Source organism: Quercus lobata, chromosome 11, assembly GCF_001633185.2.
Source record: "Quercus lobata isolate SW786 chromosome 11, ValleyOak3.0 Primary Assembly, whole genome shotgun sequence".
NCBI lineage: Eukaryota > Viridiplantae > Streptophyta > Magnoliopsida > Fagales > Fagaceae > Quercus > Quercus lobata.
In genome coordinates this window covers 4,574,831-4,646,919 of record NC_044914.1, presented here as the reverse complement: position 1 = coordinate 4,646,919, position 72,089 = coordinate 4,574,831, and the positions used below count along the sequence as shown (strand labels likewise).

General features: G+C 33.7%; 2 protein-coding genes and 1 pseudogene across 5 annotated transcripts; 2 read left to right on the top strand and 1 right to left on the bottom strand.

Annotated features, from left to right (window-relative positions):
* The first annotated feature begins 1,190 nt into the window (after positions 1–1,190).
* Positions 1,191–12,021, top strand: LOC115968348 (cadmium/zinc-transporting ATPase HMA3-like). Of its 4 annotated transcripts, none has more exons than XM_031087728.1 (11): positions 1,191–1,301; positions 1,502–1,540; positions 1,673–1,892; positions 4,021–4,278; positions 6,807–6,904; positions 7,357–7,612; positions 8,097–8,234; positions 8,488–8,815; positions 9,624–9,826; positions 9,958–10,160; positions 10,304–12,021. In XM_031087728.1, exons 3-11 carry the CDS (start codon positions 1,688–1,690, stop codon positions 11,891–11,893), a joined length of 3,279 nt encoding a protein of 1,092 aa, XP_030943588.1. In that variant the 5' UTR covers positions 1,191–1,301; positions 1,502–1,540; positions 1,673–1,687; the 3' UTR covers positions 11,894–12,021. The 4 variants fall into 4 exon arrangements, with proteins under 4 accessions (XP_030943588.1, XP_030943589.1, XP_030943586.1 ...); XM_031087729.1 differs by having other exon boundaries at positions 1,502–1,567; XM_031087726.1 differs by lacking the exon at positions 1,502–1,540.
* A 29,469-nt stretch (positions 12,022–41,490) lies between these two features.
* LOC115966306 (GDSL esterase/lipase At1g29670-like) lies at positions 41,491–48,624 on the top strand. Its single transcript, XM_031085560.1, has 5 exons — positions 41,491–41,740; positions 43,757–43,874; positions 44,175–44,314; positions 48,141–48,208; positions 48,409–48,624. The coding sequence occupies exons 1-5, from the start codon at positions 41,491–41,493 to the stop codon at positions 48,622–48,624; spliced, it is 792 nt and encodes a 263-aa protein (XP_030941420.1).
* Positions 42,770–42,933, bottom strand: LOC115969687 (annotated as a pseudogene).
* Positions 48,625–72,089: the final 23,465 nt, after the last annotated feature.

Here is a 72,089-nt window from a genome sequence, read left to right as displayed (position 1 = left end):
TTATGATTCATGATCTGATCCTACGATTTACGATCCTATCTACCTCCCACGATCCTGCGTAGGATCCCGATTTTGACAACCTTGGGTAAGAGGGGAAATCTTAATTTTATATAATTATTCCCACAAATGCATACATAACAGACTAGAAACAAGAAGCACAAATGTGGTTTCATATCTGGATTCCATTTAGGAAAAGATTCTCCACTAGTGTATGTGTTTGTGTATGATCTCGTTCACATGAGAGTTGAGATTGTAGTGTCACACCCACGTGAGAAAGCTATAGCTAAAACCCCCCCTTATTGTTCCCACATTTATACTTTGGGAATTCCTCATTTCCAATATTCTTTTGGTAATTGTCATTTCAATCACACTGCTCTACTCTCTATACAGGGGTGTAGCTATGTGTAAGGGTGGGCCCCAAATCTTGAATTTAAAAAAAAAAAAATATATATATATATATATAAATATATATATATATAATTATTTTAATGTTTTCAAAATTTAGTCTACAAAAATAAGATTTGGTCCCCCAAATATTTAATTTAGTCTAATGATGCTGTTAAAAAATTAATTGGTTTAATAGTTATAGAGACAACATTATTTTTCGCAATTCTATTTTTTATTATAAAATGTAATCTTATATTTGTTAAATATTTGATAAAGTTTGGCATCAAACATATTTGAATCTATATTTTTTTCAATCAGTCATGAGGCAATTAGCAAGTCATTGACTCATTAAAAAAAATATTGTCACTAAAACTACACATTAAATGTGTCTTTAGTTGCTACATAATGAGTTAGAACAAGATAGTTTCAAATATGTTTGGAACTTCTTCCTCCAAGTTTTAGATCATTTATGTTTTTGAAAATTTTATTAGTTCAATTGAAAGATTATTTTACTTTAGTATAAAATTTGATAATTTGTATAAAAAATGAAACATTTTAAGAATTCCACTATAAAAATTGTAAAAATAAATTTTACTTTATGAAAGATTGCTATCAAACATAATTGTGATTGAAAATACTAAGTTTTTTTTTTTTTTTTTGGTGTGTGTATATATATAACTTATCAAATAAAAAAATGTGTATATATAATAAAAAAAAACATTTGTATATATGTGTGTGAGATTGTCTTGATAAATATATTAGTGCTGCAACTTAACCCCCAAACAAAAATTCCTGGCTCTGCCCTGTCTCTATATATAACTGCCTTCTTTGCCCCATCTTTCTTCTACTTAAGCTGGTCACAATTTACTTGCTCCTCCACGCTAAAAACCTGAAAGCCTTCAGTTATTAAGAAGGTGGTTTTTCTCTAAATCTCTTTCTGGGTCTTGTTTTAGATTCTGTTTTCCTAGAGATACACAAACATGCATGTGTGATGTGTCTTTACTGTTCTTCATAGGCGTTATCATTTTTGTTTTTTGGTCTTAAATTTCTTTCTTTCTTTCTCGGGCTTTGTGAATTCCTTGGCTTTGAGGACCTTTTTCTCAAACACGCGCAGGCACACAAATACAAACACGTGGAGCTATAACTCTTTTAAGTTACATACCGTGTCCATATTCTTCTGGTTTTCCTTCTCATTTTGGAACTTTTAAGACACAAACTATCAACCCCATTTTCAAGTTTGGATTTTCAATCCCAAAATATGTGATTATTGGACTTTAATTTGCAGAATTTTAGACAAAGTATGGGTTCCCAGGAAAGAATGAAGACAGTGAAAAGTTTGCAGAGAAGCTACTTTGATGTGCTGGGTCTATGCTGTTCTTCAGAGGTGCCTTTGATTGAGAACATCCTCAAGCCTCTTGAAGGTGTCAAGGAGGTGTCGGTGATTGTCACCACAAGAACAGTTATTGTTGTTCATGACAACCTCCTCATTTCTCAGATTCAAATAGGTAACAAATCACTATCTTTTCCTCTTTAATACCAACTTTCTGTTCAATTTATGAAATACCCTTTTTTCTATACATACATATATATATATATATATATATTTTTTTTTTTTTAATTTTATAAATACAATATGATTTGATTCAAGATACCAATTTATTTTAGCGTAAACAATCTTCTCATTTCTCATATTCAAATTGATAACAAATCACAACCTTTTCCTCTTAACACCGACTTTCTGTTCAATATATGAAATACTCATTTTTCTTTTTTTATATAAATTTTTTATTTTTTTTATAATAAATTTTATAAATACAATATATTTCGAATTAAGACGCCAATTGATTTTAGGGGGTCTTTAACTATAAAAGTTCATAAATTGAGTAAATTAGAATCTATTAAAAAAAGACGCACTTCTTTTGATTTTATTTTTGTTACAAATAGCTAACTAGACTTGTTGATGGGTTCTAAGGCCTGCCATGTCGTAAATGGCAGACATACTTGTAGAAATATTGATTCGGAGCTTTGGTCATTTGCCATAACTGAGTCATGATTTCAAAAGTTGACACTAAACTACACCTATGCTACAATAATTCTTCATCTTCTTTGTGATATGCTAGAAACAAAACAAAAGTTTTTTTTTGTAGGATTGCACTAATACTTGGACACCTTTAAAGGTCCTTTTTTTTTTAGTAGGGTTGCACCAATACTTGGGCACCATTAAAGGTCACATTTTACGGCCAAAGATGGATCAAACAGGTGGTGGGGGAGTCATTAGGTGGACCAGTCTGTTTGGTGGTGATGATAAATATTGTTAAGGGTAGTGCAATTCCTTAATGCAAAAAGCCAAAAGATCTAATTCTCCTCCTCCTTCCTTCTTTCCTTTTTTTTATTTTTAAATTTTTTTTTGGTAAGGTAGAAAAATCTTGGATGCCTATGTTGAAAACATTGTAGAATATGATTTGATTTACAAGTCATTTTTCTTTTGTGTTATTTTATATATTTCAAAAGATATAGCCGTTTTTGATGATGGATGGACACGCTCATGGTTAAAATTATCCACCTCTATTACTGTGTCTAAAATTATTTAAATATATTGAAAAAGAAAAGATAGATAAAGTTGAAAAGAACAAATGACTTTCATGTTGCGAATGCTACTCAACAAGTTGAATATTTGCTTCACTTCAACTTTCATTATATGTTCCTTTAATGATGGATATCTAGGCAATTCTCTCTACTTTTTATCCTGCTAAGCACGTAATGGGATTCTCGGAATATCTAATCATCCTTCCATATTCGACAGTATTTTCTTCAATGTGACTAATCTCGATTCATATGTTTTGTGAACAGTATTTTTTTATTTTGTGCCTTTTTGCTTTTATTCCTTTAAAATTAAAAAAAAAAAAAAAAAAACTTATACTTCTTATTCTGTGTTATGAAAGACATAAGTTGTTCAGATTCTCTTGTTATTATTCGCAAGTAGACACCCCTTGTCTTTCATTTGCAAGTAGACACCCCTTGTCTTTCATGTGATGACAAAAACGCACTAGTTAATTTAGTATCACAAACAAATGTGATGAATTGCTTGTCACTTTTCATATGAACTCAACACTTTTTCTCCACCAATCACAATCAACCACATAGAAGAGTTGCGTCAAGAATTGTGATTTTTTGAAAGTACAAAGAGAATTGTTATGTAAAAGTAGAGTCACAAGTTTTTCAAAAACAGTTAGTTTTTTAATTAAAAAAAGAAAAGAAAGGTAAAGATAACTGCAAATGAAAATTTTTTGTTATTAAAAAAAAAAAAATTAAATTGGATTAACAAAGCCTTGATATTATTATCTTAATTAAAGAACTAACACTTCGGAGTGTGAACCAATATGATAGTGACCGGCACATTGTGCATGCCTTAAAAAATTTGGTTGAGCAACACAAAAGGTTCCTTCTTTTTTTATTTTTTTTATTATTAATTTTTTAATAACCAAAATGCCCTTGTTGTTTACAGATAATTAATTAATTTTATGTTATATTTTTTCTTTTAATATATATTATGTTTACCTGAAAAAAAAAATCAGATTAATTAAGTTTTTGTAATTGTAATTAACTTTTTATGGGTGTTAAATTTCATGACAGTTAAGGCTTTAAATCAAGCAAGGCTAGAGGCAAACGTTAGAGTATATGGGGAGGAGAATTACAAGAAAAAATGGCCAAGCCCATATGCAATTGCTTGTGGATTATTGCTTTCGCTATCATTTTTGAAATATGTGTATCATCCACTGCAATGGTTGGCTGTTGGAGCAGTTGCTATTGGTATTATTCCAATTACTCTGAAAGTAATGGTGTCTATTCGGAATCTTAGGATTGATATCAACATTCTTATGATGATTGCAGGTATGTGATTTTATTTATTTATTTATTTGCTGAATTTATGTGATTTATTTATTTTCCCTTATAAATATCTCATAGGGGACATGGGCACAACTTTAACGTTGGGTCGAAAATAAACTTAAAATATTCATGTTTGTTTGAGCCTAACTAAATTAATTATTAAAAAATATATATAAAGCTTACTTGAAGTTGAAGATGGCTTCTTTTCTTTTTTATCTTTTGGGAGAATCTATAAGTTGAAGTTAGCTGATGTAAGACCTAACTGTGTTGCGGGATTCATGCCCCTTCGTTCTTTGTTGGGGACCAAGTTTTCCTCATGACCCTATGACATTAAAGCTCTTTCTTTTTTTTTTTTTTTTTTTTTTTTTTTTTTTTTTTTTTTTTGGGGCACTATTTGTATCTAACAATAATGAAATCCATTGCCCTTTGGCTTTGAGTGGTACACTTGCCTCTACCCATTAGAGAGTCCGAAATCAAATCTCATAATGATGCTGTCTCCTTCAAAAAAAAGTTTTTTTTTTTTTGGGTTGAGATTTAAAGTTGTGTGTGGGGGTGGGGGTGGTTCAGTTAGCTCAACTAGTAAAATCTAAAAGATTTGTGATTCAATCTCCGTCATAGCATTTATTATACACACCTCTTAACAAAAGAGGTATGCTTAAGAGTATTTATCCTTTCATATGTTTGTTGTCATTTTCATCCATTTTACTTCTCTCTGGCAAAAGAGAAATTATTAGATTAACTAGGAAGATTGCTGATGTGGTCCTCCCAACTAATGAGATAATGCCATTTATGCAAATGTATAAGTGAACTTTCTAATCAGCACAATGAATAAAAAATAAAAATTATCATGTAATATCACATTTACATAAATAAGAGTATTTTATTGATTGAGAAGTTAAGGAGGACCACCTCAACATTCTTCTTAATAGATCTAATAATTTTTCCAAAAGAGAAATTTGGCTTATTTTTCCGTCACTTTTTTTAGGTGGATGCCACCTTTCAAACTTTTCAACTTTCCCTTTTTATTTTTTCCCTAACTTAAAAAAAAAGAAAGAAAAATTGACACGCCCCCCCTTCTTCTTCTTCTCCTTCTTCTTTATTTTATTTTATTTTATTTTTTTTTTAACCTAACACAAAGGATATCAATTTTGGATACATAATTTATTAAACAGTTAGTTTTTGTTTTTTTATTCTTTCTAGATATTGGTATAATTATTGTTGCTTGTTGTTCTTGGCAGCCATCTGACGTGTCTCTATTAAATTAAATGGTTTTAATTTTCATTAGGTGGATGCCTTCTACGAAAAGCCTACCCTACAAACTACTTCACTTCCTTTTCGAGAAAAATTTCTTAAGTCTACTAAAAGCCATTAACTTTTTGTTCGCCAAACTTAATTATTGCTTGCTCTTTTTGTACACGTTCCTAAATCAGCAAATTTCTTAGCATTTTTAATACTTCTAACTATGCTTCCCACCCCCACACCCCCCCCTTGCCCAAGTGTTGGAGATGGCCCATGGTCCTTATCTTTTTTGTTTTTGTTTTTGTTTGTTTTTTTTAGACGTGATTGCAACAATTTTTCCTTTTTAGGAAGGGGATGTCTTAAAATGGTAATTGGTAGAAATTTTAGGGCTCCTTACTTCCTAACTTTTGATTTTCCGTGCCCATTCAAAATTTCAAAATTTTAGTTTAATGAATAATGACTCAATATTTTAAGTGTAAAGTAAGGTGATTCGAGAACTGAACCTCATATAAGAGGGGTTTTTATTTTTATATATTCTTATCTTGAGAGGTACCCCATATAAGAGGTTGGCTAAAACTTTGACGATTTTTTAATTTGGTAAGGAGGTCGGCTTCAAAAAAAAAAAAAATTTGTTAAGGAGGTCAAATCACTAATAAACATTCTAGTCTAAATTAAACTCAACCATTTTCATCAAGTGGTCTACAAATTCATTATGGTGACGATTTGATTTTTTTTTTTTTTTTTTTACGGTCTTCTAATAATATATATATATATATATATATATATATATAATGGAGGGTTTTCCATAAAAATCTTATATTTATCCAAAATTAAGGAAATCGTTATGGTTTATTTCAAATCGCTATTATCCAAAATCACTAAAGATTGTCTGGCTTTATAGTTGCATTTAAACACAAGAGGGGCAAAAAAAATTTAAACGAGTTACTTTCTAGAATATATATTCTGTCAAAATAAATGGCCCATTTATAAATAGTTAACATATTTGGTTAATATATATATTGACCAATGTCTGATTTTTTTTTTTTTGGGGGGGGGGGGGTTAATTTCTGTTAATTTTATTTATTTATTTGCGGCTACAAATAAAATTGGAAGAGTGCACGAATGAGTTAGTTTAAGATTTTTTTTTTTTTTTTTTTTTTTTTTTTTTTTGGAGAAAGGTGTTAGTTTAAGATAACCTAGGAGGCTAGGACGAGTCTTTAAAAAAAAAAAAATCACTTTGTTGCTCCTCGTAATGGTGGTACTAATTAACACTTGGTGTTTATTTTTGACAGTGATAGGGACACTTGCTATGAATGACTATTTGGAAGCTGGCACTATTGTCTTCTTGTTCATCATTGCAGAATGGCTTGAGTCAAGGGCAGGCCACAAGGTTCCCTTTTCTCTGTCTAACACGTCCCTATAATTTATATGATGAACAAGGACTGCAATAGGATAGGATTTAAAATCTATAATATCAATTCCATGATAATTGTTACTGCTGGACCAAAGATACTAAATGATTTCTTAATTAGAATTCACACATAAGCAAAACTTGTTCAAAACAAAATTGTTGCACAGTTATTGTGATGAAAATATTTGTAATTATATTTATACGAAAATATCATTGGTTTAGAATGTGACATAAACTCTGAAGACCCTATTGGGTTAGTGTTGGTGAGCCTGTTAAACAATACAAATATCAAATGGAACTCCTACAATCCTGGCCCATTATTCTGAGAGATTTATTTCTGCTTTTGCAATCTAGGACTGGTTCCTGCTAAGAAGTAAGAAGCTATAAAAACCATTATTGAATTCTGAATTTTGAAATGCATATGCATGCAGGCACATGCAGTGATGTCCACGTTGATGAATATGACCCCTCAGAAAGCTGTCATGGCTGAAACTGGAGAAGTTGTGGACGCTGATGAGGTGAAATTGAATGCTGTTCTAGCCATTAAGGCTGGTGAAGTAATACCCATTGATGGAGTTGTAGTGGAAGGCCAATGTGAAGTTGATGAAAAAGCTCTAACTGGAGAGTCATTCCCTGTTGCCAAAGAAAAGGACTCAACTGTTTGGGCTGGTACCATCAATTTAAATGGTAACAACTCTCAAACTTTTTACTTTGTTTTGAAATCATCTTTAAATGGGGTTTAAGTGATAGTTCAGTGCAGTAACATCTTTTGTGGTGCCTGATTTCTATTGTTCAAACTTGAGCTCCATGTCTCTATCTAAAAACTATACCTTAATTTTATACTTTCAAATTATTTATTTATTTTTTCAAAGGAGACATTTTCGTTATCTAATAGAAAAATCTGACATGGTAAATGATATTCATGTCACATCATTGACTCTACGACATCAAAGTGATTAATTTCAGAATTCCATTTGTTACATTAACATTTTTCATACGTAAGATAACTGTGAAGACCTTTATAAAAAAATTAAAAAATTAAAAATTATGTACGATTTTTATATAAAACTCAATGGATGATGACCAAAATACACAATTTAAAATTAATATTTATTATTTACTTAAAATATGTTGTGGTTTTTATTTGCTAAATGGATTTGGCTCTTTTCAGGGTATGTTTGTGTAAAAACCACTGCTCTAGCTGAAGACTGTGTTGTGGCTAAAATGGCAAAGCTTGTAGAAGAGGCTCAAAACAGCAAAACCGCAACTCAGAGACTAATTGACAAATGTGCCAAGTTTTATACCCCAGGTTAGACAAGATGTCCGTATGTCATTAGCTTACTTAGCTCTTTGCGCTTTTGGTTAAAAGAGGGTTAAAGTATAGTTGTACCTAAAAAGACTGAAACTTTAAAAAGCTATACATAAGAAAAATAAAGTAAAAGCTAAATGAAAATCTCATGTCAATGCACTCTAAAGTATGCAACTTCACGGAATATAAATCACATGAACTAGAGAGCATGTTTTGAGTGACTACTTAAGCTGTTGTTGATTATGTTTTGCAGCTGTTCTAATCATATCAGCTGGTTTTGCGGTGATACCACTTGCGTTGAAAGTACATAATCTCAACCATTGGTTTCACTTAGCATTGGTTGTTCTGGTAAGTGCATGCCCTTGTGCACTTATCCTGTCTACACCTGTTGCAACTTTCTGTGCGCTTACAAAGGCAGCCACATCTGGTCTTCTAATCAAAGGGGGTGACTATCTTGAAACTCTTGCCAAAATAAAGGTAGCAGCATTTGACAAAACTGGGACAATAACAAAAGGTGAATTTGTAGTGACTGATTTTCGTTCCCTCCGTGATGATATTAGCTTGAACACATTGATTTACTGGTAAGGATTACTTTATCTACTCCCCCACCTTCTCTCTTTTCATAACCTTTTGGTCTATTTGAATGCAAGTAATATTGAATTAAATTTTTTTAAGCCTGCTTGAAGTCATATGAAAATTAAACTAATATGTTTTTTTTGGTCCTACATGAAATCTAGCATAATGATACTTTTAGGAGTATTGATGGTAATTTATATTAAAGAAAATAGGAAATTAAATTGATGTCATCCCTAAACTATCATTTGCCTTAATCTTGTCCTTGTTGATTTGAGAATGGTTAAATGATATTGTTGTCCCCAACATTTTTTTTCCTTAAATATACTGATATTATTGAAAATTCTTTACTGATAAAGTGATTCAATGTAGTTAGCTTTGATCTTACTACTAAGAGACCAAAATTACAGGTTTGAATAAGACATGATTTTTAGTTTATGGTAGTTAACTTTGAGAGCAAACAGGGAACAAGATTAACAACAAATGGTATCTAAACTTTGTACTTAAGATACAAACAATACTTAAAAAAACAGAATTTAACTTTGGCATGTAATTTACTCAAAATAATAATTTTGCAATTTTGGTATTACAGAAATCCTAAAGCACTCATATTTCAACAAGTTTACAAAAATGTAGTGAATGAATGTTTAAGCAGAAAGTTTTCAATTGAATCCTTTTTAGTGCAAGTTGCTACAGGGGACAATCTATTTATTCAATTCTGATAGGCCTCCAAATCCTTCATTATAAAATCTGCCATTTTTTATGAAAATTTTCACTTCAATGGAAATTTATACTAGTTATTGTATCTTCCTTCAGGGTTTCCAGCATTGAGAGCAAGTCAAGTCATCCAATGGCTGCTGCACTGGTGGACCATGCTAGGTCACTTAAGATTGAGCCAAAGCCTGAAAATGTGGGGGAATTCCAAAATTTTCCTGGAGAAGGGATTCATGGCAACATTGATGGTCATGATATTTACATTGGAAACAGAAAAATTGCTTTGAGATCTGGGTGCAGAACAGGTGAGAGCCTTCACTTTAAAAGAATTTTTGAAAGTTTTAGCTGTATGTTTCCAAATTTAATTTCATTTTCCTCTAGCAATAAAATTGGCTTTGCACTATGGTTCTAATCCTATAATATTCAACTTTTTTAGTTCCTGCCTTAGAGGGTGATAAGTTGGAAGGAAAGACCATTGGTTACATATACTGTGGAGCAACCCCAGCTGGATTTTTCAGTCTCTCTGATGCTTGTCGAATTGGGGTTCTAGATGCAATCAGGGAGCTGAAGTTAATGGGTATTGAAACTGCTATGCTTACCGGAGACAGTCATGCAGCAGCAACTCATGCACAAGAACAGGTGCACTTTCTAGCTCTAATCTGTAACATTCCCTCGGTTTGCATGCATTTACTATTGATTCAGGCATCCAGTCCTTGAATAATATCATGGAAATTTTAATGCAAAAGAGGTGTTAATAATGGCAAAAATGCTTTTATGAACAGCTGGATCATGCACTAGAGATAGTTCGTGCAGAACTTCTGCCTGAAGACAAGGCAAGAACCATCGGAGAATTTAAAAAGAAAGGACCAACAGCCATGATTGGAGATGGTGTAAATGACGCCCCTGCATTGGCCACGGCTGATATTGGTATCTCAATGGGCATTTCGGGCTCAGCTCTGGCAACCGAAACTGGACAAGTGATTCTTATGTCAAATGACCTTAGAAAGATACCAGAAGCCATCCAATTGGCAAAGAAGGCTCACAGGAAAGTCATTGTGAACATTTTATTGTCAATCACTACTAAGTCCGCTATCCTTGCTTTGGCCTTTGCTGGTCATCCGCTCGTTTGGGCAGCAGTTCTTGCTGATGTTGGCACATGTTTGCTAGTCATTCTTAACAGCATGCTGCTTCTGCGAGGTACCCAAAAACATAGGGGAACTTGCAACAAATCTTCTACTGCAAAGCATACACATAAACATGGATGCAATGCCACTCATAGTAGCTCCTCTCATCACCATCATTCACAAGAGAAACATCACAATTGCTGCTCTGACAAAAAAGCTCAAATAGTGTCTCAACCTCAGAAGTGTTCTTCTATGGAATGTGCTGCAAAGTGTAAGTCTATCCGTTTGAATTCAAACTCATGTGGGACCAACAAGTGCATGGATTCAGCTGCGAGCCATGATAAATGTGTAAGCAGTGAACATCACGAGGCAAATCATTGTCTGGAGTTGCATGAAGGGAAAAACGAATGTCGTTCAGTCCCTCAAAACTTGGGCTCTTGTACAAAAGAAGAATGTAAAAATTTGATAGAAAGTCAAGGTGATTGTGTAAAAGGAGATCGGCTCCATGTTGCCCAACACTGCAACCATTCTACTCCTTCAGAAGGAAGACAAAACATTACAAATGATGGTCACTGCCACTCAAACCATAGTGGAAAGAACCATACTGACAATGAAGCATCAGGAACAACGGTAGTGTCATGTTGCCACCATCCACAACAAATGCAGGAGATTCATCATGAATTGCATGAGTGTTGTAAAAATCACAATGCACCACTTCAAACCACAGTTGATATTGACTATGTGGAATCAACATCTACGAATGCTATGGAAAAGAGAGAGACGGATGACTGTTGCAAAGGCCATAGGAAGCATCTGGAAAGACAAAACATTCCAAATGATGGTCACTGCCACTCAAACCATTGTGGAAAGAATCATACTGACAATGGAGCATCAGGAAAGACGGCAGTGTCAAGTTGCCACCATCAGCAACAAATGCGAGAGATTCATCCTAACTTGCACGAGCACGAGTGTTGTAAAGATAACAATGCACCACTTCACACCACTATTGATATTGACCGTGTGGAATCAACCACTACGAATGCTATGGAAAAGAGAGAAATGGGTGGCTGTTGCAATGGCCATAGGAAGGAACACGAGGAGTCGGCTGCTATGCATGCTTGTTTGAGTCTAGAGAAGAGACAAATTGGTGGGTGTTGCAAGAGCTACATGGAGGAATGTTGTGGCAAGCATGGACATATTGCAGCCAACTTTGGAGGAGGCTTATCAGAAATTGTTACGGAATCTTAGAATAAGGCTAAATACTTAGATTGCTACATGCTTTTTACTTCTGCAATATTACAGATTGATGAAAAGGGCATTGGCATTTGTAAGAACCTCAATTAACGAATGAAATGAAAAGGTTTATATTATTACAAGGGTCGGGTCGCATCTATTTTGTGAAAATGCAGTGGTAAATAGAAGAACAATGTGTTACAACTATTATATAAGGCAAACTCGTTGAAAAGGAAGAAGAAAGTTTACAGAACATGAAACGGGGTCGTTTTGTGTTAGTAAGGAATTGATGACTCTGATTGAAGCGGTGCCTTTTTGTAATTACCTCATTAACAGCTTTGAAGAAACGATGCCGTATCACTTATCTGGAGCCAGTATCTGTTGCAAGTTAGTTCCACGTGTTTGAATGTGATTAGTAGTTAGCTTTAACTGTTTTTCCTGCTAATTCAAGGGAGGCAGTTATTCTATTTTCTCCCTTTTCCTTCTTTTGATTCTTGTATATAAGGGTGTAGATATTTTATCTATTCACTAGTTGCTTGTATTTCCATTATTCAATCAATAAAATCTGAGTTCTATTTAGAGAGCGAGGGTTCTAGAAGATTTTACATGGTATCAGAGCTTCAAAGCTTATCAATGGCATCCATAGAAGCAAGCAACTGCTCTAATCCTTCCAATAATCAATCCACACAACCGGGTTTGAGTTCTGAGATGAGCCTAGTCCTGAATCCCTATTTTCTCAATTCTAGTGAGAGTCCAGGTAGCATTTTGGTTACTCAACCTCTGCTTGGAACGAAGGACTATCATTCTTGGTCTAGAGCTATGGTTTTGGCCCTCATTGCAAAGAAGAAGATTGGCTTTGTGAATGGTAAAATTCCAATGCCTGATCTTGATTCACCTTTGTATGAAGATTTGCTAAGCGACAATACCATGGTTCTTTCTTGGATGATCAATTCCATGCACATAGATGTTTCTTGTAGCATCATGTATTGTGAAACTACAAGGGAGATGTGAATTGAGTTGAAGAATCGCTTTTCACAGGACAATGCTCCTAAAATCTATAACCTTCAAAGGATATTTCTCATATCTCTCAGAATCAAATGTCTGCAACAGACTATTTCAAAAAATTCATGTGCTTGTGGGATCAATTACTCAATTATGATCCATTTCCTGAATGTTCTTGTGGAGCTATGAAGGCTTTGAGTGCTTCACATGACAAAACTTATGTGATGAGGTTCCTAATGGGGCTAAACAAGAGTTTTGACACTCTTTGTAGTCAGATTCTCATGTCTTATTCTTTTCCCTCAATTAGCAAGGTTTATTCACTTGTTCTTCAAGAGGAATCACACAAGAGCATTGGTCATGGAGGTTCTTTTTCACCACAGCCTAAAACAGTTGCAATGCATGCCAATTCAAAAGGAAATTCTGGGAATTCCAATTGGAAAAAGGGAGGTAACAAGAAAGAGAGGCCCTTTTGCACTCACTGCAACATGCTTGGTCACACTTTGGGTAAATGCTATAAGCTATATGGCAATTCACTTGGGTACAGACCTAAGGGCAAGTCTAATGCTAATGCAAATCAAGTTTCCTCTAATCAGATTCTTGCTTCAGAAACTGGTCAAGTTTCATCTAATCAGTGCCCTATTTCTAAGACTCATTGTGAGTAATTGCTTGCCTTCTTGTACATTGGCACCGATTTTAGTGATGCTCATCATGCAACTAATGTGAGCACTTTTGGTGTGATTGCTATGATGGATGGAGTTTTTGGCATGGCTTCTACTTCTTCATAGCCACAAGCTAGTATTGCATTTCATTCCAATATCATTCCAAATATGTCAGGTATTCCACCTAATTTTCATTTCACACCTACCTTAGAACATTCAATCTTTTCTGCTAAAACAGTCAATAGGGAAGCTTTTAAAACCACTGATTGGATTATAGATACTAGAGCAATAGATCACATGGTTCATTTAGTGTCTTGTTTCACTTCCATTACTGCTACCTTAAGTAGTCATGTTAATTTTCCTAATGGTGAAACAACTTTGGTTACTCATATTGAGACTATCCAACTCTTTGAAAAACTCATTTTTTACAATGTTCTTTGTGTCCCTTCTTTTAGTTTCAATCTTATTTTCTGTTAGTCTATTAGCCAAATCCATTTTCTGTTGTCTCATGTTCTTTGGGAATTTGTGCTTTATCTAGGACCTTGCTCTTTGGAGCACAATTGGTCTAGGTAGAGAGTTCAATGGTCTTTACTTGTTGGATGAGAGCAGCTTAGCTTCACCTTCTTTTCCTACACTTTTTTTTTTTGGTCAATAAAGTTCAGCCACATGTATGGCATTCTCGTTGGGGGCACTTGTCAAATGCCAAATTGGCTTTGATGAATAACAATAATGTACCTTGAAAACTCACTTAGTGTACAAAACACTTGCGAATGTTTAGACCCCGAAGAACAAAATATCCAATACAAGCTTATATTCAAATAATATATGTGCGAAATATGAAATATAAGTAATACTCGATTTGGCAAACTACTTTAACACATAATTAATCACAAATACAACAGTAATTAATGGTTAAAGAGTAAGGAAAGAGAGATACAAACACAAGATACTAGCACGTGTTATCGAAGAGGAAACTGAAAAACTTGGCGAAAACCTCTCCGTCGCCCTCCAAGCGGTAAATGATCCACTAGAAAATTAATTGGGATACAAGAATAGCAATAGACCGTCCAAGCTTAATCTACCCAATGCACCTAAACCCTACAAGCTTCTTGCTCCAATAAGGTTATGCCAAACCGTGCCTTCTCTAGTTTTCCGGATCCTGCAATAAGCTCCATATTGCATTCACCATCCTTGGCATTTTCTAATGCTTCCTAAGCTCCAAAAACACTCTTAACACTTTGAATGGGTGTGGGTAGTGTTTGGGTACAAATTTCCTCTTAATGGGTATAACAATGGGAGAGGGAAGGAGAAGTGACTACAAAGATCTCTCTAAGAATAAGTAGCTCTCTCTCTAATAAGGTGGGTGTGTTGTAGAAATCTCTCTTAGGGGTTTCTCTCAATAGGCTCCCTTATAATTTTTGTGGGTAATAAGGGTATATATAGTACGAGCGATGGGCAAATAAGTCACATTCAAAAAACCTCTAACTAGTGAAATTCGCGGGTCACTCGCAGGTCATTCGTGATTTACCTGAGTAGCAAAATCTAGTTGGCATAGCTAGCATATGACTCTTCAACTTCCACAACTGGCACTTGACTCTTCAGCTTTTGGCATCTGCTGCTTATGTGACTTTTAGCTGTCTTGATCAAATCTCCACCATTTAATACTAAACCCATTACAAATAAATCCCACAAAAATACAAGAAAATAAATTTATGCAATTACAACACTTTTTGTCATGGAATAAACCAACACTAATGTTATGAGAAAAATCATAACTTAACATTCCTTTCTTCAATTCTACTAAGAATTTTCATTATGATATTTGTCCTTTGTCTAAACAAAAAAGGTTGCCTTTCAATACTAGCACTCATGTTTCTAACGAATGTCTTGATCTCTTACATTGTGATCTTTGAGGTCTCTTTTCAGTTTTTACAATTGATGGTTGTAAATACCTTTTGACAATTGTAGATGATTGTTCTAAGTGTACCTGGGTCTATTTGCTCAAACACAAGTCTCAAACTCAATCCATTTTAGAATAGTTTTGTACAATGATTGAAACACAATTCACTAGAAAAGTGAAGTGTATCAGGACTAATAATGGCACAGAGTTCATAATGAAATATATATATATATATATATATATATATATATATATTTGCAAAATGGGGAATTTTGCATCAACTTAGTTGCGTTGAAACTCCTTTACAGAATACTGTTGTAGAAAGAAAACATCAGCATATCTTGAATGTTGCAAGAGCCCTCAAATTTCAACCACACTTGACATTACAATTTTGGGGTCATTATGTACTAACTGTTGTCTATTTGATTAATAGAGTGCCTTCTTTTGTTTTGTCTCACAAAACATCTTTTGAAATTATTTTTGGTCATCTTCCTACCTATTCTCATCTAAGGATTTTTGGCTGTCTTCGCTATGCTTCCACTCTTTCCCATAATAGGTCAAAATTTGCTCCTAAAGCAAAGAAGTGTGTTTTTCTAGGATACCCTATTGGGGTAAAAGCTTATTAAGATCTTGAACTTATCCACCAATATTGTTTTTGTCTCAAAGGATGTCATTTTCCATGAAGATATCTTTCCTTTACCAATGCTAGGTTTGATTTTTCTGATCCTTTTGTTCCTGTCTTTGATGTTCATACTTTACCTATTGTTGCTCTTTTTAAGGACACATTTATCACTTCCATTAATATCCTTGATAATTCTAATTTTGTTTCTGCTGCTCCACCTTCTAAATCGCCATCTTTTATTACTAGTTCAAATATATCTCTTTCCTTTGCCTAATTCATCACATCCATTACCTGACATACCACTTTCCTCATTACCTGAATCTTCCCCCTCTCTCCCTGTCTCACCATTGCCTATCATTCCTTCCTCTCCTTTGCCACCACTAGCACCTACTAGGAAATCCACCAGGTCTTAGAGAACTAACTTACTTGCAAGAATACTCCTGTAATGTTGCTACTCATACTTCAGGTTCCCTTTATGACATTGCTGCTTCTCTCACTTACTCTCATTTGGATCCTGATTATCAGTCTTATCTCATGACTAGCTTGGAGAGAAGCCATGGATAAAGAGAATATTGCTCTTGAAAAAACCATGCTTGGGAAGTTATTACATTACCACCTGGTAAATCCCCCATTGGCTGCAAATATGTTTACAACATCAAGTTGAATCCTGATGGTACAGTGGAAAGGTATAAAGCTAGGTTAGTGGCTAAGGGCTATACTTAAAGAGAAGGCCCAGATAACTTGGAAACCTTTTAAAACTGTCTCAGTCAGAGTGTTGCTTTCTATTGCATCTGTTAAAGGTTGGCCACTGCATCAATATATCAAAGGGATACCAGGACAAGGGGTTTACTTCCCTATGGATTCAGATTTGCAGCTTAAGGCATTCTAGGATGCAGATTGGGCAGGATGCCCTGATACTAGAAAGTCTCTCACAGGTTATTGTGTCTTTTTAGGGAATGCTCTAGTGCCTTGGAGGTCTAAGAAGCAAAGCATAATTTCAAGGTTTTCTGTTGATCCAAAATACAGGTCAATGACTACAACAACATGTGAAATCATTTGGTTACTCTATTTGCTAGAGAATTTACATGTTTTACATGGTAAGCCATCTCTGATGTACCGTGATAACCAGACAGCATTGTAAATAGCTACGAACCCAGTGTTTCATGAGAGAATGAAACACATTGAGGTAGATTGTCATATAGTTAGGATCAAAATTCAGAATGCTACAATGAAGACCTATGTATCCACCAAGAACCAATTAGCAGATATGTTCACTAAGGTGCTTGGAGTGGAGAACTTATTGAGATTGCTGAGAAAGTTGGGAGTAATCAACATCTTTGCTCAAAATGTTGTGTATCCTGAAGCTATCACATTGAAAGTAGAAACAAGAGCTTTGCTCTTGAGGGGCAGTGTTGAGAAGGAAGAAGAAAGTTTAGAACATGAACTGGGTCGGTGCCATTCTATGATTACTTCATTAACAGCTTTCAAGAAACGATGCCTTATCAATTAACAGTATTTGGAGCCAGTTTCTGTTGCTAGTTAGTTCCATGTGTTTGAATGTGATTAGTAGTTAGCTTTAACTGTTTTTCTCCCTAATTTAGGGGAGGCAGTTATTCTATTTTCTTCCTTTTCCTTCTTTTTATTCTTGTATGTAAGTGTGTAGATATGTTATTTATTCACTCAGTTGCTTGTATTTCCATTCTTCAATCAATAAAATTTGAGTTCTATTTAGAGAGCAAGAGTTCTCGAAGATTTTACAAAACTAGTTTATTACAAGATAGTCTTGTATGTATAAAATACTACCTTTGTTGATAGAGCAAGGTAGAACAACTGGAAAAGAAAAAACACAAAAAGATTAAATTACACTAGCATCTCTCTCTCTCTCTCTCTCCCCATTATTGTCTTTCTCTCAACAAAGGCTGAATAAAAAGTGGCAAGAAAAGGGTTATGTTCCCATGTTCATTGCGCCAAATCACACTACTGAGCAAAATAGCAGGAATGAAACCAAAAATTTGTACTTTGGGGTCAAGAAATGGGCATTGGCATTTGTAAGAACCTCAATTAACGAATGAAATGAAAAGGTTTATATTATTACGAGGGTCGGGTAGCATCTATTTTGTGAAAATGCAGTGGTAAATAGAAGAACAATGTGTTACAACTATTATATAAGGCAAACTTGTTGAAAAGGAAGAAGAAAGTTTACAGAACATGAAACGGGGTCGTTTTGTGTTAGTAAGGAATTGATGACTCTGATTGAAGCGGTGCCGTTTTGTAGTTACCTCATTAACAGCTTTGAAGAAACGATGCCGTATCACTTATCTAGAGCCAGTATCTGTTGCAAGTTAGTTCCAGGTGTTTGAATGTGATTAGTAGTTAGCTTTAACTGTTTTTCCTGCTAATTCAAGGGAGGCAGTTATTCTATTTTCTCCCTTTTCCTTCTTTTGATTCTTGTATATAAGGGTGTAGATATTTTATCTATTCACTAGTTGCTTGTATTTCCATTATTCAATCAATAAAATCTGAGTTCTATTTAGAGAGCAAGGGTTCTAGAAGATTTTACATGGTATCAGAGCTTCAAAGCTTATCAATGGCATCCACAGAAGCAAGCAACCACTCTAATCCTTCCAATAATCAATCCACACAACCAGGTTTGAGTTCTGAGATGAGCCTAGTCCTGAATCCCTATTTTCTCAATTCTAGTGAGAGTCCAGGTAGCATTTTGGTTACTCAACCTCTGCTTGGAACGAAGGACTATCATTCTTGGTCTAGAGCTATGGTTTTGGCCCTCATTGCAAAGAAGAAGATTGGCTTTGTGAATGGTAAAATTCCAATGCCTGATCTTGATTCACCTTTGTATGAAGATTGGCTAAGCGACAATACCATGGTTCTTTCTTGGATGATCAATTCCATGCACATAGATGTTTCTTGTAGCATCATGTATTGTGAAACTACAAGGGAGATGTGAATTGAGTCGAAGAATCGCTTTTCACAGGACAATGCTCCTAAAATCTACAACCTTCAAAGGATATTTTCATATCTCTCAGAATCAAATGTCTGCAATAGACTATTTCAAAAAATTCAAGTGCTTGTGGGATCAATTACTCAATTATGATCCATTTCCTGAATGTTCTTGTGGAGCTATGAAGGCTTTGAGTGCTTCACATGACAAAACTTATGTGATGAGGTACCTAATGGGGCTAAACGCGAGTTTTGACACTCTTTGTAGTCAGATTCTCATGTCTTATTCTTTTCCCTCAATTAGCAAGGTTTATTCACTTGTTCTTCAAGAGGAATCACACAAGAGCATTGGTCATGGAGGTTCTTTTTCACCACAGCCTAAAACAGTTGCAATGCATGCCAATTCAAAAGGAAATTCTGGGAATTCCAATTGGAAAAAGGGAGGTAACAAGAAAGAGAGGCCCTTTTGCACTCACTGCAACATGCTTGGTCACACTTTGGGTAAATGCTATAAGCTATATGGCAATTCACTTGGGTACAGACCTAAGGGCAAGTCTAATGCTAATGCAAATCAAGTTTCCTCTAATCAGATTCTTGCTTCAGAAACTGGTCAAGTTTCATCTAATCAGTGCCCTATTTCTAAGACTCATTGTGAGTAATTGCTTGCCTTCTTGTACATTGGCACCGATTTTAGTGATGCTCATCATGCAACTAATGTGAGCACTTTTGGTGTGATTGCTATGATGGATGGAGTTTTTGGCATGGCTTCTACTTCTTCATAGCCACAAGCTAGTATTGCATTTCATTCCAATATCATTCCAAATATGTCAGGTATTCCACCTAATTTTCATTTCACACCTACCTTAGAACATTCAATCTTTTCTGCTAAAACAGTTAATAGGGAAGCTTTTAAAACCACTAATTGGATTATAGATACTAAAGCAATAGATCACGTGGTTCATTTAGTGTCTTGTTTCACTTCCATTACTGCTACCTTAAGTAGTCATGTTAATTTTCCTAATGGTGAAACAGCTTTGGTTACTCATATTGAGACTGTCCAACTCTCTGAAAAACTCATTCTTTACAATGTTCTTTGTGTCCCTTCTTTCAGTTTCAATCTTATTTTCTATTAGTCTATTAGCCAAATCCATTTTCTATTGTCTCATGTTCTTTGGGAATTTGTGCTTTATCTAGGACCTTGCTCTCTGGAGCACAATTGGTCTAGGTAGAGAGTTCTATGGCCTTTACCTGTTGGATGAGAGCAGCTTAGCTTCACCTTCTTTTCCTACACTTTTTTTTTTTTTTGGTCAGTAAAGTTCAGCCACATGTATGGCATTCTCGTTGGGGGCACTTGTCAAATGCCAAATTGGCTTTGATGAATAACAATAATGTACCTTGAAAACTCACTTAATGTACAAAACACTTGTAAATGTTTAGACCCCGAATAACAAAATATCCAATACAAGTTTATATTCAAACAATATATGTACGGAATATGAAATATAAGCAATACTCAATTTGGCAAACTACTTTAACACATAATTAATCATAAATACAGTAGTAATTAATGGTTAAAGAGTAAGAAAAGAGAGATGCAAACACAAGATAACACTAGCACGTGTTATCGAAGAGAAAACTGAAAAACTTGGCGTAAACCTCTCCGTTGCCCTCCAAGTGGTAAATGATCCACTAGAAAATTAGTTGGGATACATGAATAGCAATAGACCCTCCAAGTCTAATCTACCCAATGCACCAAAGCCCTCCAACTTTCTTGCTTTAATAAGGTTATGTCAAACCGTGTCTTCTTTAGTTTTCCAGATCCCCCAATAAGCTCCATATTACATTCACCATCCTTGACATTTTCTAATGCTTCTTAAGCTCCAAAAACACTCTCAACACTTTGAATGGGTATGGGTAGTGTTTGGGTACAAATTTTCTCTCAATGGGTATAACAATGGGAGAGGGAAGGAGAAGTGACTACAAAGATCTTTCCAAGAATAAGTAGCTCCCTCTCTAATAAGGTGGGTGTATTGTAGAAACCTCTCGTAGGGGTTTCTCTCAATAAGCTCCCTTACAATTTTTGTGAGTAATGAGGGTATATATAGTACGAGTGATGGACAAATAAGTCACACTCAAAAAACCTATAACCAGTGAAATTCGCTGGTCACTCGCAAGTCACTTGTGAGTTGCCTGAGTAGCAAAATCTAGTTGGCATAGCTAGCATATGACTCTTCAAATTCCACAACTGGCACTTGACTCTTCAGCTTTTGGCATCTGCTGCTCATTTGACTTTTAGCTGTCTTGATTAAATCTCCATCATTTAATACTAAACCCATTACAAATAAATCCCACAAAAATACAAGGAAATAAATTTATGCAATTACAACACTTTTTGTCATGGAATAAGCCAACACTAATGTTATGAGAAAAATCATAACTTAACATACCCTTTTTCAGTTCTAATCAGAATTTTCATTATGATGTTTGTCCTTTGTCTAAACAAAAAAGGTTGCCTTTCAATACTAGCACTCATGTTTCTAATGAATGTTTTGATCTCTTACATTGTGATCTTTGAGGTCTCTTTTCAGTTTTTACAACTGATGGTTGTAAATACCTTTTGACAATTGTAGATGATTGTTCTAAGTGTACTTGGGTCTATTTGCCCAAACACAAGTCTCAAACTCAATCCATTTTAGAACAATTTTGTACAATGATTGAAACACAATTCACTAGAAAAGTGAAGTGTATCAGGACTAATAATGGCACAGAGTTCATAATGAAATACATATATATATATATATATATTTTGCAAAATTGGGAATTTTGCATCAATTTAGCTGTGCTGAAACTCCTTTACAGAATACTGTTGTAGAAAGAAAATATCAGCATATCTTGAATGTTGCAAGAGCCCTCAAATTTCAACCACACTTGACATTACAATTTTTGGGTCATTGTGTACTAACTGCTATCTATTTGATTAATAGAGTGCCTTCTTTTGCTTTGTCTCACAAAACATCTTTTGAAATTATTTTTGGTCATCTTCTTACCTATTCTCATCTAAGGATTTTTGGCTTTCTCCGCTATGCTTCCACTCTTTCCCATAATAGGTCAAAATTTGCTCCTAAAGCATAGAAGTGTGTTTTTCTAGGATACCCTTTTGGGGTAAAGGTTATTAAGGTCTTGGACTTATCCACCAATATTGTTTTTGTCTCAAAGGATGTCATTTTCCATGAAGATATCTTTCCCTTTACCAATGCTAAGTCTGATTTTTTTGATCCTTTTGTTCCTGTCTCTGATGTTCATACTTTACCTATATTGCTCTTTTTAAGGACACATTTATCACTTCCATTAATATCCTTGATAATTCTAATTTTGTTTCTGCTGCTCCACCTTCTAAATCACCATCTTTTATTACTAGCTCAGATATATCTCTTTCCTTTGCCTAATTCATCACATCCATTACCTGACATACCACTTTCCTCATTACCTGAATCTTCCCCCTCTCACCCTGTCTCACCATTGCCTATCATTCCTTCCTCTCCTTTGCCACCGCTAGCACCTACTAGGAAATCCACCAGGTCTTATAGAGAACTAACTTACTTGCAAGACTACTCCTATAATGTTGTTACTCATACTTCAGGTTCCCTTTATGACATTGCTGGTTCTCTCACTTACTCTCATTTGGATCCTGATTATCAGTCTTATCTCATGACTAGCTTGGAGAGAAGCCATGGATAAAGAGAATATTGCTCTTGAAAAAACCATGCTTGGGAAGTTACTAAATTACCACCTGGTAAATCCCCCATTGGCTGCAAATGTGTTTACAAAATCAAGTCAAATCCTGATGGTACAGTGGAAAGGTATAAAGCTAGGTTAGTGGCTAAGGGCTATACTTAAAGAGAAGGCCTAGATAACTTGGAAACCTTTTAAAACTGTCTCAGTCAGAGTGTTGCTTTCTATTGCATCTGTTAAAGGTTGGCCACTGCATCAATATATCAAAGGGACACCAGGACAAGGGGTTTACTTCCCTATGGATTCAGATTTGCAGCTTAAGGCATTCTAGGATGTAGATTGGGCAGGATGCCCTTATACTAGAAAGTCTCTCACAGGTTATTTTGTCTTTTTAGGGAATGCTCTAGTGCCTTGGAGGTCTAAGAAGCAAAGCATAATTTCAAGGTTTTCTGTTGATGCAAAATACAGGTCAATGACTACAACAACATGTGAAATCATTTGGTTACTCTATTTGCTAGAGAATTTACATGTTTTACATGGTAAGCCATCTCTGATGTACCGTGATAACCAGACAGCATTGTAAATAGCTACGAACCCAGTGTTTCATGAGAGAATGAAACACATTGAGGTAGATTGTCATATAGTTAGGATCAAAATTCAGAATGCTACAATGAAGACCTATGTATCCACCAAGAACCAATTAGCAGATATGTTCACTAAGGTGCTTGGAGTGGAGAACTTATTGAGATTGCTGAGAAAGTTGGGAGTAATCAACATCTTTGCTCAAAATGTTGTGTATCCTGAAGCTATCACATTGAAAGTAGAAACAAGAGCTTTGCTCTTGAGGGGGAGTGTTGAAAAGGAAGAAGAAAGTTCAGAACATGAACCGGGTCAGTGCCATTCTGTAATTACTTCATTAACAACTTTCAAGAAACGATGCCGTATCAGTTAAGAGTATTTGGAGCCAGTTTCTATTGCTCGTTAGTTCCGTGTGTTTGAATGTGATTAGTAGTTAGCTTTAACTGTTTTTCTCCCTAATTTAGGGGAGGCAGTTATTCTATTTTCTTCCTTTTCCTTCTTTTTATTCTTGTATGTAAGTGTGTAGATATGTTATTTATTCACTCAGTTGCTTGTATTTCCATTCTTCAATCAATAAAATCTGAGTTCTATTTAGAGAGCAAGAGTTCTCGAAGATTTTACAAAACTAGTTTATTACAAGATAGTCTTGTATGTATAAAATACTACCTTTGTTGATACAGCAAGGTAGAACAATTGGAAAAGAAAAAACACAAAAAGATTAAATTACACTAGCATCTCTCTCTCTCTCTCTCTCTCTCCCCATTATTGTCTTTCTCTCAACAAAGGCTGAATAAAAAGTGGCAAGAAAAGGGTTATGTTCCCATGTTCATTGCGCCAAATCACACTACTGAGCAAAATAGCAGGGATGAAACCAAAAATTTGTACTTTGGGGTCAAGAAAATTTAAAACTAAATTAGTACATGAAAAATAATACCAGTTTCATTTTTTTTTTTAAATAGAAACACTAGTATCGATTAAATATTTAACAAAATATAAACAAAATAAAAGATATAAATGACGTCTATCTTTTCAGTTAAAAAAAAAAGAAAAATCAACTTAAACATATATGACATATCAAATGGAAAAATACATTCCATTTAAGTCCTATAAATAACCTATAATTAATTTTGTTCTAAATTTTGTAAAGATTTTCCTTTTGTTGTACAAAATCAAAGAATCTATTTTGAAAACATTTTTCATTTTGTTGCAAAACCTAATTTGATAATATTTGTGACTGAAATACTCGTTTCGTAATTGAGAAAATAGAAAAACAAATTGGGAGTAGCTGAAATTAATAGAACCTGGTTTTGAAATTTCATTTTGAACATTAGTATTTCATGATTTGTGAATTTTTACAAATAAAATTTTTTTACTCCAACAAATATCATCAATTATGAAAAGATTTATGTACCTCTCCAGAATCTAAAGCAGAATTAAGTATAAGGAATTCAATTTTATGTTCACTAAACAAGTTATTGAATCTTGTAATTGATAATTTATTGCAGCTTACCAATGGTAGGGGGAAAAAATCCTCCAAATAATCCTTTAGGTAGAGATAGACAACATAGTAGAGGCCAAATTATTCCCAAAATCCCAAACTTTTAATTTTTGATGCCAAATAAGCCAACCACCAAAATGTCATACGAACATATAGTTATAATGTATAATTTATCTGCATTTTTTCTTGAAGGGAAATAGTTTATTTATTTATTTTTTGTTTTGTGTTTTTAACAGGGGATTTGTTTTTGTTTTGTTAGTAACAATTGACTGGCCATATATATGTGAAGTAGATGCATTTTAATTTGTAGCATTTTAGGACTCATTTTCACGTTTTGGAGCCGAGGCAAGAATGAATCTTTTGAACCAAAAAAATATTTAAATATTATTATTACACTGTGATACCCCAAATTAATTGGATATTGAATAAGTGTGGATTGTTGGGAAACGTATTGAGTTTTACATCATACATTTAACGGTATGATAGGAACTTTATGAGCACTTTTGCATTCACTGGGGGAGGACATGGAAGAAAAAAGAAACGAAAAAGAAAAAAATGCAGATTCTAATTTCTAAGGCTTCTACTATCAACTGGGGTTACTGGTGGTATCCTTGCAGATTCTTGAACTTGAGATCATAACCTTATATCATGATTCTTACAATTAAAATTCTAAGAATAAATTCCCATCAACATAAATTTCGTTTCCCAAGAATTCTATCACATTGCACTATACTTTCAGATTCTATTCTCACAACCACCAATACAAATGTTAAATGAAAAGTGTATACGTGAAAGGCTGGAAGCTTTTGTGAAATTCTTTTAAGTTTGGCTATAAATACCTCAACCACATTGCATAATTCAAATATCAAATAGTCAATGCTGGTTATCTAAGCTTCATGCATGAAGAGACAGTGAGTGAACTTGAGCCAAGGATGACTTGCTCATATAGTCATATATGGAATAAGCAATATGTTTTCTTTTTGGCTTTTGAGCAAGTTCTCGTTGGCTCTACTTCACCCTCTTTTGTCTCAAGAGACACTATCGATTGTAGCCAATCCTAATCGCACAAACTTAGTGGTTGTTATTCTAATTGCCATTATGCAGAGTTTTCTAATCTTATGGAGCTTATAAAGTCTGGTTTAGATAGGTTTTACCTTGGCTGATATTGGCATATACTATGACAAAACACAATTTATTTGATTATTATTTGTCATTGTTTTTCATATGATGTGCATAACATATTTGTTAAGTGCTTTCAGGAAAGACAGGTATGAAGCCAATCAAAATAGTCAATCCTAGTTCATGCTATGGTTTCTCAAGATTAGTTGTTTTTAGATAGGTTAGTGTATTTGAATATGAGTTCATTTATTGTATTCAGGTAATTATTATATTGGGCTTACTTTTGTACTTGAGGTTTTGTTATGGATTGATAAAGGGGGAGATTGTTAGGGTCATGTGTTTTGGTATTATCAACCATACCAAATTATGTGTCTTTTATTGAATTTTGACATGTCCTAAAGTTGTAATTGAAGATTAAGTTGAAAGCACAAAGTTTGCTCAAAAAAAGTTTAAGAAAAACACATTTTCAGCAGATTTTCAGAATGTACCTTGATAGAAGTCTCGATACCTCTCAATAAAAGTGAAACTTACTATCTCCTTGATAGCAACTCGATAGATCGAGATTTTGTTCTCGAAAGAAGTTTCGATACCTCTCGATAGATTGAGTTTCGCGGATTAGCAAAAATTAGTAACGCGAAAAAGCCCATAACTTATTCGTTTGAACCTTGGATTGAGATCCGTTTAACTGATATTTAAAAGACATCATAAGCCATCTATTAGAAGGTTTTTCAGAGAGAGAAACACTTTGTTTATGCGACTGGGGTTTTGTAACCAAGTTTTCTCTATTTCACCAAACCAAAGAGTTTCAAAGTAGATCTAAAGATTCCATTGGTGAAGAAGCTGAAGTCATAGCAACCACCATAGACTTGCTACTGTGAAGAAAACCTTCAAGAGGTTCTTGAAGTCAATTGGAGGTTCCAATTGTAATTGTGGTAGGAGAGTTCATATATTGAAGAGTTCAAAGGTTTTGAAGCAGTAGAAGATTTCTGCTGTAAGTTCATCTATTGAGATTGTAGAGTCTAGGAACAAAAGTTTTGTACTAGATGTGAAACTTCTCTTTATTTTAGTGGATTGTTTTTTTGGAAGGTTTCTCCCAGGTTTTTTACTATGAAACTAGTTTGTTTCATTAGTTTTTCTAAGTCATTATACCTTTTCTTATTTACTATTCCACTATGCATGATATTAATGTTTGTTTGTTTGAACAAGGATTATTCATAATAGATCTAATCAACAACTTGGGTTTCTATCAACTAGGGTCTAAATTTTCCAACAAAATAGACACACACTAGTGTTGGTTGATATGATTGATGTATTGCAAAAAATAAAAAGGTTCTAAACACTATCTATATTGAATTTATATGTTAATTAAATTTAAAATAAAAAATAAATAAGAAGAAGAGGAGAGAAAGCCCGCCATGCCAAATTTATTGGTTCTTTTGTGGAGAAATTTTTTTTCATATTATTTGTGAGGGAAAATTAAAAGGGATTGCAAAAAGTGCATTATTTTTAAGGATTGGAAAAAATAATGAATTTATATGTTAATTAAATTTAAAAATAAAAAATAAATAAGAAGAAGAGGAGAGAAAGCCCAAAAATTTTTTTTGGTTCTTTTGTGGAGAACTTTTCTTTTATATTATTTGCGAAGGAAAATTAAAATGCATTGCAAAAAATGCATTATTTTTAAGGAGTGGAAAAAAAAAATTTCCCCCATTAATTAATATTAAACTATTTCGGATGAGCAACGTGAACATTATTAAAGTACAAAATTATTTCTAGGGAAACTTTTCCACCATTTTATATTATAGAAAATAAACTCTTACACATACACTAACACTCACCATACAGAGTATGTAATAGCCATTGTTCTTTATTTACTGTGGATAATAAAAAAATTACTACCGACAATAATAATACAGTAACTTTTTCAAGGGAATTAATGGCACCAAATCTTTCTGTAACTATAAATTGAAGTTCTCACTATTAAAGTTGATGTATTTGTGAGGTTCTAATTTGTCAATCTCAGGTATTTAGTAAAAATATCAAATTAATAATGATTTGTGAGGGCCATATTTGTCAATCTAACTACAAATTTAATAATGATTTTTTTGGGTGTTTTTTTTGGGGGCATGGATAGACCATAGGACTCTACCAAAAATCTTCAAAATCTGAAACCTTTTGGTATGATTTATTGGTTTCATATTTTTACAAGCTAAATTCATATATAACCCTTGAAAAAAAAATGATATTTTCCGATATTATTTATTTGTATGAGTTAAATTCATAACTCTAGATAAAGTGCATTTTTTGTTATTATTTTTTGAGAAGAAAGAAAATAAAGCATCTTAATCATCATTGATACAACTAGTCAAGGAAAATGTCATTTACCTATAATGATGCCTACTCAAATTCTCCTTTATAATTCTCCAAACGTAACCTAAAATCTATCATACATAAAGTCCATTACTTAATTGGAAAAAACTTAAGTATAGTATCTTAATTGCTATTTCTTAGGTTTTCCTCTTAGGATTTAGCTATGTAGCTATTTAACTAAAAAATACACTTCCATCTTATAAGAAAAAATTCACATAGTAGTATCTTAAGATGAGAATCTAAAGAACAACATCTAAGTACTATACTTAAGTCTTGCCCTAATTAATTAAAGGTGCCCAAAATAATATACTTGGTTATTATTTGAATTTTTAAATATTTATGATATGAAGATTAATTATTAGTAGACTTTAGTAGTTCTTCACATTAGGAATCTTTTATTTTGAGGAACTTTGGAAATGGTCATATACCACTGAAAATCCCTTCTAAATTGTCGTCTATCGTGTGAAAATTTCCAACAAAAAAAAAGAAAAAAGAAAAACAACAAAGAAAGAAGAAAAAAGAAAATCAGTTTAATGGATTAACTATTTTAAACCATTAGATCAACATGCTTACCTCAAGAATCTCCAAGCCTCATATCTTGAAAATTGTTAGGTGGTTTCTCTCTAGGCTTATCAGAGTTGGAAACAACTAATGAGTTTAAGATCTTACTCCTCTATACATAAACACCTCACGTTTAAGTTCACACCCTCTCTAAATTGAGAGTTAATGTGTTTAGTAGTCGTGAGATATTCTGTCTAAGTGACAGAAGTTTATAGAACAACGGCTTGCGATGGCCTAGTATATATCAACTAGAACTCTACATTTCCATGATTAAGATTGTAAAGTTCTAAAAGTTTAAAACAACTAGCAAACTGTGAACACAAACTTGTCTAGGTATAGATCTTAGAGTCTATAAGATTTATTAGACATTGTTCAAAGTGTTATAAGTTAGAACAAAAGAATATACAAGCTGCAGAAAGAAGAATTCGGAATATGCCAGGTTTGACGATTGAGACTATGGTTTGACCAATCGAGATGCGAATTCTATAGATTTTAATTTTGACCCAAGAGTCCATAAGCCTAGTAAGTGATTAGGGTTTCAGATCTATTTCACATGATATTTAAAGAAAACCTTAAGACATATTTTGTTATGATTTTGGAGGTGTTCTTGTGAGATCTAAAAGGTGTTATGCCTTTTCTTTTCAAAGTCACTATCGAAAATCATTCTCATACTATTAGAACCGGTAGATCCAAAGTTGTTGCTACAAGATCAACAGCTGCTGATGATCTAAACCTTTGAGTGTGATCTCAAAGTCACTAACAAGGAGTTTGTATTTAGCAAATTCAAGATAGAAGAGTCCATAGAGTTGGAGTTACATGTAGCCATGTTAGTAAGTTCTACTTGAGGTTGCTTTAGATTTAGGGTTTAAATCTATTGTAATCTTCCATTCTATCATAGTTGATTTGTTTACTTTGAGAATAGCTAGGTTAAATCCTTTCTAAGTTTTTACCTTGAAACAGTTTGTTTCATTGGTTTTCCTAGATCATCGTATTACTGTCTTCTTTACTTTTCTTTACCAAGTAATATGTTTGCATGTGTTTGACCTAAATCTCATAATTAACCTAAGTAAATACTTGGCTAATTCATTAGGTTAAACTAATTTGTTTTTTAATGGATCTAAACAAACAAACAAAGACAAATCACCATAATTGATAAGCTCAACCATTAAGTCTATATACGTTAATGTCTAATTAGGTGAACAACCCGCGATTTCATCACCGACTACGAACTAGCATTTATCAATTAACAAGGAACTTGTTATGTAGATATTCTATATACGAATCTCATTCCCATATCTGAATCAAATCTGATGCATCTTCATGGACCATATATAATGTCTAATATTCATATAATAAAACATTTTATAAATTAAAGAATGTAATAGAAATTGGATTTTAGGTCACAAATCCCAATATTAACAAACAAAACTTGACCATTGACCTGAAAAATTTGCTACAATTGCTAGTGGGATGAAATTTATCCACTCCAAAATTTACCCAAATTGACACAACTATAACGCAAAAACTAAGTTTAGCAAAAAAAAAAAAAAAAAAAAGAAGAAGAGAAAAACGATATGGTTATGATGGGAAACCCTGATGAGGAAAACAAGAACAGGTGGTTCGAAGGTACCACCAACTTGAAGAATTCCATAATAGAATGGACGTTTATGATACAATAATATAAACCTGGTTATCCTAGCATTGCTACCTATAATAGAATTTACTAACGTTATACAATAGCTCCAACCTAGTTGGTCTCTTCTACCCCGTGAATCTTTTTGGTGCACAAATACACAATTTGTGTCTAACACCACAACAACACTTTTGTTTGTAGTAGTTTTTGTCTTCTTGATAACACAATCTTCTTTGAAACATTCAATAGAGACCAAAGACGTTGCTTGCTACAAAACCTTTGGAGCACAGATGTCACAGTAGCTTCTCCAACTTGACAATATTCTCTCTATTGTTATGATGGCTATATGAGACTTTAAATATGTCCTAAAACCCTACTGCATAAATTACCAAGTGCAAGGCTAGCTCCATGCCTAAGATGAGAACAAAATTAAGGCCTTTTATATATTTAAATATCAATTAATTCTACTTGCTTGTTTAGATGCAAAACTACTAATTAAATTTTTGTTTCACTTAATCTTTTGTTAAGATGTTATATTTATTAACTAGTTGTAGGGGCTTGATTCGTGATGGCCCCGCGACAATTATGGGCTCATACGAAAAGAGGGGTCCAGACAATATCATTTATAGAGTGTGGGTTTGAAAGGCTAGGCTTTGGTCACCGGATGGTGGGTCGTGTAGGCTCCAGTCAGTTAACATCGTCTAAGGAGTTTAGGGAATTTTATGCTCTTGTTATTCTTCTTGTTCCTAGGACGCCATGGTTGGGAGGACTGATTGTCCCCCTCCCTCTCTTGATTGCTTATTTTTCCTTTTATACCAGCCTGCATCTATCCTCCAGCGCCCACGTGTAGGTTTGACTTTTTAGGACAGATATTTGTCCCATCAGCCCATACCCAAAGTGGTTGGGGGTGGTTGTAACAGTTGAGAGTATGGTTTTGTGAGGAGCAGAGTAATGAATGGCAGTATGGCAGCTTTCCTTTTGTCCTTGGTCGTTATACTATCCAGCGTTTCCTTTTTTATTGACATAGATATTTTTAGGTTTTTTCCGGAACTGCTCCTATACCTTTTTTTGCCCTTCCCTCTAGGGGGACATCGAAGATGCCGAGGACGAAACCATCCTCGGTGGTGTCTTCAGGCTATTTGGACTTTTTGTTACCTATCCTCGGCCATATCCTTCCTCGACTCGAGACTTGGACCCTAATGCAAAAATGGGCCGGGGTCATAAATTGCCGGGCCCCACAATAGCCCCTCAAAATCCTGCTGTCCGACCTCTTGGTAGGAGAGGAGGGTTTTGGTGATGCCAAGCTTTTATTACGGTTCGTTCAGCTCTGCTCTTCATTAATGCTGGCGTCTCCTCATCTGTTTAGGAACTGCGCTGGGTTACGAGAAATTCTTCTAGATTTACACACGATGCGCTCCCGTCGTTTTAGTGTACGAGACGCGTTTTTAATAAATTTCTTTTACGAGGTCAATCAACACTGATAGTTACCGATGATATTGGGGAGTTAAACGGACGCTACCTTACTTACAGATCTCCCTGGAGATACGTGTGGATTAAATGCCACTGAACTCACGTCCCATATAAAAGGCCAAACGAGAGGGTATTCCCTTTGCGTGCAGACTTCTCAACCACCCTAAAGCCTCAACCCTTAAGTTGTGCTCCAAGTCTTCCTTCTCAGTATAATCACAACTTATAGTGTGACACATTTGAAAATAGAAGTGGAGATGAAAAGATCACCCCATTCTTAGAAACGGTTTGTTTCTCCAAAGTTCAAGATGGCTAGGTCAGGCCAGGGATGGCGGAGGCTCAAGATACCCTTCATCTTCCCTTCAGCCAAAATCCGAAGTAGGGGCTCGTCATGTCACCTTTCTGGCATGATTGAGCTGGGGTCCCCCACCATCATTACCATCCGCTCTCTCATGAGCATAGCTAACATGGCACCGGTGTGTTAGGAGTCAGGACTGAAGCAGGGACAAAATATCCCTGCTTCTTCCTCTCTTCCTTTACTGATGCCTTCTTTTGCCTCTCTTTCCTCTTCTCTTCCATCACTAGATCCATCCTGGTGCTTTTCCTTCTTCCTCTTCTTCTCCTCCTTCTTTCTCTTCTTCTCCTCCTTCTTTCCCTTCTTTCTCTCCTTTTCCTCTCCCACCAAGGAAGGTCCTCCTCTCAATATGGGCGCTACTAGAACAGAGTTTGGAAGAACTTCGAAGATGAGCTTAAAAAGACTTTTGATTGTTCATTTGTCTTGTTGTTATTTTTTTTGTATATCGTTTTTGTAATTCACCTTCTGTATAGGCTTGTTTAAGCCCTTCTTTGTACATTGTAATACCTCTTTGTATTAATAAAAGTCGCTATCGCTTTATTTCATATGTTCTATCTCTTTATTTCTGAAATGGTTATGCCGTGAGTAGATATACTATCCTATGAGTTCTTTTTATATTTTTATACTTTGACCGATACCTAGGACCGCAACCCCAGCTAATAAAGAGAACTTGCTCTGTGGTTATTGAAGCTAGTCAGCGTAGGAATGCCGAGTTAAATAAATGACACTTAAGGCAAATATCCTTACTACGAAAAAAAAAAGAAAAAATGTATTACGATGGGTTCACTAGAGTCTTCTGGCGTAATAATGCCGACCCAAGAAAACAATACTTAGGGCCGAAAATCCTTACTAAAGGCAAGAGATACTATTATGAACGTATAGAAGGTATTGTGTACAAAAAGACCGACCTGAAAATGGGTTGTATGCCCCCAACTTAGACGGAGTGATGACGGGGTGCTCGATGCCATGTCGGAAATAATCGCCGAGGATATCCAAAATGAACAGCACCTGTCGGTTGTTGAATAATAAAGCGTCTTGCCATCTTCCTAATGACTTTCATAGCCTTAACCTTTTTCTGATGTTTGATCCGAGGATTGAGTAACTTAAAAGTCTCCTTGAGTGATTGGTTTCCCTATAGGTTTGAGTCCGAGGACCATGCAATACCTTGATTCTGTCCAAGACTTGATTTTGATAAGTAGTTGGTTTCCCTATAGGTTTGAGTCCGAGGACCATGCAATACCTTGGTTCTATCCAAAACTTGATTTTTATAAGTAGTTGGTTTCCCCATAGGTCTGAGTCCGAGGACCATGCAATACCTTGGTTCTGTCCAAAACTTGATTTTGGTAAGTAGTTGGTTTCCCTATAGGTTTGAGTCCGAGGACCATGCAATACCTTGGTTCTGTCAAAAACTTGATTTTAGTAAGTAGTTGGTTTCCCCATAGGTTTGAGTCCGAGAACCATGCAATACCTTGGTTCTGTCCAAAACTTGATTTTTATAAGTAGTTGGTTTCCCCATAGGTTTGAATTCGAGGACCATGCAATATCTTGGTTCTGTCCAAAACTTGATTTTGGTAAGTAGTTGGTTTCCCTATAGGTTTGAATCCGAGGACCATGCGATACCTTGGTTCTGTCAAAAACTTGATTTTGGTAAGTAGTTGGTTTCCCTATATGTTTGAATCCGAGGACCATGCGATACCTTGGTTCTATCAAAAACTTGATTTTGGTAAGTAGTTGGTTTCCCCATAGGTTTGAGTCCGAGGACCATGCAATACCTTGGTTCTGTCCAAAACTTGATTTTGGTAAGTAGTTGGTTTCCCCATAGGTCTGAGTCCGAGGACCATGCGATACCTTGGTTCTGTCCAAAACTTGATTTTGGTAAGTAGTTGGTTTCCTCATAGGTCTGAGTCCGAGGACCATACAATACCTTGGTTCTGTCCAAAACTTGATTTTGGTAAGTAGTTGGTTTCCCCATAGGTCTGAGTCCGAGGACCATGCAATACCTTGGTTCTGTCAAAAACTTGATTTTGGTAAGTAGTTGGGGGAATTATCCCCTCGGCTATGGCGCGGGTCCTTAGTTCAAGAGAATTAGCTCCTCAGCCAAATCCCTAGAGCCATCCGTGTTGCTGATGCTACAAAGCATAGCCCCGAGTGAAGAAACGTAGCCCCTAGTGGGACTTTACGCTAAAACACTATATCCGGCTGTTGGACATGGTGTAAGTGACTTTCTCGACCCGCCACAAGTGCCCAGACACAAGCCTCCCCACAGACGGCGCCAATTGTAGGGGCTCGATTCGTGATGGCTCCGTGACAATTATGGGCTCATACGAAAAGAGGGACCCAGACAATATCATTTATAGAGCGTGGGTTTGAAAAGCTAGGCTTTGATTACCGGACGGTGGGTTGTGTAGGCTACAGTTAGTTAACATCGTCTAAGGAGTCTGGGGAGCTTTATGCTCTTGTTATTCTTCTTGTTCCTAGGACGCCATGGTTGGGAGGACTGATTGTCCCCCTCCCTCTCTTGATTGCTTATTTTTCCTTTTATACCAGCCTGCATCCATCCTCCAGCGCCCACGTGTAGGTTTGACTTTCTAGGACAGATATTTGTCCCATCAGCCCATACCCAAAGTGGTTGAGGGTGGTTGTAACAGTTAAAAGTATGGTTCTGTCAGGAGTAGAGTAATGAATGGCAGTATGACAGCTTTCCTTTTGTCCTTGGTCGTTATACTATCCAATGTTTCCTTTTTTATTGACATAGATATTTTTAGGTTTTTTCCGGAACTGCTCCAATACCTTTTTTTGCCCTTCCCTCTAGGGGGACATTGAAGATGTCGAGGACGGAACCATCCTCGGTGGTGTCTTCAGGCTATTTGGACTTTTTGTTACCTATCCTCGGCCATATCCTTCCTCGGCTCGAGACTTGGACCCTAATGCAAAAATGGACCAGGGTCATAAATTGCCAGGCCCCACACTAGTAATTAGATAAATATTTATTTCAATTTTTTCACAAAATTTACTTTTCAATTTGTTCACAACTAGTGTGTATACATATAAAGCAATACCTTTTTATGATCACCTATATTATAATTTTTTTTCTTCTTCATAAAACCTATGCTACCCCACCCGCAATTATGAATGACAGAATGAGGTATATAAAAAACAATGAATGACAATAAAAATAATGAATATGGACTTAAAGCTAACTTAAACAAGAGTGATCAAATAACTCCATTTTATTATAAAACACTAGTTTCTTTCTTTGTCTCCATTTTACATTAAATAAAGATATTTTTTTCTATGTATTTTTATAATAGTGACATGTGTCACCAATTATAAAAGAAAAACATTTATTAAGGGTGTCAATCACATTCATGGCTAAATCACTTATTAGGTGGTTGATAAAAGTTGTAGTAGTTTTAGAATTTTTTTATTCTTTTAACAAATTGAGGCCTAAATAATACTCTTACAGGTAAAAATACATCTGTTTTGATTGACAGTACTTAGAGGCCTTTTGACAATTGTGGGCTTAAGATAATTGTTTCACTTGCCTATAAAGTAGACTTGACCATGCCCAGTTGATTTACTTATCATGGGTCGTAGACTAAAAGGCCTGTAAAAACAAATCTTGACCGCTCCACTGGAATCAAGGTTCACTAAGCCTCAATAAATTGAGCAATAGCTGTGGTAGTAGAAAATTGACTTCTTGAGCTGATTTCTTGTGTCTTCAATATGGATTTCAACACATATATCACTTGCCTAGCTATATAGTAGCGCTGACCCTGCCCAGTTAATTTAGTTATCATGGGTCATAAACTAAAAGGCCTGTAAAAGCAAAGCTTGACCGCTCCACTGGATTCGAGGTTCACAAAACCTCGATAAACCGAGCAGCAGTTGAGGCAGTAGAAAACTGACTTCTTCAGTAGATCTTCTTGAACTGATTCCTTGTGTCTTCAATATGAATTTCAATACACACATCACTTGCCTATATAGTGGAGCTGACCTTGCCCAGTTGATTTAGCTATCATGGGTCATAGACTAAAAGGCCTGTAAAAACGAATTTCTACTGCTCCACTGGGATTGAGGTTCACTAACGTCGATAAATCTCAGTCTTGGCAATAGAAAATTGACTTCTTGAGCAAATCTTGAGCTAATTTCTCGTGTCTTCAATTTGGATTTCAAAACACACATCTATACACTAAAATTTACAACTCAATTACATGAATAAGGTTTTTGAATATGGGTTTACCATCACTCAAAATGAATTTGACCCTAACAAAGTCAATTGACAAGTTGATAACAACCTTGAGCTCGAGCATCTCGTAAGCAATCCTAGTAATAATATTCCATGCATTGGAACGAGACTTGCATTCACTGGGGGAGAGTTGACGGAAAAAAAAATTAGATTCTACTTTTTATGGCTCTTACTATCAACTAGGGCTACTGGGCATCAATAATTACAAGTAAAATGCCTTATCATGAACTGGGATAGGAAAACAATCTTGGTGTCCTTGCAAATTCTTGAATTTGAGTCATAGCCTTATCATGATTCTCAGAAAGATTTTAAGAATAAATTCCCATTAAAGTAAACTTCTTATCCCAAGAATGCTATCACGTTGACTATAATTTTTAATTCTATTCTCACTACTACAGTACCACCTAATCCAAATATCGAATGAGAAGACCATGTGGAAGGATAGAAGCTTTTGTGACATTCTTTTAAGTTTGCCTACAAATACCTCAACTGCATTGCATAATTCAAATATCAAATAGTCAATGCTGCTTATCTAAGCATCATGCATGAAGATTAAAGAGACAGTGAGTGAATTTGAGCCAAGGAGGACTTCCTCTGTTACTCATTAATTTGCAGCAATCAATTTGCTTTCTGTTGGCTTCAGAGGAAGTTCTCCTTGGCTCTACTTCACTCTCTTTTGTCTCAAGACACACTCGATTGTGAGCCAAACCTTTTTTTTTTTTTTTTTTTAAACCCAAGTACACCAAAGAAACTCAGGACGCACTAGACACTCTCGATTAATGCAACTAGTCAAGGAAAATGATACTTACCTTTTATGATCATTTTTATGAAATTTGTTAAATGAGTTACAAATCTGAATGATTAAAGATTTTTATATATAATTTTTTAATGGACTTTTTGTTAAATATTTTGTTGTTTGGCTTAACATTGTTGTTTGCGATATTTTTGCTGTTATTTGGGCTCATTTGTATTGTTGTTATTTAGAAATTTTTTAAGGAGTTGAAGATTATATATGTTTGAGGGGTCAAGATATTTTTGTTGAACCAAATTTTTGGAATTCTCAAGTCAAAGTGTCTAATGTTTTTTAGGGTAGACAAAACAAGTAATGTAAAAAAAAAAAATTATGTATATATTTTTATTTTCAAGTCAAGCACTCAAGGTTTTCATAAGAACACCCTGACATCAATGTGGAGCTGCCACTGGTCCTAAGGTCTAGAGTAGTCCTTCATATATGCTAGAGTTAAAAACTACTTAAGAGGAAATTACGGTTAAGCTTCAATTTGCTGGCCAAACCACGAGGAATTAATATAGTCCAAAAAGGGCATTGGATGTCAACGACGTTTTCAATTTGGCATGTTTAATTAGTGGGTGTGTTGACATTTCTACAGTTTTGCTTGAGATAAGTAGGCAACTCTAAGTTCGGGTAATAATATTTCTTCTCTTACATAACATGCAGGAGTAGGAGGCTACGGGTTCGATTTACTATGGATAATGGATGCATAAAATTTATTTTCCTATTAGAAAAATAGATATAACAGTGATTTGAACATGATTTATAGTAGCCTAAAATTTTATTTGTAATGAAACAATTTTCTCTATATAGAAAAGGATATCAATTTGGTTCTAAGTGGCAACTGTCGTGTATCGGAACCAGAAAAAAAAAAAAAAAATTATAATGATTTGAATGTCATCTAACAAATAGAATTCCATTTTTCAGCTCAAGGTTTGTAATTAGCATCGTGCTTTAAATCTCACCGAATCGTCTGATCTATGTTATACACAGTGCCCTACAAACTATAGCTTAGCTGTTATTCAAATGTGTAGTCAGCTTTCCAGTCAAGAGAATCAACTTTGTACCAAAGATTGTTTCGATTTGGTTAGGAAACGAAATCTTTCGGTACCGGTGTACTGTTTTAGAATTACCGTTATTTATATATTTTTATGTGTTTGGCTTACTTTCAGTACTTTTTTAATAGGACATGTCATTTTATGTTAACTACACATTAGCAAATGGTAGTGAGTTTTAATCTTCGCATTTTATTTATTTTTTGAGTGATGTGACAGTTTCTTATTAAAATCAAAAGTAGATTTCAATTAAAAAAGTATTAGAGGTAAGCTAAACCCTATTTTTGTACATTGTATTTATTTATGTAGGTATGAATTTATTAATTTTTATGTTTACTAACAAAAAATTTAAAATTTACATATTTTACAAGCGTAAATAACCAATATATTAGCTTAAACAATATCTTTTTTAATTTTTTTTACAATTTTTTAAAATTTTTATTCTTTTATTGTGCTGACCGAAACCCAATATCGTGAACATTTGAAATCTCTCAGATATAGCTGGTATAGGTGGTACAACCCAATATATTTATATTTTTTGATACATTTTGGAGGAGTATCAATATTGGTTGAATGACTGGTACAATATATTTCTTTGGCATGGTATTGGCTTTCTTGATTCCAGTTCTCTAGTGACTTTAGGCCAAGATGTATTTCCTAAGGAGATTAGTGTAGCTGAGGCAAAATAGGCATCTTAGTTATGCTACAACATTGATGAGGCCATGATCTCTCTTTACTTTCCAAATATCCTTCTTCCTTCTTCTATTTTAAGTAAAAATATATAAATTTAAATAATGAACACCTTATATTTGACTAATATATCATTTTTATTTTTAAAAATTGCTGTTAAACCATACATCACTTTTTTTTAAAGAAAATTATACCATACATGTTTATTCAAAGTGGCAATTTTCTCTATAGAGAAAAGGATATCAATTTGGTTCTAAGTGGCAACTGTTGTGTATCGGAACAATATATATATATATATATATATATATATATATATATATAAAATATGATTTGAATGTCATCTAACAAATAGAATTCCATTTTTCAGCTCAAGGTTTGTAATTAGCATCGGGCTTTAAATCTCACTGAATTTTCTGATCTATGTGATACACAGTGCCCTACAAATTATAGCTTAGTCGTTATTCAAACGTGTAGTAAGCTTTCCAGTCAAGGGAATCAATTTTGTACCAAAGATTGTTTTGATTTGGTTAGGGAAGTGAAATATTTCGGTATCGGTATATCGTTTTAGGATTACTGCTATTTATGTATTTCTATACATTGTATTTATTTATTTAGGTATGAATTTATGAATTTTTATGTTTACTAACATAAAGTTTAAAATTTATATATTTTACAAGACTAAGTAAATAACCAATATATTAGCTTTTAAAAAATATGTTTTCTTAATATTTTCTTTTACAATTCTTTTAAAAAATTTTATTTTTTTATTGTACTGAACATCTGAAATATCTCTGATATGGCTGGTACAGGTGGTACAACCCGATATATTTTTTGGTATATTTTGGAGTAGTATTAGTATTGGTTGAATGACTGGCACAATATATTTCTTTCGTATGGTATTGGCTTCCTTGATTCCAGTTCTCTAGTGACCTTATGCCAAGATGTATTTCCTAAAGAGATTAGTGTAGCTGAAGTAGAATAGGCATCATAGTTATGCTACAACATTGATGTGGCCATTATCTCTCTTTACTTTCCAAAAATCCTTCTGCCTTCTTCTATTTTAAGTAAAAATATAAAAATTTATGTATAAATTTAAATAATGAACACCTTAGATTTGACTAATGTACATAATTTTTATTTTTAAAAATTGCTGTTAAACCATACATAACTTTCTTTTAAAAGAAAACTATAACATACATAACTTATTAATTCAAAGTGGCAATTTTCTCTGTAGAGAAAAGGATATCAATTTGGTTCTAAGTGGCGACTGTTGTGTATTGGAACAATATATATATATATATATATATATTTATAAAATGATTTGAACATCTAACAAATAGAATTCCATTTTTTAGCTCAAGGTTTGTAATTAGCATCGTGCTTTAAGTCTCACCGAATCGTCTAATCTATGTGATACATAGTGCCCTACAAACTATAGCTTAGTTGTTATTCAAACGTGCAGTAAGCTTTCCAGTCAAGGGAATCAATTTTGTACCAAAGACTATTTCGATTTGGTTAGGGAAGCGAAATATTTCGGTATTGGTGTACCGTTTTAGGATTACCACTATTTATATATTTCTATACATTGCATTTATTTATGTAGGTATGAATTTGTTAATTTTTATGTTTACTAACATAAAATTTAAAATTTACATATTTTACAAGCCTAAATATTAGCCTAAGTATATTAACCAATATATTAGCTTAAACAATATGTTTTTAATTATTTTTTCTTCAAATTTTTAACATTTATTTTTTATTTTTTTTATTGTACCAACCGAAACCCAATATTGTAAAACGTCTGAAATATCTCTGATATAACTGGTATAGGTGGTACAAACTGATATATATATATATATATATTTATATATATTTTGGTGCATTTTGGAAGAGTATTAGTATTGGTTGAATGACTGGCACAATATATTTCTTGGGTATAGTATTGGCTTCCTTGGTTCCAATTCTCTAGTGACCTTAGGCCAAGACCTATTTCCTAAGGAGATCAGTTTAGCTGAGTTAGAATAGGCATCTTAGTTTTGCTACAACTTTGATGTGGCTATGATCTCTCTTTACTTTCCAAGAATCCTTCCTCCTTCTTCTATTTTAAGTAAAAATATAAAAATTTATGTATAAATTTAAATAATGAACACCTTAAATTTGACGAACACATCACTTCTATTTTTAAAAATTGCTGTTAAACCATACATAACTTTTTTTTAAAGGAAATTATACCATACATAACTTATTAATTCAAAGTGTATCTACTGTGTTTCATAAAAGCTACCTGTGGTTGGTCTATATATAGTTTCTTTTGTAATTCATTCATTTCATCTCAATATCTCAATCAAAGTCCTTTACTCGTTTTGGTTTCCAATGGCATGTCAAATGAAGAAAAAATTGTTGCTTCTGCTACTTGTGTTGCTGGTATCGAACTTGCAACATTGTGTTAATGGAACGCAACAAGTGCCTTGTTTCTTCATTTCTGGGGACTCATGGTCTGATAATGGGAACAATAACAACCTTGTGACAAAGGCAAAAGCCAATTATCAGCCATATGGGATAGATTTTCCTGGGGGACCCACCGGAAGGTTTACTAATGGTCGCAATCTTGTTGATATCATTGGTCAGCATTTACCTTTTTTTAATTATAAAATTTATACTCGTTACAGTTTTTATAATTTTTCCTTTTGCGCCGTTATTTGAATTGAGAAAATTTGATTTTGATTCAAGGAGAGTTTTTATATTTTGAAAGAAAATTGATTTTGATTCCAAGAGCTAGTCTATAGGCTTGCAAAGTTGAATACAAACTTTTTTTTTTTAATTTTTCAATTTTTTTTCTTTTTGCTATCAAGTTGAATACGAACCTGACTATATATTTACTCGCACTTTTTCTTTCTTTCTTTCTTTATTGTTTTATTAAGAAGATGTTTAAACCTACTTAATTCACTAGAAATTAAAAGAAAAAGTAGTTACAACAAAATGGAAGTAGGAGATTTTATATATAAATATCTTCATTAAAAATACTAAAAAGTATCAGATAAATTATAACTTACAAGGTTCTAGGCATCAATTAATCAAATATTAGCTACATGTTTAAAAATGACACAATCTCAAATTATTTGAAATGGAGAGAATCTATTTCATAGATTTTTTTTTTTTTTAATATGATATTGTATAAAATACCACGTCATTTAAAATTTTAAATGAGATGACACTAGTGGCTAAGCAAAATTTAACTTTAAGTGAGGAAATTTATAATTCACTTACATATATCTTTTTACATGCACACATACATAGTTTTTATACACATTTTGGATGAGCACACTGTGCAAACATACTACATATAATACTTAAGACTGATCTATACAATAAAGTATCACACACACACGTGAATACTAAAGTGATATTTTAATGATGAGTTCTAGTTAGCTCAATTGGTGAAATTTTTGATAGTTATATAAGAGATTTAGGGTTAAATTTCTGCTTAAACTAAAAACTGATTAGACGCTATAGGTAATAATGTGATATTTTGTTATAAAAAAATCCTTAAAAAGATAACATATATTATATTGTATTTATTTGTAAGGTTTTTTTTAAATAATCTAAATAAGTTGTGTTACAATTTTTCCATAGTCAAATTAACTTATAAATCTCGTATAATGGGTTTTAAAGATTAATTTAACCTGGAGTACAACTTATATCAATTTTGTTAAAGTGATAAAATAGTTAAACTATATAACAATTTTTTTTCAACCAGCAATAGACGAGTCTCGATTAGAACCTCACGGACTGCGTCATTGCCCCAAGTGCAAAGATAAATTTATAACAATTTTAAACTGATAGTAATCATATATTTTGCACCTATTATTTTAGATTTAACTTGAAACAATATCAATTTATGTATTTTGCTATATAACTATTTACAGATTTTTATAAAAAAAATAATAAGTTACTGCATAAGGAATTTAAACTCATATAACATTTTTGGAAGGTAACAATACGATCTTTTTTTTTTCTTGGTTCAACCCGCCCCCCTCCCCCCACCTTTTTTTCCATTTTTTTTTTTTTTTTGACAAACAAGAGTATCTAGATATCTTTGAATATCTGATTATTTCCTCAGGCATTTGTAGTCTCCTTGTCCTACACAAACCGGGTTATTATAGGGAGGAATTCCTTGAGCTGACTCTAAAATGCTGCCAAGATGTTTCAAACTGAGGATCTTGTAAATATCATGAGGTCTTAAAAACTATTAAACCAACTCCTTGAGATTACCTTAACAAACATAGATATAATAAAAATTTTATATATATATATATATATATATATATGTATATATAACTATTTTTAATGAAACTTATTAAAAAGAGATATTTGAAACAACACAGAAAATAAAAGAGAAAAATAGGGAGGGAGGAACGGGGGGGGGGGGGAGGGGAGTATATATGGAGAGTTTTGGTGGGGCTAGGGGGCAAATGCCCTTTCGATCCCTTACTCCCATATCCATGTAGATTTGTAATATTTAATCTCATGGATATGTTTATATGTTTCCTAATACAACTGACTCAACCGAGTGCATCTCTTTGTTACAACCTTGTGAACTTGACTACTTAACAAGTTTTTCAACACTTTCTCCTTGCAGCTGAACATCTGGGTTTTAACAATTCCATCCCACCTTTCGCTACAGCTAGTGGTCAAGAAATACTTAAAGGGGTCAATTATGCATCGGGTGCAGCGGGTATTCGCGAGGAAACAGGACAACAACCGGTAATTAGTCAATAAGGAAAATGTTAAATTAGGTTATCTCTTGTGCCTATTATGGACGCCAAATATGGAAAGTTAATTGGGTCAGTATTAGCCTTTATAACTTGGAGTAGGAATTTTTAATACAATAAACTAAATGCCATGAAAATTGAACTGTAGCCAAGAGATTTGTTGTTCAACTAACATATCTTAGTGTTTTTATTAGAAATGTCCAGGGTTTAAATATCCTCCCACTTTCATTATTGTAATTCGAGAATGGAAAGGCACCATCAAGTTAATATAATTTGGTGCATCATATTGCTGGGTGATCGGATAAGCTTGGATAGGCAGTTGCTAAATCTCCAAGTTACAGTCTCAAACATCAAGAACCTACTTGGAAATAATGAATCATTGGCCACAGCTTATCTAAACAACTACATATACTCTGTTGCAATAGGTAATGTTGTGCAGATAGCACCTTAGGACTCAAATCAATAACAATAAATAAGTGGAAATTAAATAACAAGCACACACAAAAAACACAAGAATATATGTGGTTCGGCAAACTCCCTACCTCCACGGAGACGACAGAGAAATTTCACTATAAAAAATAAAGAGATACAATAGTGCACAAGAACACTCTCAAGAAACCCAAATCCCAATACATCCTAACTCTCTCACCCACCCACAAGACAAGAAAACATTATTCTTCTTCTTATGCGGCTACTGTTAAGGTTTTAGAAATTACTCTAATTCGCTCTATGTATTTCGGTTCAACCCAAACCTAATATATATATTTATATATATGTTATAGGTCAGCTGTACTAGGAATTATATTCCTAGTTGTATTCGGTCAACTGTGACTGACTTAGACTAACTTGGGCTTGTGGCAATTCAAGCCACACGCCCACTTCAACAAATCTCCAACTTGGCTTGAATTGATCAAGTTACACAAGCAAACTCCTCCATCGCCTCCACCTTAGCCTTTTAGGGCTTACAAGTTGCAAACATCAACCAAGTCTAAGTAGCTCTTGAACTTATCTATTGGAACTAACTTTGTCAACATACTAGAGGATTCCCAAGTCTTATTCTTCTGTAGTGATCACATCTCTTCTACATCCCTGTAAGACAATGGATCTCCACTGCTAGTTATGAGAGCAAAACTAACCATGTCTTCAAAGCCATATCTCTGTGGTGCTTTGTGAACCCGCTTCTCTCTACCTTTAGCAATTGAATAAGATTCTTCTTGTTGCTGCTGTGGATCAATCTCAACATTACCCTTATCACTAGGTGAACTATTCTCGTCGAACTCCACCTCAATAGTTAATTTCTCTTGTGGACTATCATCACTTGTCTCTGCTTTATTCTGTTTCAACATAAAGGCTTCATCAAATATGACATCTCTATTGGTCACCGTTTTCTTTGAGATTTGATCCTAAAGCCTGTAGCCTTTAAAACCTTTTTCAAAACCAAGGAATACACATTTTCTTGACTTTGAATCCAATTTAGAACGCTCTCCACTCTGCACATGCACATAAGTCGGACAACTAAAGATTTTTAGACTCGAATAATCAACTGGTTTACCAGACCAAACATCTTCTGGAATCTTGAAATCTATGGCTAAAGATGGATATCTATTAATAATGAAGCTTGTTGTGTTAACTATCTCTGCTCAGAACACCTTAGGCAACCCTGCATTCAATCTCATGCATCTGGCTCTTTCTGCTAAGGTTCTGTTCATTCTCTCTGCAACCCCATTCTGTTGTGGAGTTCCTTTAACTGTGAAGTGATGAGTAATGTCTTCTAATTCACAAAATCTTATGAATTCTTTATCTCTATACTCTAGTCCATTATCTGTTCTAAGGTATTTTATTTTCCTGCCAGTTTGATTCTCAACCTGTGCTTTCCACTTTTTAAATATGCCAAACACATCAAACTTATGCTTCATAAAATAAATCCATACCTTTTTAGAGTAGTCATCATAAGGTTCTGTTCATTCTCTCTGCAACCCCATTCTGTTGTGGAGTTCCTTTAACTGTGAAGTGATGAGTAATGTCTTCTAATTCACAAAATCTTATGAATTCTTTATCTCTATACTCTAGTCCATTATCTGTTCTAAGGTATTTTATTTTCCTGCCAGTTTGATTCTCAACCTGTGCTTTCCACTTTTTAAATATGCCAAACACATCAAACTTATGCTTCATAAAATAAATCCATACCTTTTTAGAGTAGTCATCAATGAAATTGATGAAGTACTGAGCACCTTATGAGAAAAAGCTGATATTGGGCCCTAAACATCTGATTGAATGTAGTCAAGAACACTCTTACTTGTATGAGAGCCTACCTTAGAATTGACTCTATGCTGCTTCCCATACACACAATACTTGCAGAAGTCTAGCTTGCATATTTTCATCCTTTTCAATAAATTTCTCTTGTGCAGCTCTAACATACCACGTTCACCAATATGGCCAAGTCACATATGCCATAATTTTGTGTCGTCAGTGCTGGACTCCACCGAAGTGGTGATCGCAACTCTTCCTACCACTGTGTTCCCAATCAATCTGTAAAGTGTGCTTATTTTCTGTACCTTCATCACCATCAAAGCACCTTTGGTAATCTTCATGATTCTACCCTATGATGAGTATGAATAGCCCAAATCATCCAACACTTCTAAAGAAATTAAATTCTTTGTAAGATTTGGAACATGTCTGACTTTACTAAGAACTCTCATAACTCCATCAAACATCTTGATCTTCACGGTACCAATTCCAATAACAGGGCATGTAGCATCATTACCCATTTGGACCATACCATAGTTGTAAGGCTTATATGTGTCAAACCAATCTTTCTTTGGAGTCATATGATATGAGCATACTGAATCTAAAACCCAAGATTTCAGTACAACATTGTTACTTGATGAAACTGAAAGTAAATCTGCACCAACTTCATTGTCATCTGATGTTTCTTCAGCAACACTAGCTGATTTTAGGGGCTTCTTTCCATTCTTCCTCTCCTCTAAATGCTCTTTCAACTCTTTACACTGATTCTTGTAGTGCTCTTTATTGTGACAATAAAAGCACTCTACATTTTTCTTTGCACGTGATTTAGATTGTGATCTATTCCTGTTGGAGTTCTGTCCTCTTGACCTACTTCTACCCCTATTGCTTGAATCAGACTTTACAATAAGTCCATTAGCCTGAGAACCATTGCAATCTTGCTTCATCTTTATATGTGACAAGAGAACACTAGTCACCTCCTCAAGTACTATAGTCTCTTTCCCGTACATCAACGTAGTCATTAGATGATCAAAAGAAGTAGGAAGTGATGCTAATAAGAGTAACATTTTATCTTCATCTTTATAATTCACTCCAAAACTTGACAGTTGGGTGTTCAACATATTAAATGTGTTGAGATGCTCCAACAGATCTAAACCCTCCTTCATATGCGAACTATACAGTTGCTTCTTCACGTACAACTTATTCGTCAAATTCTTTCTCATATAAAGACCTAGTTTTTTCCAAACCTCCTTTGCGATCTTTGCTTCTAGGATGTTGTGAATGACCTCATCACCTAGGTTGAAACAAATAGCGCTAACTGCTTTCTCATCCATCTCTACCCACTCTCCATCCGTCATTGTTTCTGGTTTCTTCTCCTTCCCCAACAAGGCCTTGTGAACTCCTTGTTGAATTAGGAGATCCTTCATCCGCCTTTGCCAAAGAGAAAAATTTCTCTTATCACAAAACTTCTCTACATCATATTTTGTGCTTGACATCTTTACTGTATTCAAAGGATTGAATCCTAACCTGGCTCTGATACCACTTGTTGTGTAAATAGCACCCAAGACTCAAATCAATAACAGTAAATAAGTAGAAATTAAATAACAAGCACGCAAAAACACAAGAATTTACGTGGTTTGACAAACTACCTACCTCCATAGAGACGAAGGAGAAATTTCACTATAAAAAATAGGGAGATACAATAGTACCCAAGAGCACTCTCAAGAAACCCAAATCCCAATACACCATAACTCTCTCTCACCCATAAGATAAGAAAACACTATTCTTCTTCTTATGCAGCTGCTGCTAAGGTTTTAGGAATAACTCTAATTCTCTTTATGTATTTCAGTTCAACCCAAACCTAATATATATATATTTATTTATGTATATGTTATAGGTTGGTTGTACTAGGAATTATATTCCTAGTTGTATTCGGTCAATTGTGACCAACTTGGACTAACTTGGGCTTGTGGCAATTCAAGCCACACACACGGCCCACTTCAACAGGTAATAATGACTACCTAAATAATTACTTCATGCCACAGTTCTATCCTACAAGCCGCATATATAACCAAGTGCAATATGCATGCTACGGTTCTCGTTCAACAACTCTCTCAACAAATATTGGGTAGCACGAATTTTCCTCATTTGTATTTCTTTTTTTTTGGTTCAATCAGAACACGGTTGTTCCTTCTCTTGAAATTGGTATTGAACATGGTTTTTCCTTTTTTATGTTGATGCTAGATTTTGCATAATCTTGGAGCATTGAAGGTAGTTGGGTCTATTAGGGTATACTCCAGTTGAACTCACTATGTGCGGTACTAATTCTTCATGTGTGAACAACATCTTCAATGCAGTCACACTTTTCAATGATAGGGTTGTCACATTGGTGAATGACTTCAATAATAATTTGACCAATGCTAGATTTATCTACATAAACACTACTGAAATCACTCTTAGCAGTTCTACGTCTCAAGGCAAGATTTCCTAATCAACTTCTAGCACTCTATCTCTTTCTCCATTTTTATATTACCAATTATTCCAATATTTTAAGCTATTACAAAATAGTGAATTCAATCATTTAATTAACACGTGCAATTTTTTTATTTAAGAAAAGGTGATAGAGTGAAGATTGAGTTTAAACTCAAAATTATTTGCCCTGATATTATAAAAAATAACAGACTATTCAAAAATAGTTTAAACTATCAAGAAATGTTGAATTTATCATTTAGCCACCACTATAAAAATTTCTGAAGCAGGTTCCACAATTACAAATGTTCCTTGTTGTGAAGTGTTAAAAAATCCGCAGCCACAATTCCAATGCATTTCTTTGGGAATCGCATATAACTAGTAACAGGAGCCTATATTCATTTTGGGATGCAGTTCATCCAACTGAAGTGAGATATTTGTTCTATGAGGGAAGAGCAGATAGAGTCCCCAGCTGAAGCTTATCCATACGACATCGAACGCCTCGCTCAGAGCTAATGAACAAGATGATGTGGGAAGAGAATTCTCAAATGAATGCTTACAATATTGTTACTGTAATTTCTTTTGTGATTATCCCGAAGTTGATACTAAGATTTATGTTCAATAATTGTAATAAAAATGACCTTGCTCGCAGACAAGGCATCATTATCCAAATGTTATATTACCATCAATAAAATAATCAATCATACGTTTGCGATATGTTCAAACAAAATTGTGCCCTACGACAGGTTTTATTTTAGATGAATTTTTAATCCTATGATCCTCTTCCAATGTTATTTACATCTAAAAAAAGGTGATGTGTTATGAAGTAAATACCTTTAAAAAATATTGTGGTAGGTTTTATTTTAGATATATATTTTATCCTTATTTCATATGTGTGTATGTGTCTGGGGATAAATTTTTCAACATGGATTAAAAATACTTCATTCATTGACATAAATAAGATTTTGGATATGGGTTTGCCGACCTTCTAAATGAATTGACCCTAACAAAGTCAAGTGACAACTTGATGCAACCTTGAGGCCGGCAATCCTGAAAGAAATCCTAGTAACAGTATTCCATCCGTTGACATGAGAATAGCATTCACTGGAGAGAGAATAGAAGAAAAAGAAAAATTAGATTCTACTTTTTAAGGCTTTTACCATCAACTAGGGTAATTGGTGCATCAATGACTACATGTACATTGCCTTATCATGAAGTGGGACAGGAAAACAATCTTGGTGTCCTTGAAGATTCTTGAACTTGAGTCATAGCCTTATCATGATTCTCACAATTAAAATTCTAAGAATAAATTCCCGTGAACATAATTTTCATATCGCAAGAATGCTATCACGTTGACTATAATTTTAGATTCTATTCTCACAACCACCAATCCAAATTTTGAATGAGAAGACTATGTGGAATGCTAGAAGCTTTTCTGAAATTCTTTAAGTTTGGCTATAAATACCTCTACCGCATTGCATAATTCAAATAACAAATAGTCAGTGCTGCTTATCCAAGCATCATGCACGAAGAGACAGCGAGTGAATTTGAGCCAAGGATAACTTGCTCATATATGCAGCAAGCAATTTGCTTTCTATTGGCTCACTAGCAAGTTCTCCTCGGCTCTACTTCACTCTCTTTTTTCTCAAGCGACAGTCTCGATTGTCAGCCAATCCTAAGCACACACATGGTGGTTTTTATTCTAATAACCATTATATAGAGTCTTCTGGTCTTATGGAGCTTATAAAGTCTGGTTTTGATAGGATCTAACTTGGCTAATGCATTCAATAAAATTCCCTTTGAAATTGTCATCTACCAAGTAAAAATTCCAAAACATCCAAAGTAAAAATTCCAAAATATCAACAAAAATCAATTCAATCCTAGGGTCTAATATTTTAAACCATTAGATCACTCGTAAAATGGGATTCCTAACATGCTTACCTCAAGAGTCTCAGCCTTATTTCCATAAAATCGTTACGCATGGTTTTCTCTTTGGGCTATATGAGTCAGAACTCAGAAGCAACTAATGAATTTTAGGGATCTACAATAAGTATTAACAGCCACTGAAAAGCCCCCATGGTTTTCCTTTTTTCTTTCATCCGAGTATTATAAATCTACATATGAAACATTAATTTGGGAATGGACCACGAAAACATTGGGATAGGAGAGTCTGTTCGATATCAAGAATTTGGATAATGTGAAATTGATGAAGTAACTCACCCAATCTAAATGTAAAACTAAGCAATGAGTTCACTTCAACACCATTTGATTCTTGAGTTTTCTTGTCATTGAGGAATTTGATATCAACAATATGTCCAAAAAAAAAAAAAAAAAAACTAAAATGCAACTTACACCCTTTAAGTTTTGCTAAAATTCATTTCAGTCATCTAGTTTTACTTTCATTCAGTTGAGTTTTCTAAATTTGAAATTTATTCAATTTAGGCGTTTTATCCAATTTTGTTAAAAAATTGCTATAAAAAAAATTATTTTCACATTAAAGAAATCCATAAAATTAGTAAAAATATATTATAGATTTTTTTATATTTGCGAAAGTTTTTATAAAAAAATCATTTTTCATTGCTTAATTGCATACTCAATGGCAATCTTTTCAACGGAATTGGACAAAATGCCTAAATTGAATAAATTTGAAACTTAGAAAACTAATTGAACGAAAATAAACTTGGAGGACTAAAATAAATTCCTTTCAAACTTAAAAGATGCAATTTGCATTTTAGCAAAAAAAGAAAAAAAAATAACAAATCTTTTTTTTTTTTTTTTGAGGGAAAAAAAAAACACAAATCTAAGTTTTTTTTTTTCCTTGAAAGGAAAGGGAGAGAAGATTCAAACCCAGTTCATCACATGGAAAGAGTCGGTGCAAGCTTGATTCTAGCTGAGAGAGAGAGAGAGAGAGCTCAACTTATTATGATCAATACATTAAAATAAATTTTTTTCTCCATTTTATATGTTTTTGCCAATCTCAAGGCTATTATGAGATTTATTTATGTTGTGGAGAGGACCACTATGAAAGCTACTAATGCCATAATTACGATCATAAGAAACTTTGCCACAAATTGCTTTGAGTCTGTCATTTACACAGTCTTTAACTTTCTCAACTAGCATTTGAAGAACTTTTGTTAAAGAAACATGCAATTGGCCTTAAGCTATGCTTACACAGTACTCGCAAAGACATTTATCGGAAGCATATATGAATAGGTGAAAGAAAAAATCTTGATATGGAAGCTTTTGGCACACCAAATAAATTTACAAATACATACCGAAATCCTTATCAACGTTTATTCCTTAAATTTACTCAAAAAAGAAAAAAAAAAAAACAAAAACAAAGACAAAAACATTTATTCCTTAAGGATACTAAAAATGTTGTCAATCCAATAATGGGTACATATACATACGTACATACATACATTTTCCTTTAAAACAAAATGAGCGCACATATCTGATTATTTTAAACAATTAGATCAAAAGTAAAATGAAATTTCTAATGTGCTTACCTCAAGAATCTCCAAGCCCTAATTCCTAAAAGTAATTCCGCAGTTTTATTTATTTGAATTAAGATTTAGAAACAACTAACTAATGAGTTTAAGGGATCTCTCTCTCTCTCTCTCTCTCTCTCTCTCTCTCTATATATATATATAAAATTTATATCCAATGTTCATATAAAAATAAATTATTTTCTAAATTAAATAATGTCATAAAAATGGATTCTAGGGCACAAATCTAAACATTAGCTATCAAAACTCAACCATTAAGGGCCTGTTTGGTTTAGAGGTGTCTTAGTTTTCATAACTCAAACTCAAAACCCATAGCTCATAACCCAAACTCCATTATCACTCAAAAAATCCAACACTTCTATTTGGTCACAAGACTTAGTCATGTATCTCAATTTTTAACTTCACTTTTTGCCAAAATGATGGACCCACCCATTGACACTACACAGAAGAATAAGGTTATTACCTGCGTCCCTTTTCTTTTCTGCTCTTCAAACCCAGCTCCACCACCACCAACAGCAAGCCCAGAAATCCACAACCACAACCACCACCACCAACAGCCCTCAACACAACCACAAACTCCACCAAAAAATCCAAATGAATCAAAAATCCAAACCCACCAACAATCCTCAACCAAAACCACAACCTCCACTCCAAGCGAACAAGCCCCACCACGGCCCAAGCCTTAAACCACCACAACCACAACAAAAAACCCAAACCTAAATCCTTAGATTGGAGACCCAAACTCAGCCATCTCTGCCATCACCACGTGAAGAAAAAAAAAAAAAAAGCAGCTAAGAGAAGAAACCAGAGTGAAGAAGAAAGAAAGAAAAGAAAAGAAAAAAGAAAATAGAAAAGAAACTAAGAGCAAAAACCCAACTTGAAGAAGAAAAGAAACAAAAGAGAAAAACGAAAAGAAAAAGAAAGAAGTAAAAGAAAAAAAGAAGAAGAATGCATCAGGTCTTGAATCCCCTATCATTGATGAAGCTTCCTATCTCGAGGTTCGCGTGTCTCACGATCTGAGTTGGGCTTAGTCCGACGTCATTTCTCGAATCCCTTATCGTCGGCAAAGCTTTCGATCTCTGGTCTTGCTCTCTCTCTGATGCCACACAAAAAAGAGGAGAGCTCTAGGTCAGTGAGAAGAGAGAGCTCTGGGTAAAAGAAAAAAAAAATGAAAAAGGAGAAGTGACAAATAAGAACGGGTTGGAGAGAGACATTACTTGATGGGATAAGTCATACAGGTGAGTCCCATTCTTTGCTTAATTTTACAAAAATGCCACTAAAACTCAATTCTCAAAAATTGGAAACACATATTTCTTGTTTCCTGTTTCCATCAATCTAACTCAAAATTTTTGAGTTTGAGTGATGGAAACACAATGTGAAAATCAAGCCAAACAAAAAAATTTGTGTGGGTCCCACATTTTTTAAGAACTCAGTTATGAGTTTTGAGTGATATGATCCAAAATAGCTTTAAACCAAATAGGCCCTAATTATCCTAAAAATTTGATACCATCAGCAGTGGGCAAATGGAATTTTCTCCACTCCAAGTTTGTTGGGAAAATTTAGACACAAATTAATTTTAATCAATTATAAATTGATTAATTGGTCAAATTATGCAATGGTCTAATTGAGTTTATAGTTGGCACAACCATATTGCCAAAAAAATATATATATATATATTGTAGTAGAAAATAAATTATACACAAATGATATGGTTATGATGGGAAATCCTAATGAGACAAAAAAAAAAAAGTTGGTACAAAAGAATTCACTACAAAAGAATTAGTGGGTTTGAAGGTCACCACCAACTTGAAGAATTCACTATAGTAGAATGGAATTTTACAATATGAGAATATAAACTAGATCACATAATCTTCACTACAACACCTTGGATCTTAAATAGAGATCGGAGATGCAGCTTGGTACAAAACTCTTGGAGCACAGATAGAGGCTGCTCCACATTGTTTCCATGGTGGTCATAGGATCACCTTGACTAGGGAAAATAAAAATTACTATATATAAATTTCAAAATTTGAATTATTTTTTTTTATCCTTAAGAAAAATTTGTGACCACCCTAAATTTTTTTAGGCCTAACATGATTGAACTTTGGGCAAAATTTGACAACAAGGTTAATTGTAAGTCTTGTAGACTAAGGTTACAACTTTACCCAATATTTTTTTTTTTTTTACTAGATATGAATTTTGACAAAATCTACTAATAGATTACATTTAAAAAAAAAAAAAATTATATCTTCAATACTTGCAAAATTTCAAGAAGATCAAAGATCAATAGCTAATGTTTAAATTTTGAGTTTTTGTAGTCTAAAATTATATATAAAAAATAAGTTTATGAATCGAATAGTAAATAACATCCGATTAACATGAAATTTGACATGTGTTTGAAGAACATAGAGAACATGCAATTTAATATTTAGAATTTGAAAATATGTAGTCCTAGGCTACAACTAAGACCTTTCCCCTCTCCCCGTGTGTGTGTGTGTGTTAAAAATACTTAATATTTTCTTTAGAAAAAATAGTGGATTAACTCTACATTAGAAAATGAGTGTGAGTTAAAGAGGTTTAAAATTTGTGCTGTGTATCCAAGAGTTGGCCCTTTTGGATATACACCATTGTTAGTTTTTTTGAGACTTTTTCCCCTCTCTCCATGTGTGTATGTTATACTTAGTATTCTAAAATATATAAAAAAGTTTGTACCCAAACTTTGTCATTAAACTTTGGCCCCCTTAACAATATATTAGGTCATTATAAGAATATCATACAATGATTTTAAGAAAATTTGTAGAAGGAAATTGTAAAACTTTATATATTTGTGTGTATAATTTAAGTTTCTTAACAACCACCCTGGAAATAATTCTTGGAGCTGCCACAAAGCACAGACATTGTAGTAGCTTCTACAACTTGAGAATGTTCTCTCTATTACTTTGATGACTTTATGAGGCTTTAAATACGTACTGGAACCCTAGTGCATGGATCCCTAAGTGACTGAGTTAACACAAGTGGCATACTAAAAGGCTTGTAAAAGCAAATCTTGACCCTAGAGTTGAGGTTTCAATAAACTAGGTAGACCGAGCTAATATTGAGGTAGTGGTCGAGTTAACTTGACTTCTTGACTCGATCTTGAGCTGATTTTTTTGTTTCCAATGTAGATTTTCAATACACACATTTAGACACTAAAGTTTACATTTCAATTACACGAATAAAGTTTTGGATACAGGTTTGCCGACACTCTAAATGAATTGACCCTAACAAAGTCAAATGGCAAGTTGATGTAACCTTGAGGTTTGCCAGCCCATAAGCAATCCTAGTAACAATATCCCATCCATTGACACTAGACTTGCATTTAATGGGGAAGAATAGAAGAAAAAGAAAAGTAGATTCTACTTTTTAAGGCTTTACAATGCCTTGGAACTAGGACAGGAAACAAACATTGGTGTCCTTGTAGATTCTTGAGGTTGATTCATAACCATATCATGATGTTCACAATTAAAATGCTAAGAATGAATTCCCATTAATTAAAGTAAATTTGGCATGCCAAGAATGCAATCACGTTGTAATATAATTTGTGACTCTATTCTCGTCACCACCAATCAAAATTTTGAATGAGAAGTCTATGTGGAAGGCTTGAAGCTTTCTGAAATTATGAGTTTCCCTATAAATACCTCAACCGCATTGTATAATACAAATATCAAATAGTCAATGCTGCTTATCTAAGAGTCATGCATGAAGATTGAAGAGACAGAGAGTGAATTTGAGCCAAGGATGACTTACTCATATATGCAGAAAGCAATTTGCCTTTTCTTGGCTTACAAGTAAGTTGTCCTTGTCTCGACTTGACTCTTTTGTCTCAAGCAACGCTCCCAATCGCGTGCCAATCCTAAGTATACCATACAACAGCGTGCTCACACACACATAGTGGTTGTTATTTTGCTGAAAATTATGCAGTCTTCTAGTCTTATGGAGCTTATAAAGTCTGGTTATGATAAATTCTACCTTGGCTGATGCTTACATAGACACACTATCATTTGGCTGTTATGATCAATGTGTTGCAAAGAAATGTTCTAAAACACTATCTATAATGATCAATTAATGTGTCAATAAAGGAAAAAAAAAAAAAAGAAAAAGAAGAGATAAAACCAACGATAATTACATAAGAAGAATAACAGGCTCAATTACAAATGAATTTTTATTTCAAATGTAGATTATACGCAGAAACAATTAGAAACAAATGCAATTTTATCCAACAACAGGTTTTTAAGCCAATAAACTTTCACTCGTATTAATTAAGTTCCCAAGAGTTCCTTTACATATTTAATTGTAGATTTTTCAATTTAATGTTTGTCAAATAAATATATAAAACAAAAGATATTTTTGAAGGAAAAGGGTGGGAAAAGTTTTTCTTGATTTGTCGATGACATACATAGGATAAACAGGAAACCAAATTGATTTTAGTGTTTCCACTAAACAAGCAAATCTGTCTATATGTATATTTGTGTATAAATTTCCTTTGAGGTTTTCTCGTAAGTTTTTAAATCCCACATTTTTCTTAAATCAACGTTTTAGTATATATGTTCTAATTTGGTTTCTATTGTTACAAATTACATTTGTTAGAGCATCAACATCAGGAAATGCTATTCTATTCTATTTTACCATCTCAAAAAGCCACTTTATTACTTATACCATACCATTTTACAATACTTTCAGCATTCCAAAACTCTATTTTTATTAAAATATTATTTTTTCTTTATTATTTCTTTCCAACCATTATTTATTTATTTATTTATTTTTTTAAGACTTTGGCATGATTTGATTTTCCTAGGCTTTCCAACAGTATTTTTTTTCCTCTCTCTCCCTCAACCTCTAGCACCGGTTCAACACACAGAGCCACAAACTCATACCCATGATACATCAATCAACTTATCCAAACCCATCACCACACACACAGAGCCACACACACACACAAACACAAACCATCAAACCATCAACAGAGCCATACACAAAAACCTTCAAACCAATTGGAGCCAACAACGGCCACCACACCCACCACCCAAGCCACCGATTAGCAAACCCAAGCCACCTATCAGAAACCCATGCCGTCGATTTGAAACCCATCCGATTTGAAACCCATTGAAGCAAACCAATTAAAAAAAATCATCATTGGAGCCATCATTGGAGCTACCAATGATCAACCCAACCGATCAACAGATCCACTATTTCAAACCCACCATCAACCAATCCCAGCCCACCGATCCAAACCCAACTCGTTGATTCACAATGAGAGATGAGAGAGAGGCTGTGTGAAGCTTCCGCGATGGAGATGGGTGAGGGTGAATGGTGTTTGGGTCTGAAGAGAGGAGAGAGAAGAGAACTGAAACAATGAAATAAAGGAGAGAGAAATTTCTAGGGAAAAAGGTGAATAAAATATTATTATTATTATTATTATTAGAATACTACTACAGTTAGGTTTCTAACTTTAGAATTGTAGCAGTATTGCAAAAAAATTTGCAATAGTTAGGTTTACCATCTTTGATGCAAAGCATTTTGAGGCTTAAAATAGAAGAAACATACAATAGCATTTTAGCTATTCATAGACAAAAGAAGCTAAAATGCTGCCATTGATCTGTTTGAAAACAACTTATTTAACTTTTTGCTGAAAACTTTTTACTAAAAATATGCTAAAGTATACTTGTACTTTGAAAAAAAAATTTGAAAAGGCGAGGTTCTAAAAAACTGTACATAAAAGTTAAAAGGTAAAGCTAAAAGTTGATGACAAACTTACCCTTATATTTACAACTGAAAAACTTGTGTGTTTCCAGCTCTCTTGCCCAAACGACGATTTTTAGTTTAAGTGCCAAAGCAAACCTACCAAACGGTGTCATTTTCAAAGAGCTGTTGGTTTTAGAGTTTGTTACAGTCCAAAAGTTTATTAGTGGAGAAGCAAAAAAAGTGAAGCAGGATGCAGAAGCGTTAAGAAGTAGAATATGTTTACCAACGAGGGTTCCTTGAATTCACAAGGAGAAAGGAGTTTGGAATCCACCAGGAAATAGGGAGACAAAAATTTTGAATCTTATTAGTTGAATAATTGTTTAAAAAAAATTTATAGACTTAGGGACCTATTTAGGGGTTTCGTAAAATTTGACAAATAAGAAAATATATTCTAAAATAACTTCTACTAAATACCTAACAATAAAAGGAACCAAATTTAATCTAAAAATCATTAAAAGTACCTAAAAAGAAGGAAATAAATATCCTAAACCTAAAATAACAAAAATTACATAAAATTACCAGATATAACAAATTACAGAAATTAATTTGAAGATTCTATCCTACATCAATAAGTGGTTAGAGTTTAATCCCGATATTTTATTCTGTAAATAGTGAGATTGGAGGGTTTGTTGTGTTTATTATTCAAGCAAGAAATATAGTTTTGATATAATTCTCTTTAATTTCACTCTCAAACTCTTTTTTTTTTTTTTCCCATAATTGTTCTTATTGTTCTTGCTTGATCCTGTTTGTTGTTTACACATTCAATTTCATTCCCATTATTGTTAGATTGTATAGCTTCTAGAATTCTACAATGTTAACTATGTTAGTTTAAAGTAATTAGAAGTTACCAAGAGCTCGTAGCTCAACTAGTTAGCATCTTTTGAGATATTCCCTGACATCCAATTATCTAAATTCATATCCTCCATTCCTCATTATAACTATCTAATTATCAAAAATAATTAGAAGATACCATCTCTATGGATGAAACAATCCAACAAACAAATGCTAATTAAAGTAGGGTTGATAATTAAATTTGGTACTTTTTTTTCTATAAATTCTCTTATTTGACTTTTTATTTACTAATAATTATTAATTAAATATATGTATCATATATAAATTTTTTGCGGAAAGTTTATGTGAATAGTACAGATTAGCAACTAAAGAAAGAAAATTAATTAAAGGGGCTTAAGGTACGTACCAAGCTCATGAAATTAAAGTGCGCTAGATTTAGAGGAAAGTTTTAACATCAAAATGGATTATAGGGCATAAATCTCAACATTAGCTATCGAAACTCACCCATGAACCTGAAAATTTGATACTGTCAGTAATGGTAGGAGGTTTTTCCACTCCAAGTATCTGCTGGGAAAAATTTAGAAACAAATTCATTTTAATCAATTAGTCAAATTATGCAATGGTCTAATTGAGTTCATAGTTGGCACAACCATATCCCAAAAAATAAAACAAAGTGCATGCAACGGAAACTAAATTTGACACAAACAATATAATTATGATGGGAAATCCTAACGAGAAAAACAAGAATGAGTGGTTTGAAAGGTCAGCACCAACTTGAAAAATTTACTATAGTAAAATGAAAGTTTACAATACAAGAATATAAAATGTAGTACAACAAACTTGGCCTATGTTAATGAAATCTAGTGAGGAAAACAAATTTGGCTGCCAAATAGCAACATTCAGTGAGGGGGTAAAAAATTCATCACCAAATATTGAAAAATACTTATAAATGATGAGGAAATCATGTTTTCATCAATAAAGATATTACAAATTGTGACGAAAATTCTTTAAAAACCAGAGCCAAAGAGATTTTTAGGTTGGATGTCTATGGAACAAAATATTTTGTCACACAAAGTGGGATCTAGTGAGATGAAAATATTCATTGCAAAATATTAACAATAGGTTATTAAACACTAATTTTTTCGCTCAATATAAAAAAGTTACTATCATTGGCGACCGAATGCTTTTTCTTCTCCTATAAATCCCAAAAAGGTAAGGTTAGTGCAATCTGTTTAAGTATATATAGTAAGTACTCTATACTTAAATATTTGTAAAATTATATAATGAATTCATGATGTTTGATATTGTGGGGGTTGCTAAGTCGGAGCAAGGTGCTATAAGGTAGTTTAAGTTGATATTAAGAGTGTTATTATTTTATGTGTATTTGTTTGATTATTAAAGTCTATATAAATTGGAGTATGGAAAGTAGTGATCAGTTTCTTAACTTTCGATCCCTTCTGAATTGAATATAAAATATCGTAAGTATAGTGATAGTGTGAAACAGTAACTTCTTAATATCTCCTTGATGAAAATAGAGAAGGAATATGTTTCATTCATGTGACAAGTCTAGTTTAGACCCGTCTTATGAAATCTCACTGGATTAGTGTAATTTATTCCGACAAGGCTCTTCTTAATTTCTTGTTTGGTCAGTTCATAAATATTTAGAAATCTCGTTGCATTAATGCACGTATCTTTGTCATGACTCCTTATCACTTAAATTGTCACCGCTCACGGATTTCATGTAGTAAATCCTCTTGTTCTCCGGGTACATACTAGGAGGGGGGTATTATAAAATGCCTCATCTTCGTCGTGTATGAGATGCTACTGGATTTCCATTTGAGATTGGATGAAGTGGTTAGTGGTATGAGTTGTTTTGTATGACATAGAATATGTATTGAAGATAACAAAAAGTAGATTCTACTTTTCAAGGCTTCACAATGCCTCGAAATTGGGATAGGAAACCAAACTTGGTGTCCTTGTAGATGTTGATAATAACCTTACCATGATTCTTATAATTAAAATTCTAAGAATAAATTCTCGTTTAACGTAAATGTCGCGTGCCACGAATGCTATTGTTATGTTCTAAAGACTTATGTTTTTATGTATTTAGAACTCTAATGTGTATTGTTGGCAAATCATGATCAAAACAATATGTTTAGTAGTGTTTAGTCTTGCTTAAAGTTATATCTTTTATGTAAAGTTGGATTTGTGCTAATGCAGAAGTTACTGTACATTTCGGCCTGGCTCAATCGATCAAAGCTTAGGCTTGATTGATCGAATTTCGAGCAGAATGCGTTTTTTTGTTGTTGTAGATTTCCAACTCAGTCCTAGTCTGTTTAAAACGTTTAGGATTTTCTAGTTTCTCCTAAGTATAAAAGGCAAACTCTAGCCATGTTTTAGTGTTACTCATATTACTATTTGTGTAAATCTCTTGTGAGATCTATAGGAGCTTTCCTTTACACAAATTTAGGGTTTTCAAGGAGGAGATTTAATCTACGCCTTGATAATCAACTTAGTTGCTGCCATTGAAACTTAAAGAAACATAAGCAAGTGTGCTTGTATCTGGTGGTGAATCCAAGAAAGAAGGAGTCCGTAGATTCGGAGTTCGTAGAATATGGACACTCTCTAGTTATTCCTCCTCGCTTTGATGGGAATAATTATGCTTATTGGAAAGTGAGGATGAAAGCATTCTTGAAATCAATTGATGAGAGAGTCTGGAACTCCGTTGAATACGAATTGGAGAAGCCCACTACTCCTGTTAGTGAGTGGCAAACTTCTCAAAAAGAAGCAGCCGTGTTCAATAGCAAGGCTATGAACACTATCTTTAACACTATTTCTATGGAGGAATTTAAGAGAATTTTTAATATTGAGGTTGCTCATACTACTTGAAATATGCTCTAGACTGTGCATGAAGGCACAAAAGCTGTCAAAATTAATAAATTGTAACAATTGACTTCAAAATTTAAAAGCATTAGGATGTCTGATGATGAATCTTTTGATGAATTCTATGCTAAATTGAATGATATTGTTAATTCTACTTTTAACTTGGGTGAAATCTATGATCAATGTAAAATTGTTAGAAGATTTTTATATCATTAACTAAAGACTTTAGACCCAAGGTGACTACCAATACTGAGAGCAAGGATGTGGACTCCATCCCTGTTGATGAACTTGTAAGATTTCTTCGATCCTATGAGTTGGACCTACCCAAAACTAACAATTCCAAATCAATAGCTCTTAAGTCAGTTGATGATGTTGAGGTTGGTGGATTTGATGATGAGCTCTCTGCTACAGAGATTGCTTACCTTGCCAAGAACTTTAGAAACTTTCTCAAAAATAGTAACAGAAAGGCAAGAGGCACGAACACTACTGAATCTAGAAACTTTAGGAAGAATGATCCCACTAAGGTTAATAATAATGATAAACCTAGAGAAAAAGTAAGTCAATCTTCAAATAATTCTCTCGATCCTCAGTGTTTTGGATGTCAAGGGTATGGTCACATGAAATCTGAATGTTCTACCTATTTGAAGTCTAAGGGTAAGGCTATGGCTATAACTCATAGTAATGGTGAAGTTTCTGATAATGAGTCTAATTGTGACGAGGATGGAAACTTCATTGCTTTCACTACTACTGCTGTAGTCAATGAGAGCATATCTGCTGAAGAAAACCCTTCTGATGGGGAACTTTCTGAAGATGCAGATCTTCAAGAGGCCTGCAACAAACTTTGCAAAATTATTACAAAGGATGCTACGAATGTTGAACTTGGCCTGAAGAAAATTGAATCTCTTAAGCTTGATAAGAAGAATTTGCTTGTAAAACTGTTTGATGCTAATGAACTTTTGAACAATGTGAAAATTGAGAATATGCTATTGCTTGATAAAGTTAAATCTTTGGAACTTGATTTATCTGTTGCTAGATCTGCTAGTTCTAAACTTGATCAAATGTTGAGTGTTCAAAAGTCTCCTTTCTACAAATCTGGATTAGGTTTTGTTGAAAACATCTCTGTGTCTGCTCCCCATTCCACAAACTTTGTCCTTTCATCTTCTTCTGAACCTTCTGTGAGTGAGATTGTGAGTGTAACTCTCAAACCCCTTGTGAGTGAGGTTGTCAAACCCGTAGAAGTTTCACCATCTAGGAAGATTAGGGTTGATCTGAAAGAGTTTATACCTAAGAAACCTACCCTGTTTAAGGATAAGTCACATGATAAACCTGCATGAGTTTGTCTTTTTTGTGGAAAGTCTGGACACATTCGTCCAAACTGTTACAAGCTGCAAAGAGAGCAAACAAACCAAAAGTACTTATGCCTCAAGCACAAGATCCTATGGTACTCATTGGTAAATTGGTAAAGGCTTTAAACCTTTATTCCAATCCTGGAGTTGGTAATCATTCCCATGTGAATAAGAACTCTAGTGCTCATGGTGCATCTAAAAGGTTTTGGATGCAACAGACTCGAACTAATTGAGTCTTACTGACATGGTCTTTGTGCTTCATGACTCTATCCTTTGTGACCATTGTTCTTTGGTTCTGTGTTTTTTTTTTCTAGGATTTGCATTGCATAACATTCATGCATTTCATTCTAGATGTTTTTTCTAATAAATAAAAAAAAGGGAAAAAGGGAAGAAAAAGGAAACAAATTGTGCTTTGTACTAGTTTTTTGGTTTTTGAGAACAAGGTTAATCAATTTATTTTCACATAACATGTCTTTTGTACTTTGTTTAGCCTTGATGAGCTTACTTATTGCACTTTACTAGTTGAAGCTTTGTAGTACATGTTGTGTTGGAAAAAATGTTTATGGTTTTGATCACTTTGTCTTGATCTTGAAGTCACATGTTTTTTATTGTCAGACTTGAACTTTTAGAAAAAGATATAAATAACCATCTCACCACTGTTCACTAGCCAATCATGAACACCTTAGTGCATATCATAAGATTTTGTGCTCGAGAAAGTCTAGCACATGCACAAAAAAAACATAAGGCGTAGCCTCGGTTTAATTGTTTAATGCTTAAAATTGGTGTGTACTATTAGGCTTGATGCCAAATCACATAATTAAAATTGGTGTGTACATTATTCTGGCTCTTTAATAATTTTCTGAATAAATTAAAATTGGTATGTATATTATGAGGCAAAATTCAAGAAACTTACATAATTGCAAGCTTATGATCTAGGAGATATGAGAGTTATATGATGTAACTCTTTAGGTGATAGTCTCTTTTAAATTCTATGTGATGAATTTTGTAGACTTTATGATTGATTATTATTTACATATCATCTCACATGTATCTCAAGTTTTTGCTAGTTGCACATACTACACAAGTTACTCTTTGCTAAATATTATACATGTTATTGTATGTGTCTTTGGTCTGACCAACCAAGTTTGCAAATACCTTAAGTTTCGTGCAAAATTGATTTGATGCTTAATAATTAATGGAGAATGTAAGAAATTTTAAAGTTTGGGAAAACTGGGCTTCAATTCTTGCTTTTGAAAATCATATCATCACATACTTATGCATTTTGTTCCTCAATTTCAATGCTTTGAGTTGTTCCTATATTTTTTTTTTCAAAAACTGTGTTTTTTTCCTCAAATTTAATGAGCCTTTGCAGTTTCGATTGATCCAATCTATTTTTCGATCAATCAAAATTCTTTTAAATTGTCTAAGGAAGCCTCTATCTGTTTCGATTAATCGAAACTGTTTTGAAATTTTTTTAATTTTTTTTTTTACGAGCCTCTGTCTGTTTTGATCGATCGAAATTGTTTTTCGATCCATCGAAACTCGTGAATTAGGTTTTAAAAAATTTAGATTTGACTTGTTCAAAACACTTTTTCAAAACTTTTCAAAACTATTTTCTCTCTCTCTGACAAGACAAGGCTTCACTAAGATTTTTTTGTCGTTTTCCTCCAATTTTCTTGCAAGAATTCTCTCTGCCTAAGCCAATATGTCTATTTTACCCTTCCTTTTGCATTATTTTGACATTTTCATGCATTAATCTCATGGTTTTTGGGTAATTTTCAAACTATGCTCTATTTGGGATTTTTGATTCATCAAGCCTTGTTTTATGAATTTGATCAATGGGTTTTGTTGCTACAATGATATATTCATGATCTATGTTGGTTAATTTGATCAATTTGGGGTTTTATGAAAAATAAAAAATTCTAGGGTTTGCTTTGAATCCGAATTGGGGCTTTTTGTTCAAATTGGTTCAATTGATGAAATTGGCTTGTTGAATTAATGTAATTGGTCATTATTTTATGAAATCTATCTTGTATGATGATCAATTTGTCAATTTCTTACAAAATGATCAAGTGCTTTTTCAAACTTTTGGGGTTTTTGCTAGAAACTCTATGCTCAAGCCAAATTTGTGAATTTGAACTTAATTGCACTGCATTAGGTCATGCATCACTACATTTAATTTGTTCATGCATCATATAGAATTTTGCTCTATATTTTTTTTGTTCTAACTTGCAGTATGCCCTTGGTTTTGTTTTTTTTGTTTTTGTTTTTGTTTTTTTGCTTTGTGTCTTGGTCCTTATCCTAACACCATGCCTAGAAAAACTAGAGCCCATAGGACCCCTTCCACTTCCTCTAAGTCTCCCTTTAGGAGTGAGGTGTTTCAGAATGATAAAAGTAGAGAGGCCTTTGAGAATCTGAATAGTAAGAGTAAGATTTAGGCTGAGCGTGCTGTGATTTTAGATGAGATTGATCCGGCCATTAGGGCTAACTTTGAGTCTAGAGGTTGATTGTCCCTTTTAGAGATAGATCATCCACTCTCGACCACCTTGATTAGAGAGTTCTTCTTAAATTTCTCTTGCCATGTCTATGATTCTAACACTCTTGTTAGGAGTTGGATACGAGGTGTTAAGTTCACCATTACCACTAGGGTAGTGGTTGACGCTCTTGGGGTTCCAATTGTTCGGGAGTCTGACTATCCCTATGATGAGTCTCCACCCTTAGATGTTGTCATGTCATACATCACTGAGTCCTTTATCTAGTGGGGTTCTGATCCTCGGATCACGTCTACTGAGCTTACCGAGACTGCCTATCTTTTCTTTAGGATAGTGTGTCATTCTTTGTGGCCTATCTCTTATTTTCACATCATCCCTCTAAAGCGATGTATGTTTTTGTATGCTTTTTGTTTCTAGTGCATCTATCAGTTTCCCTCATCTGTTTCTTCGTTCTTTGAATGAGGTTCATAAAAGTTCTACCGTAGGGCATGCGCTTATTCATCCTATTTTCATTCATAGGATTTTACTATTTCTGGGTCTGGATGGTCTTCCTTCCGGTGAGCCTATTCATGTTGTTGCTCCCATAGGTGCCACCTTTCTTAGACAGAGGGCTGCTCACTTGAGAGTTGCTCCTTTGCATCCTAGAAGTACGTCATTTGGTGTTGTTAACCCTCCTCCCTCTTCTACAAGTGCTGATGCTGCTGAGATGTCTAGTGCTGCTGCTGTTGATGCTGATGTTCCTCCATCGACTACTTCGAATGATTCGAACATACGACGTACGTTGGATCATGTCTTGACTGCTTAGGCGGCTTATGGACAGATTTTGGTGGACGTGCTCGATGAGATCTGTGCTTTGCGCACAGAGTTGGCACAGTTTAGACGATTTTCACGGCCACCTCCCTTTTGATGATGGATTTTGATTGCCCTTTGGCATTCCATCACAAAAAGGGGGAGTACATATTTGAGCTCTTGTAGAGTTTTGTCTTCAGGGGGAGAGTATTTTTATTCGTTGGAGCTTGTGGAGTTTAGACTGTATCTAGGTGCTTCACATTATATTTTTTCTTCTTAGCTCTTGCCATATTTTTGTTGGGATATTCATGTTAGGGGCAATTACTTTTATTGCTTTATATGTTTCTTGTTTTCAAATGTTTATTGATTTATATTTATGAGTTATTCATTGATATATGTCTTTATTGTGTGTTGTTTGAAATCAAAAATTTAATTTGTTTACTTGTATTTTCCACACATGCGGTTATGCATTTTGTTTAGTATTTTAGGAAATATACAGGTTAATTCAATTGAGCTGCTGTCTATACTTGCAACTGATGGATAGTAGTTAGGATTGAGTTTGTTTCATGAGAATTTTTTTGTAAAGGGCTTGTCTTTGTAAACTTTGAGCTTCTAGTTGTGTTTTGTCACGGATTGCCAAAGGGGGAGTTTGTTAGATTCTAAAGACTTAGGTTTTTATGTATTTAGAACTCTAATGTGTATTATTGGCAAACCATAATCAAAACAATATATTTAGTAGTGTTTAGTCTTGCTCAAAGTTGTATCTTTTATGTAAAGTTGGAATTGAGCTAATGTAGAAGTTACTATGCATTTCGGCCTAGCTCGATCGATGGAAGCTTAGGCTCGATCGATCGAATCTCAGGTAAAATGCATTTTTTCTGCAGATTTCCAACTCAGCCCTAGTTTGTTTAAAACGTTTAGGGTTTTCTAATTTGTCCTAAGTATAAAAGGCAAACCCTAACCACGTTTTAGTATTGCTCATATTGTTGTTTGTGTAAATCTCTTGTGAGATCTAGAGGAGCTTTCCTTTACACAAACTTAGGGTTTTCAATGAAGAGATTTTATCTACATCTTGATGATCAACTCAGTTGCTACAATTGAAGTTTAATGAAACACAAGCGGGTGTGCTTGTATCTGGTGGTGAATCCAAGAAAGAAGGAGTCCGTGGATTCGAAGTTTGCACGTGGTCGTATCAGTAAGTTCTACTGGTAGGTAGCAATAAGAAGTCGAGCGTGGCGGCTTGTAAGTCTTATTGTATGAAGTTCGATTCTTTCAAGATAGTGGATTCAGGTTTACCTTGAGGATAGCTAGGTTAAATCCTCCCTAGATTTTACCGGTTTGGTTTCCTGGGTGATCTTATCTTTGTGTTATTTATCTTTTCACTTCTTTGCATGATATGATCGTTGTGATTGTGATAACCTAGATTTGTTAAATTGGACTAAGTAACAACTTGACTAATTACCTAGGCTAATTCAATTGTGTTTTAAGGGGTCTAAAAACCATCAGCTATCACATTGCACTATAATTTGAGATTCTATTCTCACAACCACCACTCAAATTTTGGTTAAGAAGTCTAAGTGGAAGACTAGAATCTTTTTGGTAATTATTTAAGTTTGCCTACAAATTCCTCAACCGCATTGCATAATTCAAATATCAAATAGTCAATGCTGCTTATATGAGCGCCATGCATGAAGATTGAAGAGACAGTGAGTGAATTTGAGCCAAGGGTGACTTGCTCATATATGCAGCAAGCAATTTGCCTCTCTTGGCCTCTGTGCAAGTTGTCCTAGGCTCTAATTCACTCTCTTTTTCTCAAACAACACTCCTAATCGTGAGCCAATCCTAAGTTCACCCAAGAACCATGACTTAAATAATGCTATAGCAACAGTCCGCTCACGCACACAATGGTTTTTATTCTAATAGCAATTATGCAGAGTCTTCAAGTCTTATGGAGCTTATAAAGTCTGGTTTTGATAAATTCTACCTTTGATGATGCTTATAGAGACACACTATCGTTTGGCTGTTATGATCTATGTGTTGTAAAGAAAGTTTCTAAAAACGCTATCTATAATGAATTTATGTGTCGATTTAAAACTTTTTTTTAAGAAAAAAGGAAGAAAGAAAGAAAGAAAGAAAGCCAACAAAAATTTCATAAGAATAACAAGCTCAATTACAAATGAATTTTATTTGAAATATAAATTATACATAGAAAGAATTAGAAACAAATGAAATTTTCCAACTACTAGTTCTTAAGCCAATAAAAATTTCTCACGTATTAATTAAGGGACAAAATTGGCAATAATGCCTTTTTTTGGGCCAAAAAACAGTATTTTGTCCAATTTTCCAAACTAATTAGGAAAATATTTTTCTTTTGAAACTCGATTTTCTCAAAATTGAGCTATTAAAAAAAAAAAAAAATTAAGAGCCCTATAGTGGCATTTTAAGTAGCCTATTTTTGGAACTCAAGATCCATGAACTTGAGTTCCATGCAATTTTTTTTTTCTTATTTTTACCTATAATTCGAGTTCATGGAGCTTGAGTTTCAAAACGTTACTATAGGTCCTTAAAACGTCACGGTAAGCTTCTTAAAAATGCATTATAGGGCTTAACTCGATTTTGAGAAAATAAAGTTTCAAAAGAGGGGCATTTCCCTAATTAGTTATGGAAATGGGGCATAATGCTGCTTTTTTTGCCTGAAAAGAGCATTTGCCAATTTTGTCCATTAATTAAGTTCCCAACTATTGTTGTACATATATAATTGTAGTTATTTCTATTCAATGTTTGTCAAATGAGTCCAAATTTGGTAAGAATGAGGTGTAAAACTAATGTTTTATGCCATCGAATAAGAGATTGTCAAATTAGCGTTTTACTTAAAATTCAATACATCCTACCATACCAAATAATATCTCAATAAACTTCCAATTTAGTTGGATTTATATATGGGAATTAGAACAAATTGGATTTAATCTCTTGTCAAATATATATATATATATAACATAAATTTTTTAACAAAAAGGGTTGCAAATTTTATAATTATAATCCTAAGAAACTTCCCCACAAAGTTTCTCAAGCCTGCCATTTATACATATTCTTCAACTAGTATTTGGAAAGATTTTCTTAGACAAATGAGGAATTGGCCCTAAGCTAGACTCTTGCATTCTTGCAAAGACATGTATTGTGAGCGTATATAAATAAATAAATAAATAAATCTTGATAAGGAAATTAACTTTGGGAGGCACATCAAAGAAATTTACAAGTATATGCGCTCAAATCTTTATCAACGTTTTTTTCTTATAAGGATACTGAAAATGTTGTCAATCGTATACTGGTTACAAAAAAACATATTATAGAAAGTTAGTACATTATCTTTAAGAGTAAATAACTTAATTCGTTAGTACATATCTAATTTCTTTCTAAAGATGTTAAAGCTTTGTTGTTGTTTCTTGTTTGTTTTTATTTTTTATTTTTTTGGAGGTTAAACAGCTAATTAGTGGGACAAAATGGGCTTCTGCCCTTTTTGGGCAAATTAACTAGCCTTTTACCCTTCTTCCTAAACTAAATAGGGAAATGCCCCTCTTTTGAAAATCGAGTTTCTCAAAAATGAGTTTAAAAAAAAAAAAAATTTAGAGCCCTATAGTGATGTTTTTAAGGACCTATAGTGACGTTTTAAGAACTTGTAATGACATTTTATAACTTGATATCCATGAAATCGAGTTATAGGCAATAAAATTGCCTATAACTTGATTTCATGGATGTCAAGTTACAAAACGCCATTGTAGATCCTTATAAACATCACTATAGGTCCTTGAAAACATTACTATAGGGTTTAAATCAATTTTGAAAAACTCGATTTTCAAAAGAGGGGCATTTTCCTATTTAGTTTGGGAAGAAGGGCAAAAAGCCAATTAATTTTCCCGAAAAGGGCAGAAGCCCATTTTGTCCCTAATTAGTGCATTGTTGTTATTTCCTTGTAATTGTAAAATATTTAGCAAATTCATTATTTTAATGAATTGAAAAATGATTCGTTGGTAAGATCTCGTTCTTTGAAGTGAAGCATATTGGTTAGTTGAAAATCAAGACAGAAAATCGAAAATGGCCCAGATCCCAGAGTCTTGGCTAATAAAGAGTGGTTAGATCAAATATAGATTACTATATATTGTACACTTAATCCTCTTATAGCTAACATTTGGTTAAATTATTATTTTTCACCATAAGTTTCCAAGATATGTTATTTTTGTGTCTAGATTTTAGTTTGATATTTTGGCCCTCAATTTTATATAAGCAATTTAGTTCTTCAGCCAACTCTGATTACAATGTTGGCCTTAAATATATTTGAAAGATAATTTTTTCACTCTTATATTTAATTGGAGAATTTGTCAACACCCAAGACTACCAAACTCAAATAAACCTGTTCCTCTGGGATTTAATTCCATTGAATTTGAGGCCGATATTTTGAATAATCAATTCCTATTAAATCTATCTCAAAGGGATAATTCTTGTCTCTTATTGAGATTACGGATTCTGATTTGAGGAATAGTGTTCACAACACATTACATGTAATTACCCTACATAATGAAGTATTAACCGTACAAGATCTTAGTCTAATTTATATCAAAGTAAACTACACTTCAAATGTGAACTCACATTGCTCTTAGGACTGAGAGCTAATGTGTTTAGTAGTCATGTGGCTTGTTCAAGCGACAATTAATAGTTTATAATCTAATTATATGAATTGCCCAATTCCATCACTAACTATGAATTAGCATTTATGAGTTTACAAAAAATTAGTGATTTGGATCTTCTATATGCAAATGTCATTCCCACCTAAATTGAATATAGTGCATCTCATGAATTATACATAATATTCAATGTCCATGTACAAAAATCAATTTCATAAACTAAGGAATGTCATGCTAATTGGATCTTAAGGCACAAATTTCAACATTAGTGACCAAAACTCAAACATGACCTGAAAATTTGCGACCGTCAGTGGTGGGTTAGAATTTTCTCCACTCCAAGTTTGTTAGGAAAAATTTAGACACAAGTTAATTTAAATTAATTATTCAAATAAGTTAATTAGTCAAATTAGGTAATGGACTAATTCAGTTTATAGATGGCACAAACATAACGCAAAAACTAAATGTAGAGGAAAATAAATTTGACCCAAATAATATGATTACAATTGGAAATCCTAATGACAAAAACAAGAATGGATGGTTTGAAGGTCACCACCAACTTGAAAAATTCTCTACAGTGGAAAGGGCGTTTACAATTCAAGAATATAAACCTAAAACTAGTTTTGCTAACTATAGTAGAAATTAATTACTAATGTTACTCAACACAACTCTAATGTAGTTGAACTTTTAGCTTAACAATCCATGGATACACGATCCGTATCTAGCACCATAGTTGTCAGAATCATTTCATATGTGATACAAATCGTATGATACGATACACAAGTGCATGTCGTAAGTGGTCAGGAATCATTCTATACACAAGTGTATATCATATGAATCATACCTTAACGTTGAATCACGCGTATCGTATAATACATAGACATAGGGGTTTAAAATGATTTTTTTTTGGGGGGGGGGGAGGGGGTAAAAATTTGTGTTTTCATTTGATTTAAAAAAGTTGTTAGAATTTTTTTAAAACAAAATTATTGGGATACTTAATTGTGTCTAAAAAGATAACATGTCCATGAGTTTTTTTTCCCTTGACTATTTTTTCTACAAAATTTGGACTATACACTAGATACTTCACTCTCATATTTATAAATTGTTTTTTCTATACTATGAATAATGTATTAGATGAAAATATTATTATTTTATTATTATTATTACAAGTCTAAGAAGCTAGAATGTCAAGAAGAAATATAAATAAAGAATTACTAGA

What these genes read in the sequence shown, in the direction of transcription:
- LOC115966306 (XM_031085560.1), top strand. Translation starts at nt 41,491, where the DNA reads ATGGCATGTCAAATGAAGAAAAAATTGTTGCTTCTGCTACTTGTGTTG. An exon ending in CAATCTTGTTGATATCATTG is followed by an intron (nt 41,741 to 43,756) that starts GTCAGCATTTAC and finishes TTCTCCTTGCAG; the next exon opens with CTGAACATCTGGGTTTTAAC. An exon ending in CAAGCCGCATATATAACCAA is followed by an intron (nt 48,209 to 48,408) that starts GTGCAATATGCA and finishes CATTGAAGGTAG; the next exon opens with TTGGGTCTATTAGGGTATAC.
- LOC115968348 (XM_031087726.1), top strand. Translation starts at nt 1,688, where the DNA reads ATGGGTTCCCAGGAAAGAATGAAGACAGTGAAAAGTTTGCAGAGAAGC. An exon ending in CATTCTTATGATGATTGCAG is followed by an intron (nt 4,279 to 6,806) that starts GTATGTGATTTT and finishes TATTTTTGACAG; the next exon opens with TGATAGGGACACTTGCTATG. An exon ending in CAACTCATGCACAAGAACAG is followed by an intron (nt 10,161 to 10,303) that starts GTGCACTTTCTA and finishes TTTTATGAACAG; the next exon opens with CTGGATCATGCACTAGAGAT.